This window comes from Marmota marmota, unplaced genomic scaffold (assembly GCF_001458135.2).
Source record: "Marmota marmota marmota unplaced genomic scaffold, marMar, whole genome shotgun sequence".
Lineage (NCBI taxonomy): Eukaryota > Metazoa > Chordata > Mammalia > Rodentia > Sciuridae > Marmota > Marmota marmota.
Genome location: NW_025999932.1, coordinates 4,920,749 through 4,991,409, shown reverse-complemented (window position 1 = coordinate 4,991,409; position 70,661 = coordinate 4,920,749). Strand labels below are relative to the sequence as shown.

At 43.0% G+C, this 70,661-nt stretch overlaps 1 long non-coding RNA gene across 1 annotated transcript; it reads right to left on the bottom strand.

Annotated features, from left to right (window-relative positions):
* Positions 1–11,872: 11,872 nt before the first annotated feature.
* On the bottom strand, positions 11,873–23,441 carry LOC125616038. Its single transcript, XR_007346650.1, has 3 exons — positions 23,166–23,441; positions 17,661–21,329; positions 11,873–16,791 (listed from the first exon to the last, which is right to left on the bottom strand). It is a non-coding gene; the product is annotated as an uncharacterized LOC125616038 (long non-coding RNA).
* Between the last annotated feature and the right edge of the window lie 47,220 nt (positions 23,442–70,661).

The window sequence follows — 70,661 nt, the reverse complement described above, 5'->3', positions numbered from 1 at the left end:
TTTTTTTTTTTTTTTTTTTTTTTTTTTTTGAGGGACCCAATTCCATCCAAGACAGAGATCTTGAAACTGAGACATGTTGTGTGAATTTTAGTTTCTATGTGGCTGAGATGAAGTGAAGAAAGTCCTCAAGTTTCCTCACTGAGTACTGAGGAGCTCCTGAGCCCTCCTGAGACTGAATGTTAAGAGATGAGGTCATCCTTCAACAGAGACAGGGCGGGCACCAGGCCTCTGCATGCAAGACCACTGAAAACCAGCCAAGTGTGGTGGCTCAGGCCTGTGATCCCAGCAACCTGGGAAGCTGAGGCAGGAGGATCACAAATTCAAAATTTAGCAAGACCCTTAGCACCTTGCTGAGACTCTGTGTCAAATGAATGAAAGGTCTGGGAAGGCAGCTCAGTGGCAAATTGCCCGGGTTCATTCCTCAAAAGTAAGACTGAGTTACCCAGGGAGGATAGAGAGTCAAGCTGAGACTCAAGCTAACCCCTGGCAAAACAGAATGCCAGCCAGGCAGACAGGTGATGTCACTATGGAGCACAGAGGAGGTAAAGGACGCCATCCCAATGATCCTGCCTCTTATCCGTCCTCAGGAGGCTGGAGGCGTGCCAGGAGCAGTGGCACAGACCCGCAATCCCAGCCACTTGGGAGGCTGGGGCAGAAGGGTTCCTAGTGCGAGCTGAGCCTGGGAAGCTTACCAAGATGGTGTTTCAGATTTTTAAATATTTAAAGGGTTGCAGTAAGTAGTTAAGTCAAAGAGCCTTTTTTCTTTTGTACCCTTTTTTCTTTTCAATCCCCAGTACTGCACAAGAAAAAAGGAAAAAAATAATAGGTCCTAAATGCTCCAGTGTTCTCTTTCCCATGTGTCCGAATGTTACTAGAAATTAAGGAGTATATCAAGGGTCTGTGTCCACTGTTGCATTGGACTGGATTCAGGGCTACCTGCAAAACTGCAGCACATCTGTGTAGGTGGCAGTGTAGGTGTCACCTGTACTAACCTCCCCGAGCATGAGCGGCCCTGGCAGGCGCCTGGGGCTGTCCACCGGCACCTCCAGAGCCTCTGCACTTAGCCTTCTTGGCTCTCGAAGCGCATCCGGGCCAAGGCCGAGAAGCTCAGCCTGTCCTCATGGGCGCTCATCTTCAGGCCAAGACTGGGGAGAAAGGCTCGGGGAGCCCTGGAGATCCAGCATTGATGTGATGACCAGAATTCCTTCCAAACATGCGGATTGGTGTGGGCAGAAGGGAGGAAAAGGATGGGGGCGAGGAGAGGTTGGTCTCTGTGGGGAGAAGAAGGAGCAGGGCTGAGGGGAACCCACGCAGGCCGCAAGCAGGGTGGCCAGTGAGTTTGGAAGGCCTAGGCACGCTAGCTCGCTCTCCCATGTTTTTTCATGTGATCAGTAGCTCCTGGGGTAGAGAGCTCTGCTTGGGGAGAGCTGGCTCCTCAGAGGACCTGGACTGGACCCGGCCCCATGGTGATCCTTCTGTGCTCCAGAATAGAGGAATGTACGCGGTGAGTTAGAAGAGTGGCAGCAGTGGCCGGAATTGATGGGGACACAGGGACCACAGGCTGAATCAGAATTTGTAATGTTCTTTAAACTCCTCATAATTATTTTATCGGAATGTTTTCAAGTTTATTGTAAATGTACTGAGATTTACTTGTGGGCCTGATTCAAACCCTTTAGTCTGCCATTCCAACTGCGTCTCTTTCAGTCGGTGATGCACACAGGACCCATGCTCTGTGAAGAAGCCCTCAGGAGCCACGTCCTGTGGTGTGTCTCCCCGACATTCCTAACCATGATCTCTGAAATTTCATCCACAAGGAAGAAATTTAACAATCTACAGGTGCCGTGAGACTGGAAACAGAATGTGTTGCACCGTCTGTGAATCCAGGCTGCTGCTCTGAGTGCCTCCTGGGCAGAGCCAGCCTCTGGCATTGTTATGGAAATGCTCCTCTTCCCTCACATGTATGCTTAGCTTTGTTCTTTTTGTTCAAGCATTTAAATTTGAGCTAGATTGGAGGAGAGAATTATTATTTCTGACAAATATTATTTAGAAAGAATGATTTCTTTTTTACCCAACAGGGTCTAGAAAGTAAATTTATTTTTAAAAAACGGGACAAAGGCACCCTTAGGCTGAGCAGACGGGAATGCTTAAATATTTCAAACAACTATTTATAGTTGATTATTTAAATGTATTTTCTTCTCAATTTTCTAGAGAAATAGGAATATGGATGGGTCTAATAGGAAAGAAAATACCCACACGTGAAATATATATGTGTATATATATTTATATATGCACACACACACACACACACACATAACCTCAACTAGATTTTAAAACATTGCTCAGAGTGATATTGAACTTCTACTGCAGTGTCATGTGCAGATATCTGGTTTCCTACACCATTTTGCAAAATCAGAACCTTCAGATAGATGGAGGGCAGGTGCATTTTTAGTGAATCTCCTTCCCCGGGCACAGACACAATCTAGTGCAAGGCTGGAAATGGCGTTCCATAAAGGGCTAGGTAGGAAGTGTTTCGGGCCCCGGGGACCACACTTTCTCTTTGCAACTCTTCCACTCCCACACTGGGGCAAGGAGCAGCTAGACACGTGGTGCTGGTGATGGTGTATGGCTGCATTCTTGTAAAATTTTACTCATGCTCACTGGAATTTTAATATTATAAGACTCACAAAATATTATAATTTTTTTTTAAACTTTTTTAAAAAAACAAATTGGAAATGTAAAAACCATCCTTAGCTCTGGTAGTGGGCCATATTTTGTTTATAAGCTACTATTTGCTGACATTTAAAGTCTGAGGACTCTTTAGCAAGATTAATAGCAAATTATATAAAAAAAAGAGTATTTACAAATATTTGTGCAGAGTGAAAGATAATCATGGTTTCCTGTTATTCATTAAGAAAGCATGTTAATATTGTCTATTTGTGCCACATTTGCCAAAAAGGTTAACAACTTCAACTAATAATTTATACATGTTTTTGCTGTTATTATAAAGGAATACCAATATTTTCTCAATCTGTCCAGTAAGCAACTTTAAATAAGTGACTACAGTCTCACATTTTATTAATTTTTTCTGGCAGAGAGCAAAAGAAAGTGGTGTGAACTGTGAAGACAGAATGACTGGGGCTGATGATCTGGGTCAACCCACTTTGGTGTCATTGAATGAGGAGCGGGAGGGACATCATTTCACACTAACAACTCACCTGCCATTTTGTTTTCAAATGTTTCCTGCTGCTTCAGCTTCAAGGGATCATAACAAGTTATCCTTTCCTTACGGATTCATGTTTAATGGGATATTAATGAGATATTAATCTGTGCTGCTTCCTGTGTTTTTTCACTCCCAATGAGAAAGCCTCATTGATATTTCTATACTTCTGTTTGCCTGAAGTCACAGTTAACTGTGGGCACAGCAATCCTGGGCTCCTATGCTAACACCCATGTTTGGGAGAGGATGGTGTTGATCTGTTCCAGGTAGGAAAGGAAAGGAGAGGATGGCTCCGCCAGAAGGAGAAGCGAGAGCCAAGAGAGATGGGAGGCTGGCAGGACGGGAAGGGTGTGTCCACAGGAGCGTCACATCATCTTCCTTTTGGGACATGGGGAAGGGAGGAGTTGGAGGCACTGGATCTCAAGAGGGGAAGCCAAACACTGGGCCTCGACCAGAATCCAGAATACACACGTGGTGCAGAGTGGCAGCCAGCACACCTGCCTCACTGGGCAATGACCTATCAGTGGTAACAAGAGTGGACAGGTGACTGGTGGACCTACCCAGAACCAGTGGACAGAAAAAAATTAGATCTTCACAAAAACTGGGGATCAGAGAGCACTGATCATCATCACCTTGGAGAATGAGATTAGGAATTGCATTAACAAGATTAGATACAATTCACTCCTGCTAAACAAATATTTCTTTATCACTTGAGTAAAATCTAGATTTTTTTTTTAACCTGTGTTCTTGTAGTAATTAATTCTACATCAAATATACCCATCATTAATTCCACATCAGCAGTTGCAGAAATTCTGACAATTAATAATCAATTGTGAAGACTGTGACTTCAATTTCTGAAGAAAAGTAACATACAGAGAACAAGGATTAATAATATGAAAATTCTAGGATAAGAAATAATTTATTTGATTCTACATTTTGATTGCCTAGTGCTACTGTGAGGCGCTTTAACTGACAAAAGGAAAAACAAGTTGTTGATAGTTAAGTCGGGATTGCTGTCTTTCTGCAGTGAAGTTAATGTGTAAGATTCCTGTACAATTTAAGCAAGCTGAAGTTGAATAGTAAGTTGTTTAAAAAGCAATTAGAGCCCAGGGCATTTCCCCCTTTTGTTTTAATCAATTTGCAATAGCCCTACAGTATTGGCTAATGCTTGACTTTGGGGAAATTACATTTGACTAATAGGGACTGGTCAAGGCAGGGTTAAGTTTGTTGTGAAACAGATAAATGATGCTGATTGAATTATCCTCTAAGCTTTTCTCAAAACACACCTTTGAAATCTCCTTTACCACTCTCTGAATTGCAGGGGCATAGAGAATTCCACAGCGATGATGTACTCAGAGTCTTTCCGAACAACTCCAGAGTAGTTTGCAGATGGGCAAGGCAGGAGGTTGCCCAGCCCCTAGCCCATCACCTGCCAGACAGCAGAGAAGGCCCTGAAGCCCTGAAGCCCTACAGAGCTCAGGACAGCCCTGATTGCTAGCCCTGGTTGCTTTCTCATTATGGGTGTGATTGTCACCATGCAACCACATCATTTACTTTCTTTGGACTTAAGAGTTTTCATCTGTAAATAGAGTTTGACTACATCAGTGACCTCTGAACCCGGCCTATTGGGATCACTCTGATAAGCTCTCAGAAAGCATAACTTCTTTCTCTAAAATTCTCCTTCAGGTATAGTGAAGAAGTAACCCTACCTAGAGAGAGGTCTGGCCTTTGCTCTGAGCGGCTGGGAGGTGATATGCAGGCTGCTGGGTAGCCCTGCCTGATAGGAGTGTCTTTGTTTGCCTGGGGCTTTGGCCACTGAACTTGTGTGGGATTTGTGTTGGGGGCTTGGGGTATATAGTATTAGTCCCAACCTTTAGAGAAATGAGTCCAAGATTTTGGCCCAAACCTCCCAAAAGGGATGAAGAATAAAGATCAGCCATGCAGGCAGTGGGAACTGGACTCATAAAGTCCAGGTCTGGGTGAGCGGCCTCGGTCAGCACCATGATGTGTGCATCCTGTCACTCAGAGGCTAGAGGGCAACGGGTCTCATCCTGTGGCTCTTTCTAATTTCTATTTTTGCCTGTGACAAACACTGCTGTGAGAAGTAGCTATCAGCGAGTTCTCCGAGGCTTTCTAAAGGGTCACCCACCTACGAGTACATGTGGCAACTCTTGTCTTTGTAGGCAGCTTGTGTGCAAAGACTGACCTCCAAGTTCTGGCTCCTGGATGAGCAAGGGCAGCCCTCTGCAGATGGGCTCCTTAGACTTTCCTTGACTCTTTGCCACCAGTGCATTTGGAAGGAACTGCAGACCATTGAAAGACCAGCATCTGAAGGATACTGCTGGCCACTTGTAAACCTCTAAAGGCTCTCTCCAGTCTAAACTTCACTCCTTTATGTGTTATCTGTTTTGCTAGTGCACTTGTTTTCTATTTGTACTTCAAGTGCCAGCAGTTGAATGATTCATATTCATGAATTCATGGAGCATTATCATTCTTGGTCCCTGCAAGACTTGTACTTTTATTTCTTTTGGTTTCCTTCATCCTAAATTGACATTGGCATCTCAATGTTATGTGTTCTTGCATATGCTTGGAGGCTAGACAGGAATGATTGTAGCTTAGGAATTTTATTTCATACAAATGACATGCTATTAGAGAACATATTCTTACCATTCACTAAGCACTATGTATTGAGACGAGGTCCATTTCTTGTGTACTTAGACTCATGCAAAGCATTCCATGAGACACATTCATCATATTGGGTTTATCATGGTCCTCGTGTGAGACCACTGGGTTTCCCCAAACCCCCTACTATCTCTTACAACACCCCTAAGTAATCAGTTCACAACTATTATAGTTCCTATCTTTTTATTGTTGAATTGCAAAAGTATCTTGTATGTTTTTAACAATTTTGAACATTGCAAAGATCTCTGCATCTGCCTCTGTTCTAGAAACTTCATATGTGAGATCTTTCAATGGACCAACAGCCTTTATGTTGACCCTAAAGTCCGTTATTGTCTTGCGTTATATTTTATCCTTCTGGAATCATATTTTTTTAAAAATTCCTACTTCAAATCACAGTTATTCTCTGCAATCATTATAGTTTCATATTTGCTAGATCTTTTAATGCTGTCTGGTAGGTTAGAAACTTTATTTATTTATTTGGTACCAGAGATGGAGCCCAGGTGTGCTTAGCCATTGAGTCATATCCCCTGCCCTTTTCAAATTTTTAAGTTTTGAGACAGCGTCTGGCTAAATTGCTGAGGCTGGCTTTGAACTTGAGATTCTCCTGCCTCAGCCTCTCCAGCCACTGGGATTATTGGTGTCCACCACCAGAATTTGTTTTTGAGCCAATTTTGTAGTTTTATTGATTGGATCAGCCTAACCTCACCTAGTGGTGACACACAGGGTGTTTTTTCTGTGATCTACCTGTTTTCTTTCTACTTTTTCTGCATCACAATTTTTTATTAATATAACTTTTAGTCGTTCTTAGAACACAATATGTGAAGCTCCTCTCTTGGCTCCTCTTCTGTTTCTTTCTTTCTTTTTTTTTTTTTTAGTTTTTAATTTAAATTTTAAAATAAGCTTGAAGTATTTTGTTACAATTCTTTTGTAATTTAGAATGGATTTATGGCAAGGATTATGCCATTTGACATTGGTCTACTTTTAACTTTTCTCTGCAGAAAATGATATTCTGAAGTTAACGATGATCGTCTTTCCTTTCCGTCCTGTGCTCTGACTTCCTGACTTCCTCAGCTTGTTGTGTTTCCACAGTTTGTCTTCCCCCTACTTGCCCTGTCTAAGGAAGGTGAGGCTGAGCACCTACCCTGTTAGCGCTCTTCTTAAGGGAGGGGAGGGGATGTGTCTCCCCTGTGCTCTGCTGGCTGTTGGTCTGAGGACAGGCAGCCTTTATCAAGTTACTCAGTTCCTGACTCCTCGGGACTTGGTTTCTGCTTCTGTTTTATTGGGGACTTCTATTTACTTCAATAATGGATCTGTCACATGTTGTCTTACCTGGTCCCTATCAATCCATTCTGTAATCAGAGTTATATCAGCTAATGAAATGAACCAGGGAATATTGCTTTTATCTCATTTTCAGAAACGACATCTTAAACACGGAGCAAGGTATGTGAATGCGTTGCACAATTCACTATAAATTGACTGTGAGTGTCGAATGTCTTCGATACCTTTTGTGGCATATTTGTCCTCCCAGCACAAATGTTGACATTTTATATTTTCCCCAAAGTGGGTGTATTTTTGTCGAGAACTTAAAGAATTCATTGGTGTATAGGTATTTATAATATTATTATTCCCGTTTGTTTTTCATTCCACTCTACTTTTTAAAACCCCTCTTTCTCTTTCATGAGTCTTGCCAGCTATTCACCTCTTTCCATTCTCATTTCTTTGACCTCCTCACACACATTTTTTCCTCCTTGTTCCTTTAAGTTTGTTCTCCTGCCCTTTTTCAACCTCTCAATTTGAGCACTTGGCTCATGTATTTTCCAAAGTTTTTTTTTTTTCCACCAACTAATTCCTTAAGAGCTACATACTGTCACAGCTGAGTTGTTCACATTTATACTTGTAGCCTTTTATCGATAATTTAAATATTTCATAATTCTCATGTGATTTTTCTCTTTTACCCAAAGTTAATTTAGTCACCTATTTGGCTAACTAAACCATCTACTTAGGTCCAAGATTTCTGGAATTTTGTTTAGTGCTTTTTTTATTATTGATTTCCACTTTTTCTAAACTTAGAAAGTGTGGGTCATAATTACTCACATTAATTATTCCACCAGACATGGCAAAATAGTAATTTTGTAATTCAGTCATTTTTCTGTATTCATTAGGTAGAGTTCTTCCCTGGTCAATTATTTTGTTAGATACTTAATTAAATTATAGTTTTAATTTTTGGGTAAGCTTTCAGTATTTCTGAAAGTTGTTGAGAGATGGTTATGAGTTTACATTTTGCTTTGTCTGTTAGGGTGTTTGTGTGTTCATGTGATCTCTGTGGAATGGATGAAGTAAGGAATTAAGAAAAAAGTCACCTGGGACCAGTTTGAATCCATACCACATATCCTAGTGTGTTTTCAAACTTTACTTTGAACCAAAGTATTGGAGCCCTTATATTTAGGATCCAGTGATTAATTATGTTTAGAACTTTCTCTGGAAACCCAAACAAAAACTTCTGAAAAACTCACTGATATTCAGTTGCGATGTCCTCCTGCTTTAGGAATGGACTATTATATCTATCCTGGAAGTGAAATTAGACAATTGTGCTTCTTTAATGTGTAACTGGTATGAAATAAAATTGTGTTGTTTAGAACAATTCTTCCATGCATGAAAAACTCAGTACCTGTTTCCTGATAAATATGATATGTCTGTCAGGGTCCTACCAGAAAAGCATGACTAATAGAAGACAGATAGGTAGACGGATAGATGGATGGATGGATAGATAGATAATAGATGGTAAATATGTATGTAAGTAGGTAGGTAGAGATAATTTACATTTATTGCAAACTGGCTTGTATAATTGTGCAGCTGTGAGAATGAGTTTGCAGTACATTAGAGAGGAAGGACTCAAGGTCATGGGCAGGCGACATTCAGGCCCATCCAGGGCACCCTTTTGCTCACAGCAGCACCTAGGTTCATGTTTGATGAAACAATTGAGGGCTGCTGTTTAGCCTCTTCAAGTTGTGACATCAAAACATCATCACATATGGTAATAGAGCATGCTGAACCTGAAGTCTGAACTTCAGTGCTGGATAAATTAAGTTTGACAATCTTATTTTTCACTTTTTTAGCTGAAAGGATTAAGAAAGATGGACAGCATGACCTTTAGCATGAATTATCTGTCCTTAGCTTGTTGGGTTTGCATGGGATGCATAATTGGAAACACACACATTTTCTATATCTTTACTGCATTGGTTATTGACATTTACAGTTCTTCTTTGAGCTTTTAGCCACCATTTGCATTAATATTAATATTTAATACAATTATGGCTAATATTATCCTCAGAATGCTTTTATGTAATAATAGCTTTGCATTTACACAATATCTCTTTTCAAAGAGCTGTGAGTGCCTTGTGGACAGTTGGATTCCTCCACCCGGGTAAGCTGTCTGCATCAACCCTAGAGAAATATTAACACTCTAGAGCAGGACCTCAATTTGTGCTCGTCGTAGAAGTAAAGTAATCTGTATTCTTACAGCATAAGAGGCTCCTCAAATAGGTCCTAGAAGGATTGTTTTGTTTTAAGCATTTGACAAAGTCTTCTATGGAATGAGTTATTCAATGCCGTTATGAAATTGAGCATAGAACACTGGACACTGAGAAGATGAGTATTTTTGCACACTGGATAAACTGTGGCTGGAACAGCCCTTTGTTCAGATGAATGGGTTTTCAAAGTGATTTTAGGAAAGTGGTGAGTGAGGTTTGTTTGGGACAGCTTCCTGTTGCAGATTTCATTAGCTGGAGGAGGGATGCTCTCCATTGTAAAGATGGTTATGGCATAAATGATTTTTCTTTGTCTGGAAGAACCAGGACCGACCTATTGTGTTCAGATGAAGACGGGATCATGCCATGTCCCCGGGGCAAGAGCTTCACAAGGCAGTTAGCCAGGCGGATGCTGCTGGTGAGAAGGGCGGCATGGAACTCTTGCTGGTGTTGCCCAGAAATAGTCCCTGGTTTAAGCATCTCTTAACTGCTCTCTCTTGGCCTTTGAATGGTTAGAGAATCGGTCTGACATTTTTCAACCCTTTAATGTCTAAAATCTTAGCAAAGAGGAGCTGGAACATGCTGAGAACAGCCAAAATTACCCAGAGGGAAAGGCTATTGCCGTTCTCATTTGATAATTTCTATACCTTATTGGGAAAAGACCTAGAAGTATAATACAAATGGGAAAACTCAATACTTATTCTAGAATGTAGTTGTTTTTAACTATTATAGTATTACTTACAAATTTACAATTTTAAGTCTATGTCAGCTACTCAATTTTACTTTAAAATTATAATCCCAAAGCTAATCTTTTGGTTCTTTAGGTGCCAAATCTCTTTTAATAATACAATTACATTAGATAACCAAATATACAGATTATTATTCCCAAACTTCAAAACTTCACACTGTGAATTTGATGATTTATGTCATCAGTATGCTTAATTCAAAATCTCCCTGGATTAGTTATAATCACCTATTATCCTTTATGGATAATAGTTCCCTATCTAGGGTAAGTGGTGTGATATTATCAATAGGCTGTGTTCTTGTCGTCAGAGCTCTAGGCTGCAGTGGGAGACCCATGTCTCCCAATGGACAACCAGGGCAGTTTCCCCTAGAGCTGTGAGGGACAGACTGAGCTCTTTCTTGGTCCAACTGGGCTCCAAGTCCAAATGCTGCGGTAGAACTGAGGGCACTTGAGTCTGCAGCGCCTGTGATTCAGGCTGTGATTTCCGCTACACGCTCCCCCTGGGCTATTTCAATCTTCTTTTGTTATTTATTTATTTATTTATTTATTTTTGCCTTTAATTTTTTTTTTAAATTTTTTATTGTTTGCTGTTCAAAACATTACATAGTTCTTGATATATCATATTTCACACTTTGATTCAAGTGGGTTATGAGCTCCCATTTTTAAAGCAACTGGTGCCTTTGCTGTTGTTTCCTTCTGAGTTTTCTTCATTCTCACAGCTATTCTGATGTCACTGGATTGAATTCTGGCCAGCTCTTGTGCTTGTCTGTTGAGGCCACGTCACAGCCATAGCTTCTTAATTCATTGTGATGCCTGTATTTATTTTAGTATCAAATGTACTATCTCATTTAAGCCTTACCCTATCTGATGGAGAGAACAAATATCTTCATATTGTTACTATTTCTTTCACTGTTATTTGTAATCTAGTTTGTAGACTCTGAAGGATATTCCTAGACACTAAGATTGCAGCTACATAGCAAGGCTTGCTTAGCTTTTGTTCAATGCATATGTATCAGCTGTGAATTTCTATTCTACAAAATCAGAGTTGTATAATAAGAAATATTTATTTCTCTACCTCAGATAGATTCAAGGTCCCTCTCAGGTAACAGAAAGGTGAGTTCTAAAACCTTAGTTCAGTGGGGTGTATGCCTAAAATGGCGAGTTCAGCAGCAAGAATCCCACTGTGCAGGCACAGGAGACCCGGGCTCTGGGTTCAGTTCCCCTGGTCTGTCTCGTGTGGTGGTCTCCAACTTGCAGCGTGAGCAGGAGTGCTGCAGTTACTGAACCTGGACCATCCTGGATGGCATGTGTGGACTTGCTGCTTCACACTGGTGTCCCCCAGACCCACTCTTCCATGCTGGACGTTGACTCCAAGGTCTCCCTGCTGGAAGCTCAAACAGAATCCTGACTTCTCCCTCCCTGTGAGCTTTGGCTTTTCCAAATAGCCTGGGTAGATCAGGCTTTTCCCAGCCCCCTGCACATACATAAAACAAAAGACACAAGGTCTGTAATAATTTGTTGGGATGAAGAAGGAAAGTAGCAGTAGATTAAAGAATTAGACAGGAATTAATAAGTCAATAAATTATCTTGAAACATGTATTTTGAGTTAGAATTATTATTTTTAAAATAGATTACATTTAAATATTGATCTATATTTTACGAAAGGCTTTGTAAGACATATCATAATTAATCTTCCTAAGCACCTAGTCAAGTATGAAATCATAACCCCTATTTTGCAAATGAAAAACCTGACACTTAAAGAAATTAAGTGCTTGTCTCAAGTCTTACAGATGTGTGTGTGTTTGTTGTATTATGTTTACATGTTAAATAATCAGAAAATAAAAAATGTCTGTGTTCAGGATTCACATTAGATGAATTAAAATCTCTGGAAATGTCACAAATTCATTTTAGAATTTTTCAGGTCATTTTAATTGACAAACAAGAATAAGGAACAGAATTAAAAACATGGTTTTCCCTATTTCTGATAAGAGGGTTTTTTTAAGGTGATATCACAGTAATCGTTTGAATGTGGCTAACGAGGATGCTATTCCCACTGCTCTGCAAGGTGGAGGGAACATGGTCTCATAGGCATTTCTTGGAGTGCCCAGCTGTGCAGAGAAAGGGTCCTCTGGACACAATATAGCCACAGTGATAGGCAAGAGCAGGACAGGACACAGGTGCTCCGGGGCACCCTGCACTGGCTATTTTGACTCTTGCACATAGCAAATGTTGCACACATAGGCTGGTGTCATAAAGCTGGAGGAGGGATGCTCTTCGTGAGCTGATGGCTTCAGGCGCAGGGAACACGGAGTGCCTGGGCACAGACCTGCTCATCTAGTTCCAGAGTTTGAAGTGGTCCTGGGCAATGGGGAGGTGATCTGAGAAGTGGACACCTGGAGCAGCAGCACTTGGGTGGAAGGAACTGGGAAGAGCGCTCTGAGCAGGGCAGAATGTTCTCGCAGGGAGAGCTCGGGGGCTCTCCTGGTCACCGTGTACCCTCTTCACTGGCTGCTGACTTGACTTTTGTTTTTCTTGCATCTGTCTTGGAGGTGAGGGAGGGGGCTGGAAGGGGAGGAAAAGCAAAGCTCTCTTCGGGTTCTTCCTCTGCCCTTGCTGTGTCTATCTGCAGTGTGGATTCTAGGAGAAACAAGACCCTCGTTCCCAGGATGAGCCAGCAGCAGGCTGATCCTTTCTGCGAGGGCTCTAGACATTTTATTGGGGGAACACTGATTTTCCTCTCGCCGTCAGCTGGAAAAATACGCTTAGAAATGCAGCTAAACTCGTTTTAAAATAGACCTGCTTTATTGGCCGGAGGCTGGAAAGGCTGTTTACATGAGATAAGTCATATGATTAGGGGCAAAATAATTTGAAGTATGTGCTTTAAATTCTTTCAAGGATTGGTTTTAAAAACTTATGTTCTGTGAAAAGTGATGGAGTCCCTTTGACTGGGTCTGTGAAAACTGAAGATTATAAGGCAGCTCATAAGAAAAGCCATTGTTTGTAAACTAAAGATTTGATCAGGAAGGAGAGCAGAACTTGAAGGGAGTTGTTTCAAAAAGAAAAGAAAGAAAGAAAAAAGCATCCGTGTGGAGGCGGTGAGGGCTGGAGACCGGCCAGGCTAGATCAAAGGCAGGCTGGCTTCCTAGGACATAATTGCTTCCTGCCTCTGTGGGCCCCTTGTAGAGATTGGAAGCCAAGAGATCAGAGAGAAGAGGGAAACTTCCAGAATGATAAGGAGATGCACTCTGAGAGACCACCACTTAATTAATGCAACTGGCCTCCACACAGAGTGGACCAAGGGTACCTGATGTGGAAAAAAGACTTCAGCAGGCAGAGACACTGGGGTGGCCTCAGCTGGAGAGTGTGTCCACTGTCCTGTGGCTGAGGTTCCCTCCATCCACATGAGCTCTAAAGTGACCTCTCAACAGCTTAGGAAGCTGCTCTGCAGGAGGGAATAGGAGAGAGAGTGACAGAGGCACCAAACACTGAAAACCATAACACTTCATCATTTAGAGCAAATCTTAGTCTTTAAATGCATTTTTGCATCCAGTGTTCTTTTACTTTAATCCTATTGAACTATTATATTAATCACACGATTAACAAGTAAAGGTCTGTATAGTCTACTTTTTAATCACCCACTGGTTAAAAGCTTGGTAGTTCAGGTGCCCCAATGAACCTGAGGTCCTCCAGGCAAAGTCTGCTCTGGATGAGGGACATTAACTTCCAAGGAATGAAGCCACCGCCTTAGCTGTAACGTGCCATTACAAATGTCCTCTCATAGGGCTAAGTTGTTCAGAGACGATTCCTTGGTCTTCTTTACCAGTGATTCAGTCAGTCATGTGCAGGTGCTTGGCGGGAACTAGTGTTTAAGTGACAGAACACCATGTCCTTCAGAAGCTCCAGTCTGGGAGAGAAATTTGACCGGTAAGGGATGGCTGTGCACCCCAGGCAGGCCAACTCACATCCTGTTTCAGAAATTGATGCTTTGTGGTCTGGCTGAGACCCAGAATGGGAGTTATGGGAAGAGGCACAGGCTGATCTCTCACCAAAGTCCACTTAGGTACAGAGTTTCAGATGAGTTTGCAGGTTCACAGAGTTTCCAGGAAAAAAGGAATTTCTTCCAAACACAGGTGTGTGAAGGGGGTGCATTTTAGAGCCACAGAAGCCCAGGCTTCACTCCGTACTGGAGGCAGGAGCTACGTGAGGGGGCTACTTGCTTATCTTTTCTGTTTCAAAAAAAGACACATTTGTAATAGGGACACAGGATTCAACTCTTTAATTGCTGTGAGGACTGAATGGGATAACAGGGGTGAAGCAGTTAGCCACAGGAAGCCACCAGGGCGGCAGAGATTCTCTTCATCAAGTCCAGTCAACCCCAGGGGCATTCACTTCCGTCATCGCCTTCTGGTGCAGACACCTCCTAGAGGTGTCAATGTCACTCATGCTTCTTTCCAGGCTGGGCTCTGGGTCACCCCTAGGTGGTCCATCAAAACCCAGGCAGACCCAGGTGCTTTGTAGTTCAGCCCCCATGGACTCCACCATCTACAGGTGATGTTCTCCTCCTGCTCACTTAGAGCAGGCCACCCAAGTGGACAGGGCCCACTCTCCCACCTTACCCCCAACCTCTCTCCTACCCCTCTAAGCCTTCTCCCACCAATACCGGACTCAGCACAGCCCATTATCTAGAGTTGTTTTCCCTGGTACCTGCTTTTTTTCTGTTAGAATATCCCTTCTCCTTGGCTTTCTATAAACATTTGTTCAAATACCAAGTCTTCATGGAAAAATTCCCTGGCTGTAACCTGCCTAAAATAAAACAACTGAGATCTGTGTCTACTGCACACCAGTGCTCGTGAGTGGGTAGCAATCCGATGCAGCCACGCTCCCTCTCCCTGCCTTCCTGGGAGCTCCCCAGGAGCGTGGATCTGTCTTTGGATCCCGTTCCCAGCCTAAAATGGCCTCTGGATTAGTTGGTTGAAGTAGACTTAACAGTGGCTGCTCTTTATTTGTCTGATTTGGTCTGAAATATTTACAGATTCTTGTTTCCCTTAAGTTAAAGCCCTGACAGTTGCTACCATTTGTTGTTTGCATTGTGATAATTATCAACCTTGTTGTAGGCAGTTTGTCTCCATTATTGAACATCTCAGAATTGATTTGCCATGCATCATAATTTGAGTCTCAGTCCGCTCCGTGTCCTTGCATTGTCTGTAGTGACCCATGGCCAGCTCTAACGCAATGCTGTCATTACTTTCTTTCCCTGGTCCTGTTGATCCTGTCCCTGCCCCCTGGCACCTTTGACCATTAACTGTAATTACACTCCATCTTTCTTATGATTTGCTCTGTATTGCTTTGCAGTCCTACGTCTCCAATGTCATCTGGTGTCCCTTGATGATATATTCTGGAACCAACTCTGTGTGTCTGGGATGTGTGTCTATTGGTCAGAATAACCCACACCCATCACCTATACTGTCACGCTAATAGCACTTGGGGATATTTATGGGTCTTTGTAAATGCCACAATGGCTTCTGCTGCATCGCCTGATTGTTTTTCTGATGCTACTGTCTGGACGTTGGTTAATTTTCCTAAGCATAATGATGTCAAATAGGGCTGTTGTGGAAAGTCCCCTCCATCATCCGGCATTGTTTCCTGGCTCCTCTTCTCTTCTTCTTTTTCCCCAGACTTCTTCAGGTTCAAGTCACCTTGGACTTTGAGTTTCCTTGTAAGTTTCCTGTATGCTGATTGTTTTCATGGTTATCTTTATGTCATTGTCTTAAATTGAAATCACAGATACTATTTGAGATTGCCAATTAAACAAACAAATAAAACAACCAACCATGGATACACGTTGTAACGTCCCACACCTTTAGGTCAAAGGTCCATCCATGTGCTGATCATTGACTGAGCCCGACCTTCCCATTAGTCGTCCGCCATCAGTTAGAATACTAACCAACTCTCTGCTCTCAGTCTAGCAGAATGTGCCAGACTTCTCTTCAATGCAGGGATTTGGACACCATTGCTTTCCTTTTAGTCTGACCACCTCAGTCACTGGTGTCTTCAGTTGAATTTCTATTTTTCCGACTGTTGCTTTTCTTGGATCCTTGTAACCCCATGATTCTTTATTTGCCTTGGATTATAATAAATTATGGTTACTTAGCACTCCACAATTTTGAGAGTTATACTCACTCAGAGATTGTAGCTAGAGTGTGCCTTCGTTCTGAAGCTCAAGACAGACTGAGCCCAGAATCCACCCATTTTGGAGTGTAGAATCTGAAGCCAACTTCACACCTCTTCCTTGGCCTCAGTCAGTGCTAAGGGGAAGCCCTGAGGATCCATTCACAGCTGTATCCTGTCTCACAGGTGAGCACAGCTGCCTTGGTCCCTGCCCTTTCACCTGTCCTCCAAAGCTTTCTTTAATGCAAATTTGCCTAGGCTCTCATGCTCCTCCTATGCTCCCCCACTTCTGTCAGTGTTCCTTGGCTCTTGTCTGGAACCATAAGGTTCCCAGGAGTCTGTACATTTGCTGCGTATTGTCTTGCATACCGTTCTCTTTAGGGGCAGAACATGGTGCTGGCTTCTTCCTGGACTCCCATTCCTGCATCAGACAACAGCTTCCAACTTGACACCTGTACAAAGACAAGGGAACAACAACCGCAGGCCCCGCTGCGTGAAGCTCAGGAAGGTTCGCACCAATCTGGATGTCTCTTTCTGTCCCTGGCCCTCACTTACCACTCCCCACAAAGACGTCATAGATCTTGCTCATGACCGAGGGTCTTTCTCTTTTCTCCACAGTCCCTCATCTGTGTGGGTGACCTCTGCACCCTGTGGGCACCTGCCTGTCCCTGACCTTTTCACTCTGTTGACCTCTGCCCTCTTCAGCCTGTCAGCCATACCATCCCACAGCTGGCCAGTGTGCTCAGCATCAAAATGGAGCCACTTCTGTCAGGCCCCACCCAAATAAATGAAGCAGGAGGTAAACAATCACTGACCGTGCGTGTGGGGGTGTTAGGGTCTGTAAACAAGTCAGGATGGCGCCTGGCATTTTGCAGAGGGAGTGGTTTGTGAAATAACGCCAGCGAGCCATTAAGTGTGGAGATTCCTGATTGGTTGACTGCTGTATCTAGTTTATGTTAATTAGATAAGCTGTGTGGAATGTATATATATACCCCTCCGGTCCAACAATAAATGGCTCCCACTCCTGCTGTATCAATGTACACAAGTTGCTCGTCACCCCCTGGTTATTTTGCTGCAGCCGGACTGTGGCATGGGGGTTTGTGCAGGAGGGCAGGTTACATGGACCCACGCCTGATAACTAGAACTGTTCAAGTGACTCTGTCAGGACACAAAGGCACAATGACCTTACCCAAAAAACCCCACCTCTGCACAGAGGTCTGCTCAACACAGTTTAATCTTGGACTGATGCCACCCTTGCCATTGATCCTTGCAGCTAAGGGTCATTGTGTCAAAACATCTTATGCTGTCCTCCCCAGCTCACCTGTAAAACCTCCCCCTGCCTCGGGCTCCATGGAAATGCCTGTGGTCCACTGTAACAAGGTATCCCCACAGCAACGCCCTGCTGTTCCAGGTGTCCTTGTTCTTGTGGGAATCTGCCTCTGATTGTCATGCAGGGTGACACTGGAGGGCTTCTTGTGAATCTCAGCTGTGAGCCCATCAGGGTCATTACTGCAGCAGGACTCTGGACCATGATCATCCTCACCTTCTGCGACTCTCTGTCCACCATGACTGTTCTACGGCAGAGCTTTCTGTTTTGTCTCCATAGGCCTCAGTCTTCCACTCCCCTCCATATCCAACTCATATTTAATGATTAAAAAACCAAAATTCTTAAGCCCTCTTGCCCCTTTTTTATTTTTCTTCCAATTGGTCTGACAAAAAAAACCAAAACAAAACAAAAAACCACCTCACTCTGGAAGGTCCCAGCCATCTATTTCATTTCTGCCTGTGCCTGGCAGCTGTGTAGAATCTGAAGGTATCTCCACACACCAGGGGGGAGAGGACACTTTAAGTTCCTGACCCCTAAACCTCAATGCCACTTAGCCATCCTCCTGGATTTCTTTGGTCAACTATTGTTCCATTCTGCACAAGAATGATTACAGACTCTTCCCAGTTCCCATAAATCTAAGCACTTTCCTGGTCCCCTGCACTTGGCTGATGTCCTCTTGTCCCATTTCACTACAGGTAGTGGATGGGGGTTTCACAAGTAAACTACCTTCAGTTCTGCCCAGCCTTTCCTTCCTCTTGACATAATATGACAAATCCTTTCACTCAGCCTCTGACCTTCTGTCATCTCACTCTTTTTCACTAGAATACATTTAACTTCTTTTTCTCCAGGATTATTTTACTACCTTCTAAATATATTCTCACTCTGTAGAATCATGAATCAGCTTAAAAATGCATATAAGCATAATCAGTGCTATACTGCATTACAGTGAAACCACAATATAGTGAAACACTGTATCCGTGCATTTGTGCTGCTATAACGAAATGTCTGACACTAGATAATTTGTAAACCACAGAAACTTATTTATCCACGGTTTTGGAGCACAGAAAGTCCAAGATCAGGGTGCTGAGAGGTTCATTGTCTGGAAAGGGCCTGATTGGTGCTTTCAAGATGCTGCCCTGAAGGCTTGAATGAGGACCCAGAAAGGGTGAAACTGGGTCCTTACACAGACAAAAGGAGGGGACTCACCCCTTCAAACCATTTGCACGGTGCTAATGTCATCATGCGGGATCTGCTCTCCTGACTTAACCACCTCTAAAGGCCCTGCCTCTTAATAACACCATACAGTGGCTTAAGCTTCCACATGAATTTTGGAGTGGGGAGCAAACAGTTAGCACAGCGGTTAAGAGCTTGAAATCTAGAGACAAATTGCTCAGGGTCAAGCCTCACCCCGGCTACTCTTTGCACTTGCCACATTACTTAAACAGTTTGGCCTTAAGTTCTTCTATAAAATAGAGATGGTGGCCACAGAGTTCGGAGGAATCATGAGTCAGGACACAATATGATTAGGAAAGTATCTGACGCACAGGGCTATGAGTCTGCTCTCCTTGTAAGTTTCCCAAGGACCAGGGTTCTCTTGCAGAGATTTTGCTCACAGTACAGTATATAATTAGACACCTTGTCCATCGTAGTACAGTCTGGACCCTTTGCTCTCCAGCTCTGTTTCACATTTGTTCTTCCATCATGCTGGGATTTGACTTCCTCTTACCTTGGTTAGGGCCAATTTTTTCGTAAATACCATGACTTACACTTTTGGGCTTTTCCCACCTGCTTTTCTTGGCCTCTGTTTGCAAGAATTTTCAGAGAAGGGAGTGTAGGAAATGAAATCTAGGAATCTCTGAAATGTTTGGAGAGGTTAAGTGAATGTTCCCAATAGATCGCTAACTCGGAGCCCACAGTCATTTTCTATGGTGTCCAAGGCACTCTGTGTGTACTGTGTGGTCTCCTGTCACAGCAGTGCCAACACATATCACCATGAGGACACATTCATCCTTGGTTGATAGGCGACCCCAGATGTGTTTGAGAATTTTTCCTTTGCTGTGAAGGACATGCGCTCTGGCTTGGAGTTTCCCATTCATTTCCCCCGTGCTTATTTTAGACTCTTTCCATCTGCGGACAAGTGACTTTTTTGTTTCCGGGTTTGGAGAATTATATTTCTGTTTTGACTTTGCGATCTCATCTCCATTCTTTTCTTTCCTTATTGTTTAAACTCACATTTGAACATCAAACCTTCGGATTCGTCTGTTCTGCTCACATTGCCTCCTTCTGTTACTTTGCTTCACATTCCAGGAGATTGGAGACTTCACTTTCTACCTCCTTTATTGATACATTTCATCAACCATGCATCCTTTTTCACAGGTCCTCTAGTTTTTATTACATTCTTTCCATCTTATAAATATGACAGTTTCTGAAATCTGTCAGTGAGAGGATTTTGCTTCTTTTGTCACAGTCTCTTTATTCTCTCCATGGCTGTATCTTTTGGGATCTGTTTCTGCCTCACTCTCTCATATTGATGTGTTCCTTGCTTGATGGTCCACTCACTTCCCACACAGAAAGCCGGGAGCTGACCAGGCCTCCACTGGGCATGAACCGTGTCCCCCCCACCCCAGCCCCCCAGCTTTCCGTCTTCTTCTTGCCCGTGGCAGACTCACAGGGAGTCCCGTAAAAGTGGCTACACCATTTCCTAGCTGGCTTCCTTCACAGTGAACGGTGGCAACGAGCTTCTTCCCTTATCCAGAGGCAATGTCAGATTAAGAGGGCCTTATACTGAGCGGCCAGTATCAGTGAGTGTTGTTGTTGGATTTTTACTGGAAACATGCCCCTGGATAACTCTGCGCTGAAGGTCTAGGGGGGTAGAGTCCTGTATTGGCTCCATTGTTGGCCATATTCTTCTCCTGCTCTGTCACGCTGCCTTAGCTCTGTCCCACCATAGACGCTGTGCAGATGCACAGAACTGCTCCCCTCTCCTGGTTCCCCTTCAGAGAGTAGGATAATGGGCTGTGTTCTCCTGGTCCTGCTTCAGATGCCGTAGGCTTGGCCTGGCTTCTGACCTCTCAGTGGCTGGCTGATAACTTGCATCTTCTGATGACTTTCCCTCTTCTTTTCTTAATAGGTATGGATTCATTTCTTTTTATATTTTGAATGGACTTCAAAAGAGAAGGAAAGTAATCTATGCATTCATTTTTGCCAACTGGAATTTGAAGCTCTTATCACTAGTTAAAAAATTCATGAAGAATTATTTTTTGGGAATTATTAATTATTAAGCAAAAGACTTGAGACTTTGATCTGTGTCATCCCGCTAACTTCTCATAATAACCCCAAAGAGCCCTGTTTACAAGTGAGAAAACAGATTCAGAGAAGTCTGAACCTGAGGTTGCACAGCCCATGAAGGGCAGACCTAGTGTTTGAACCTGGTCTTCTTGTTCTCAGTTGTGTGCTTTATGCTACAGATGAAAAAACTAGCTGTCGTGGACTTTGAGGAAGGTTGGACACAATGAAGAAAGACGGAAATTTGTATACAGCCACTTGTGTGGGATTGAGTGTCTGAACCTTTTTTCACAATGGGTGAGCAAACCTCAGCTCGCGCCTGTCTTAGTGAGTTTTCATGAACAGCAGAGCAGCTCGACAATCAGAACCAGAAGCAACCTGTGTGAGAACAACATCGTTTGAGGACAGAATTAGGACCCCAAACAATCATCATGAGCATGACTAGAAAAATCAGATGTCATCTGAGTAATTTCAGAGGTCACGATTACTGGACTCAGCAAATAAAAATATAGGGCTCATAGCTAAATGAGGATTTCAGATAAACAAAGAACAATTTTTAGCACAAGTATGTCCCACTATGAATGATTTGCTGTTTATCTGCATTCCAATTTAATTGGTTTCTTGTATTTTGTGGGTTAACATTGCATAGGAAAAAAATGATTATTTTGCAGTTCAGTCTTAAAACTCAGTCATGCAACTGTAGCACGGGCTCTGCCTCGGGGAGCACAGAGCGGACGCGTTTGTTTATCGTGACTGATATGAATATAGGTCTCTCACAGTGGGGTGGGGGAGAAGGACTAGATCTGACGCCTCATTAAAATAAGCGGAGCCCCTAAGGAAATGTTTCTTAAAAAATGAAATATTTGTTCATAATGCTCGGGCTGTTGTTTAAAGTGCAGCTTTCTGGGCCAATTAGAAATGTGAACTTCTAGGAAAAGGGATTCCAAATATCTATTTTTTTTTAACACATTCCCCAAAGCAATTCTCATACACATGAAAGTTTGAGAATTGCTGATAAAGAGAACAAGGCAGTCTCCCTGGGCCTGTCCTGTGTGGGCCACGTGTCAGGTGGTGCTAAGTTTTCAGTGCTAGAGCTATGGACATGCATCCCAACAGACCGGGGAGGGGACCCCGTGCTCTTTACCTAGAGAATCTCCAAGATGACACCACGGCTTTCTTTAAATGCAGTTGTGAGGAACATTTGGGTGTTTCCTCTACTGTGTGCCCAGATGTTAAAATTATGACCAATGCAAACAAATTATGGGCCAAGATGGCTTTAACATGAGGAGGCACCGTCTCACTATTATGCCACCCGAAAACAGTCGACCTTGTTGGAGGCAGTGACTTCTCCATCACTGGATGCTTTCTCAAAACCAAGGGTGAAGATTCTGTGGCTGGCCTGAAGGTCAAGTCCTTGAGCCACTGTCAGATATTTCCTAAGGCCCTTGCCCATGAATTTCAGTCTCAACTTTGAAAGCCATCATGTTTTCACTGAGATCACTGAAAATAATTAGTGATTTAATTAAAAAGAAAAAGAGCCACCAAAAAACCCCTCTGGATTTTGACCATCACAGAAAATGTGGACAGTGATGTAATGAGTTTTGAAATTGTGTAGTTAAGAGTGAACTTGGACTCTTCATTTTGAAGAAGAAAGGAGGACCCACCGTTGCAGAAGACTGTGGTCTTTCCAAGTCAGGTTTTTTGGGGCAAATCATGGAAGCCCCTTCTCCAGAGACCTGCCTGGAATAGGTAAGTCAAGTTTAGCAGAGTGGGCAGTAGGAGGTGAGATGTAGGGAAAGGATACCACTGTGTTTTTCATGGTAATCGTATGACATGTACACAGCTTCTACAGAATTCTTTTCTGTGAAATTAAATAGGAATAACTGGGAGGACAATGTCCCATTTTAAAAAGAAATATGAAATTTAATTTTTATTCTTTTCTAACTTGGAATATTTGAGAGCACTGGACACATGTCATCTTTCAACACAAACCAACGTGCCAGGCATCAAGCACGTATTCCATATTTACAGCGAGAAGCGCCATGCTTTCTTGACAAGGAAGGGAAATGCCTTGGAGTTAAGCCGTCACAGCTCATGTGGGTTTCAGCGGAAGATCCAGCTACTTAGAAACGCAGGCTTTTTCCCCCATTTCATAATACAATGAATTTTAAAAAGCAGGCCCACTCATTACTCAAATTACCAAGTCCTACTCACCAAAGTGAAGTTGATTGACTGGAGTGCTGGGATTACATAAGGCTCTGCTCCTTGGCTCACCATCCTCCCCACTGCCATGATTTTAATAGCAGCCTGTGCTTCTGACCCCTGCGTTGCCTTCCTAAAGCCAAGGAAAGGGTGAGCAGGAAGAAGCAAGAGGTACCAGTGGGGGAGGACTCAGAGGAAGTGCTGGGGTCACAGAGGCGGGATCCAAAGGCCAGTCCAGCAGGCCACTCTGATCAGTAATTCAGTCCCAGGGACGCAGGGAGGGGTGCTGGTGGCTCTGTTGGGTGGGGAGATGGTAGAGGGTGGACCCTGGGGAGGGAGCCAGGGCAAAGCTGGCCCTGGACCTGCTGGGGGAGGGGACAGGAGAGCCACGCCTGAGCTCCAAAGGAAGGAACACGCATTCTATTTTTAATCCCAGTTATTCTGTTAAAGGACACAGAGGACCCCAGGGGCAGAATAGACCTACAGCTTTATTTGGGATCAGGGCTATCCCTCCCACCTCCTCAACGCTCAGAATGTTCTAGTGACTTCTGTACACAGAGATGTGAAACCTAGGACCTGGAGAAGCAGACAGGTAGGCGGCAGCCAGGTGCTGCCAGGGAGGGAACAGGGCCCCCTCCCACAGGGAGGACCACGTCTGGAAGCCAGTCCCTCCTGCTGGCTCCTGCTAGCTCCTGCTGAATCTTCTCAACATTTATTAAAAGCGCTCCGGGTCCTCTTCAGAACACGGTCACGGGCATTTCTGTGGCTCCGTGGGGCCGAGTCTAAATGAAACAACAAGCTGAGATGAAGTCCATGACTGTTTTCAGCGGCTTGGGACAAGATGGAGCCCTGAGTGTGAAGGGGTGACCCCCGTGCCAGCCCTGCCACAGGGTGATGTTCCAGGCCACCTCGAGATCCTCTTCCTGCCTTCTGATGCCAGAATGTTGGCTTTTTTGGTCAGAAGTTGCTTCATGTTAAGACTATTTTTTTTTTTTATTTTTCCAGTTCTGGTAGAGTAGGATTTACCTTTTAAGTAAACAGACATTTTTACTGTTACACACTGCCCTCTTCTGGCTGTGTCGATTCTGTTTCACCAGTTGCAGGATTGGATTTAAGAATGAGGTCAGATTAATTTAAATAAATAAATACACTCACCTACACCCCCCCCCCCCCCCGCCTTTCCTTGGCAAATTGAAGAAACAAAACAAAAACAAAACAAATCTAGGGAGTTACCAAACTTAAAATAATAAATAGGTTGAAGGATGTTATTTCTTAACTTTCATAGAGCACCCTGGAATATAGTGAAACTTTTAGACTAAAATGGGGGTTTAGCTCTCTGGTATTTCTGTTTTCATGTGCTCAAGTCTATATCTTGAGACTAGGCATTCTTTGGTTAATGTATATTTGTTAAAGACTAAATCACATAATTTCCCCCAATCTTAGAGTCTGTCAACAATGCTTGATATGAAAAGAATCCATCTGAGTCCAAAACCAAATAGGAAAACAAACAATGTGACCAAATCTATTTGAAGCCCAAATAGAATTTTTCAGGGCATGCTTGAGCTATAGCTTCCAAATATTAGATTACATAAAATTGTTCACTAGGAAAAACCGTCCTATCACTTCATGCTTTCTAATAACTTAAATCGGGTGTTCAGAAACGAGAGCAGATTAGTGCTTCATTGTCAAAGAACTGTGCTCAAATGAAAGTTGCAAAGTCTGGATTAGAATTAATTGTCTCAAAATCCCCAGCCTACCGCTTCACCTACTCAACAATGCTCTGCCTTTATTAGTAATTAGAGAAAGAATTCGGTGTGTCAAACACTTAAATGCAAAACTAAGGTTAGGCAGTGAATTCTAATTAAAGTAATTTTATTATTTAAAAAAAAAACATCTTTTTTTTTTTTTTAAGAGTAGCTACTATGGCACGGAAATAGATTGATCACTGTTCATGTAATGCGGGCTGTTTTAGAGTTGGTTATGTTTTCTTGCTTATAATTATTTTGGGGTTTGGAGGGGCCTCATGTGGCTTTTCCTGGGTTCCTTAAATTAAATCGCTGAGTTGCACAGATCTTCTTCTGGTTCCGGGTGGGTGAGTTGGCTTAGTGTTTTGGGGGTCCCATCGCTTCCTGGATGAACAGTTGGCTACTGACAGCAGGTTTATTTAAAGCAAGGAACTCTTTTAAGTAAGTCTTCGGTCACGCTGTTGAGGGGGTTGTTAATGCCCCGTGGGCAACGACTAACCATGCATGGGGGAGTTTCTAAAAGAACCTCTGGTTTTCTGACGATGTGGGTCTTAACGAAGGCCTTTGTGTAAATGTGGGGCTCTATGTCCATTTTATTATATACAGTCTTAATTTGAGCCTGAAAAGAGGAGCTCCAGGGCAGACATAAAATCAACTCCTCTTTCAACGTCCTAACCTTTGGGCTTTAATTTATTCCCCTGTCAATCTCATGCATGCCTGGTGAACTCCACTATTGATTTCCATGGCTAATGCTATTTTTCCTGTTTATTATAATATATTGTCCTATTGTCGCGGGCCGTTTGCACTCAGTTAAATTTCCCACACAGCAGACAGGAAGCTTCTCCATGGCATCAGACTTCCTGAGATTGATTTTTTGTCCAGGCGGGGAGGGACCTGCCCACTCCTGGGCTTTGTGCTGAGCCCGCCCGAGGGCCCGGGCCCGCCAGTGGACACTTCCTTCCAGGCCCCAGTGTGGAGGCCTGGCCAGCCCCTCCCGCCTGGTCCCACGCAGCAGCCCTGGGAAACCTCCTTATCAGCGCCACTGTTATGTCATTTCTTTTTACATACGATGTTTATTGTCTTTAGAGCCCGCTCTGTGGGAATGCTCTTTTCAAGTGGGACAATGGGGAGCCGTGGAGCCACACTGGTGAAATCACCCAGCCCTGGAGCGCAGGCCTTCCAGCCTTATAATGAGGGAACAAAACCCTCAGCCACAAGACAAATGATGGTTTCACACTCCCTGGCTACTGAATTATTTATTAATAAAGAGCTGTGGCACCAGTGCGTGATCCCGACCCTGCACACAGGTTATATGAGACCCTCAGAGCCACTGCGAGGGACCAGGGGGTGGAAAAGGTTTTTCTTTTTAAGTCAACATTTATGTTACTATTTTGAGTTTTGCTAAGTACCTTTATGGGTTTAAGGCAAACGTAAGCATCTGCCCCTGTGAGTTGGGATTTAAGAGACGCCCGCCCTACATCGACACTGCTCTCAGTTTGAAATAATTTTAAACTCAACAAATTATCTGAGGCAACACATGTGGGTGTTTCATATTGTAAGAAAGTAGGTCAGTACAATTACTGATTTGCTTACGTATATAGCATCAAAGTCAAAATTATTGTTTTTCCCTACTATTACAAATTCACCTTCCTTAGGACTAGTTAATTGAAAAAAAAAATAACCCCTCCAATATAGTAGATTATATTTTTAAAAATCAGGTGCATCTTATGAACATGGTTATTATTTTACACTCTGAAGTCATGTTCCCACTAAGGAGCTCACTGTCAATTAGAGAATCTCCTGTGGGATGCAGTCGGCAGGTGAAGCCCATTCTGACCATAGTGAGGGTCTCATGGAGGCCCCAGCGTGCAAAAGACACTTTGGATTTTTGTAGCTGTTTTCCCCAAGTGCTGAAGATTTCAGAGGTGGTAGAGAGAAAGAGGTAAATTTTATGAAGACTTTACCAAAGGGAATCAGTCACTGTTGTCAAAATAGATCAGTTTTTGGGGAGAAAACTCAATTTCTATTTCAAGATCACAATTGCACAGTGTGAATCATTTCCACCTGTTCCAATGTATAGCTCCAATGTGGGAATTAGTGATTTTTGATCATTGAAAACCAAATCTTGTCCATTGACATCAGCAATGGGCAGTACTTACAGGGCTTGACTGAGCTTCCAGAGGTTAAACTTAATTGAATTGGCCCAAATAGTTCTCCGAAGTCACAGACATGTGGATTTCTGTTCTACACTTTGAAACGAAGATCACAGGTGTTATGTAGGCAGTTGAATTCTACAAACTCGTCACTAAACCTCAAGCTTTGTTTAATCTTACTGTTCTCATTTTTATTGGGGAGGGGGATTCTCTGCTAGTGAATATATATAATGAATCAAACAGATGCTCAGATCATTTAATTTGACCAGAGTAGATCCTGGGAAACATCCCGGGGAGGCTTTGCCTCCGGGCAGAATTCGTACAGGGAGTTCATTCTCGCCAGGCTCTAGAGTGATTGCTTTTGCAGTTTGCAACTTTGATCAGATTAACAGCAGAAGCAGGAAGGCCTGAGATGGCAAACTGCTGTCTATTATGGATCACAATGTTCATTCTCTGGTGCACGTTCCTGGTGTTGCTCATTCATCACTTAAACCATGGTTTAAATCTCTTACAAGCCTTGGCCAGTGTCAACAGATCATGTGAATCGGCTCCAAAGAGTCTTGCTAACAATTTCATTTCTTAGCCATGGAGAAATCCCACATATAAGCCTACAAAGATGTTTGTTTAGAAGGATTTTAAGAAATGGTTGTTGTTCTCGATAGAGCAGGATAGAGGCTTTAGGTGACTCTCCTGACTGGATTTGGAATCAGAGGTTGATCCAAGGAGGAATGGGGAACTAGGTTTGGTGGGTCGTCCAGGAAGACTCTGAATTTATTTCTGGCTTTGGTGGCTGTGTTCTTGACAGGACCAACATCTACGGCTGGGAAGATGTTCAGAGGAACCAGCTTTAGTTGGGAAGTGGAGCAGGTCACAAACTCAGCTGGGGACATGTTGCCTTGGGCTGAGTCAATGGAGGCACATCCGGTTGTCCGGGAGGCCATTGCTCCAAGTACAGGAGCAGAGGGAACAAGGAGTGGCGGTGCATCCCCAGTCTGTAGAAGTCGGTCGATACCTTAGGAATACCTGAGCTCTCCAGGGGGAGCTGACGGAAAGGAGAGCAGAGGATGCACAAACACCCCAAAAAGAGGAGAACCTCCAAACTAAGTGGAACTAAGTGATGTAGAAAGAGACCATAGGAGAAGGTCACAGAGATTGTTTCAGTGAGTCCTTGTAACATCGTGAAGCCATCTCTCCTGGAGTCAAGTGTTGTTGCATGGCAGCTTGTCAGGGGTGACCAGCTCTTATCCAGGGGAACAGCTGTGAGGCCTGATCCCTTCTACTTCCCGCAGATAATTTATATGATTGCAGGACAGGTGGCGCTAAGAACGCCAGAATGCTCTCTGCTCTCTACCTATTGCTGAGGGCTTTAGGGATTTTTTTGCTTGCTGGTTTCTTTGTGACATTTTTGCCAAAAATAGAGGAAATCCACCTTTCAGAGAGAGCCCCAGAGGACATAAAGGTTGTCACACCACGTCCTCATTGGTGAGTCATCTCATGTGAGGAGCATTTATTGGGCCAGGTCCACGCAGTTTGACAGTGAGCGAATTTCTTCCTTCACATAGTTTTTTTTTCTTCTTGTCCTAAATGGTGAAATAGTTCAAGGAAATGAATGTCATCATCAAAGGGCCAGGAAAACTGGGTTTTATCTGGACCAGGAAATAATTGGAATGTGTTAAAATGGACAAGCTAAAGTCTTTGGATTGAAGGTTTTCTTTGGAGCGTTAGAACCCATCTGTCACTGACGTACAAACAAAAACAAAAACGCCCAGACTAATTAATACGTTTGCAGTTTGGGAAGGAGAAGAGTGTCCCTTGATATTTGGCCAAGGATATTTTAAAACACAGTGATTCTCGAGGCCCCGGAAGAGAAAGGTTGAAAAGGGCCTGGGCTCTGAAGAGGATGTCTTTGGGACCCTTTGCCAGAGTCATTTCTGGGGAGTCCTGTAGGCAGAGCGAGATGGAAGTTGGTAGAACACTGCATGGGAGGTGAGGAAGGAGGGAGGGAGGGAACACGTCACTTTTATCACTTTGAAGCAGCTGGGCTGGGAGGAGAAAAGAAGCTAAAAAGGTGGAAGCTAGACAGGGAGGCGGAGTCAGAGCCACTTTGTTTTATTTTAGGAAAAAATTGAGGATGCTTAAAGCTGAGGCTAATGGAGAGAGAGAGAGAGAGAGAGAGAGAGAGAGAGAGAGAGAAGAAGAAGAAGAAGAAGGAGGAGGAGGAGGAGGAAGAGGAGAGAGANNNGGAGGAGGAGGAGGAGGAGGAGGAGGAGGAGAAGAGAAGGAGGGAGAGAGAAGGGGACAGTTCTTTGTTCTCTTAGTCCATTTGGACTGCTGTAACAAAGATACCATAGACTAGTTTATAAACTTTCTGTTTATTTTCCGGGTCTGGAGGCTCCAAGATGGAGGCCAGTTGCGTGGCTGATGGGCTGCTTCCCGGTTCCTACATGAGCCATCTTCTCACTGTCCTCATGTGGAAGAAAGGGCAAGAGAGCTCTTTGGGGTCCCTTTTATGAGGGAGTTTACGATCCTGCTTTAAAGGCGATTTTATAATCCCATTCATGAGAGTGGAGCCTTCTGCTCTGATCACCTGCCAAAGGCCACCTTCAAATCCTGACACCTTAGGGTCAGGATTTCAAAACATGAATTTTAGAGGACAAAAACATGCAGCCTATGGCACTGTACCCTTGCTCCCACAAATTCATGTCCTTTTCACATGTAAAATATGTTTATTTTAAGAGCTCCTAAATCTAAACTCATTGCAGCATCAATTCTAAATTCTAAAATTCAAAGGATCATTTAATGTTATCTAACCTGGATATGGGTGAGATGACGGTATGATTCATTCTGAAGTAAATTCTTTTCCAACTGTGAGCCTGTGGAACCAAATGAGTTATGTGTTTCCAAATGCAAAGGTGGGACAGGCACAGGACAGACATTTCCATTCCAGAAAGGGGTGAGGGGTCCAAGTACTTGCAACCTATAGGCAAATGTCCTGAGATCACGAGGCTCCAGAGTAGTCCTCCTTGGTACGATGATAATCTGCCTTCTCAGCCACTGGGTGGCAACATCACCACCGTGGCTTGTGGGGATGGCCCTGTGGCAGCTCCCTGCCTGGGCCCTGACCCTTCAATTCTGGGCTTCTCCATCCTTTGACCCTAATAGGATGTAGCATGCACCCCCTTCAGGTCCCATGTTCTCCCAGGGGGACACAGACACCACCAGGTTAGTTGCATAGTCCCTCTAGAGAGGGGACACAGTGGCCTGCACCTCATGAAGACCAGGCTGAGCACTCTGGCAGCAGGAGAGGGGAGTGGGGTATGCCAGAGTCCTGCAGGTGCACTGTGGTTCCCTCTTGGAAATGGCTTCTGCACTCTGGGTGTGGTGTGAGCAGCAGCTCTGGGTCTGTGGCAGGAGGAACAGCATCTCTGAGTCACCTTCCAGGTCCTCTTGCCCTTGTTTTGGGGATCAATGCCTGGTTTCCATTGAGATGGCTGACCCATGCTAATCTCCTTATCAAATGGTCACTTGGTCACACTTTCAATATTCTCATATTCTGAAAAATGGATAGGCTGAGAAATTTCCAAATCTTTAAATACTACTTCCTTTTTGCTCAGCAATTGCGTCGTCAAGGCAATTTTCTTCCATTTAACTATAAGCAGCCAGAAGGACTAAAGCACACCTTCTATACTTTGCTTAGAAATGTCTTCAGCTAAATATCTAATCTCATTGTTTGCAAATTCTACCTTCCATAAAACACAAATTGCAGCCAAGTTCTTTGTCAATTTATACTAAAAGGATTGCTTTTTCTTTTTCCACTGTTTAATAACATATCCCCCATTTCCATCTCAGACCTCATCAGAATGGCGTTGCACCCATGTTTCTACACATTAGTTATGCTCTAAGAAAAGGAGATTTTCTCTACAGGTCTCTTCCGTTCTTCCCAAACCTTCACCATACTTACCCCTCACAGCAATGTAGAGTTTTTTCTAGTGCCTGAAATCTTTTCCAGGCTTTATCTGCTACTCAATTCCAATGATTGGAAAATTTTAGAAATTTATTATAGCAGCACTCCTCCTCCCACCCCACACACTTCTCATACTAGGTTCTTTTAGTCTATTCAGGCTTATAACAAAAATACCATAGACTTGGCGCTCATAAACAATAGAAATTTACTTCCCACCTTTGTGCGGACTGGGAAGTCAAGGTTCCAGCAGTAGGTGTCTGGTGGGTTCATTTCCTGCTTCATAGATGATGTCTTCTTGTGGCATCTTGTGTGGTGGAAGAGAGTTTTCCAGAGTCTTTTTAAAGGCACCAATCCCATTTCTAATGACCTCCCGAAGGTTCCACCTCCCAGTGCTGCCACATTGGGTACTAGAACTTCAACATATGAGTTTGGGGGAGAGTCATAGACATTCACTCTACAGCAAGAATATAAAAAAGAATTTGAGCAGGGAGATGGGAACAGAGACAAGCCTCATTCTTTCTCACTCCTGCCCAAATATCTGAAGCCCATTCACCAACTCTCCTGACGATCTACCTCCCACCCAGGTTTCTCACATAACTTGCAAAGGTCACCAACCCCTGGATGCCCCCTCCTGAAGCTAAACCTCTGAAGTCCACATTAACTGGGTGAGGGAAGATCCCACAAGGCTTGAGGAATTCCTGGGATGTTATTGGATCCATGTTTTTTTTTTTTTTATGTTTCCCTTGCAATTGCCCTCTAATTTTTTTGCCCTCCTTTGATCCCAGGATGGACATATGGTGTCGAGATAATTTTTCTAAATCACATTTAATTCTCTGAGTTTAACATTTTTTTTCTAGTACTCCATCAACTACATTTGGATAAAGCCCAAACTTCTTACCTTGGCAGATGAAATGAGGCACATCATACAAGTATCTTTATTAATCTAATTGTACCCTTTCTCCTTACACTTCTAATTCATGATCCTTCCGAATGGTGCCCTGGAAGTTCCTTAAAAACATTTTGTGGGCTTGGCCCAGTTTCTCATTCACCCCCTATAAGTTTTGTAAACTTGGACACGTTACTTATCATTTCTCCAGGTTTTGTTATCTGTAAGGGGAGCATGCAGTATTTACTTTATTGGGCTGTAGGGAGGTTTAAATAAAGTACTAGTGTCTAGTTCAGAGCAAAGATTCGAGTTTTATCTATTGTTATCATTATTATTGCTATTATTATTCTCACTCTGTTCTTTTTTAGCCATCCTCTCTTTGACCATTGTCCTGTACTTCTTCAAGGTCAAATTCCTGTCTTAAGATTCAGTCTGAATGCCAACTCTTCTACCAGCGCTCCTCAACAGGGTGTGAGCCTCCTCCCCACTTGCTCCCTACCCCTACTGTCCTGCCTCCTTCCCTGCCTTTTCTACATGTGGGTCTGGACATGTGTCTCTCCAGGGTGGTCCCTTTGCCTCCATGGAGACTTTCCTTTGAGTAAACCCTTCAACATCAAAGGCTGAGTTATACCTCTAGCATTTTAGAAAAATGTCACTTTCTGATAAAATTTAGCAAAATATGAATAATACCCAATAATTTCCTTCATGGTTGGTGTAGCTGTGTCCTATGCAGCATCATTCAGACACATTAGATGACCATTTCAAACACACGTGAGTCTTAATTTTGGGTGGCCTCTGTAACCTCATTGAAAGCAAGATTTTAGCTCTTTTGAATCGAAATAAAACACTAGAACAAGAGCATAGTTGTTAGAAAATATTTTGGAGTCAATCTGAATCTTTAAGTTCTGTAAAGTGACAGTGCCTGGCCCGGGAGCTGGCACGCTGCACCTGGTCTGCACAGGACATTGAACGTGCGCTCAGAGTTGGGAGTTTCTAACACGAAATGTCCTGAGTGGCGCGTGGTGTCAGTTCCTTATTCTAGCTTGCCATAACTGTTACTGTGGTCCTTTCTTTAACCTCTCACATTTTTAACAGGCCGACCTGACACTGTTAGTTTCTCCCTAATATGCAGACAGAGCAACTCACTCCCTCACCTGGAAGGCTCAGGTTTCACCAAGGCCGACCTGTTCAGAGGTGGTGTTCTTAGTGTGGATGGTGACAGCCGTGAACACTGCAGGCACTTTGAGGGAGTGGGAGATGTAGCAGGATCTTTGCACCTTCAGGGGTACTGTTCATGCTGGAGTTCATGGAGAGGCAAATACTCAGAATTGTGCTTTAACAGAAAAGGGATTGCTCGCGCTTGAGAAGAATAATAGGCTGAAAGTAGGCCAAATTAAAACTTTAATAAGTTAAAACATTCGGCACCTTTAACCAAACTTACAATATTTAAATTGTTGGATGTTAGGGTCCAAGAGCCGTCACAGCTGGGTGAGATTCTCTTTTCAGGAGTGGGGCACACTCCCCCCAATTCATTGCTGTTTCTATTCAGCTTCATCAGAACCAGATCCTGTCCTCTCCTGGGGTCACTAGCCACTGTCATTGCCTCCTAGTTGTACAGCTCTGTAGAACTGTTTGAACGTAGATTTTGAGACAGTTTTCTTTCTATGGCCAACTTTGGTCCCACGAACACTGTGCAGCCTTCAAACATAAAGACCCTCATGCTTTGTATTCTGCTGTTCTCACTTGTGGTACTAGTGGTGCTGTTACTGATCTTGGTTACCTATACTATTATTTATTTTAGCAATGTGATTTGAAAAAAATAGGCAACTAATGTAAAATGAAAAACCTGAGCTTGCTGAGTTAACATTGTATATGCGAGTGTGTGTGTGTGTTTATGTGTGTGTGTGTGTGAGTTGGTCATCAAACTGGTATCAGCAGTGTATAAATAATATTCAATCTCTCACTTATAATGCTTTCCCTCTGATTATTATTATTTTAAATATAATTAAGTGCATAAAAACTTGGAATCTGCCACAAATAATACACTACTTTCAAAACCTTTCAGCAGTGTGTGACTCTGAGACCCGGCTCTACCAGTAGAAATGATTATTATAATATTGTAACAATAGGTAGATAGAAAGTTCCAAACCACATACAATCCATACAGTGTTGCATCTTTTAAGAGGATAGTTGAACAGCATTCTGAAAATGTAAAGAATGCCTTTTGTGGGAAGGTGACAAGCTTCAGACAATGAGTGGCATCAGGCACCTTGTTCTCTCTCCTTGCTCTGCAGCTGTGGTAGCTGCTCTGACATACATCCCTGTGGGTGCCTGGCCAGAAGTGGCCAATATATGAGGAAGGGAATCATGGAAGAGCATATCAGCAAGCAGAGAGGAGTAAATTGCAAAGGACACACACACTGAATGACCACAGCTGTAATCACAACCAAGAAAACACCAAGGAAGAAAGAGGGAGTTGGAAAGACCAATGAGCGCATGGCAACGCTTCTATAACCACATAAGAAAGCGGTGGATTCTACATCATCACGGGGATGATTTGACTCATTCGACAATTCCTTTTCAATTTTTATTTTTTTAAAAAAAGAAATACTATCTGGTTTTAGGCTAGAAGCTTCAATCCCCCCAGAAAAGGCTTCTCACATAGGAAACCATGTCGCATGTACAGTTTATAAAATCATCGATTGGAAAGTATCTATTGGCAGAGTCTGAAGAGGGAGGGCTTGCAAGTGTGCTGACCCTGTTCCACTCTGCACAGGAGGAAGCGAGGGGAAGTTCCTCAAGATGCCATTCTTCCATTCCATCACAGGATCATTTACTTTCCATCACATGCTGTAGAAGTAGCCCTCCGCTTAACTATTTAACCAGCCAAGGCTAAAGCAATTAGGCTCATCTTTTTTTGATGTCCTGGAAGAAGCGGTTGGGTGACTCTCGGCTGCCTCGGCTGAGGGAAATGCAGTTCCAGCTGACTGCAGATATTTTTACAGTTGTCTCTCCTTAGTTCAGAACTCTCCAAACAAATGAAGACTGGCCTTGCGGATTTTTTAAAAAAGTTCATCTCAGACTAGAAATCATGTTAGTTGGTTCTCATGCACTCTGTGGATGAATCCATGCTGTAACTCCATTTTAGCACTTACAACAACATTACATATGCAATACCTATTTCTAAAGATTTCTTCCTCCTTATTACTTTCCGAGTCTTTAAATTTGCTTTTAAATCTCTTCACTAACTCACTGGTGAGTTTCCTTAAAGAACATTCTTCTTTTTTACCATAATTTCCTTTTCTTCCTGGAAGTCATTGAGGAAATGAAGGGCACTTAAAATATTGTGAGGATATTAACCATACAAAATGAGAACATGGGAGTTGAGCTATGAATTGAGAAAAAATTTGTGATACGTGGACATGTGCCAACAAGAGACCGTCAGAGGAATCAGGTAATTGCAACGCTGGGTCACATTTTCTCCTTTGCTCTGGTTTAAGAGAACTTTTCCTCTCCTGAGGCAAAATCTCTCTCAGTTGTTATTTATTAGCTGAGTAGTGATTTTTTTTCTTTTGTAAGGTCAAAGACTCAAGCAAGCCACTATTCACTGTCTTCACTCAGAAATATGAGGAATGTGGCTGGAGAGAAAGAGGAGATCGATGCATTATGTTGATATGATCTTAGTGGACAATAATCTCCTGAAGTTTGCAGATATTATCTCTCCACTATTCATATTAGGTTTTGCTGGTAGACTTTGATGCAAGTTTAGATACAATGGGGAGAAACTCTTTTCCCTTCAATTGAACAATTTAAGAGATAAATAAAGATGATGGAGCTACTAATATCGGTTTATCCATGGGGGATGCTACAGAATGTAGGGAAAGAGAGCTGTTACTAGCCTGGGCTGGACGAGGCAGGGATGCAGAGATTTCCCATGGGATTCTTCTGAGCACAGCCCTGCATCTCTGCTGTGTGCACATACAGCACTGGAGGTCAGCCTAGCAAAGGGCTGCCAATATTATCATTCATTTTTTTATTTGAGAAAAAATATATTGGTTTCATAATTACTGTGGAGTCTGGTATGATTTTGATAACTGAAATTGATTTTTTTTGTGAATTTGGCAAAAATATTCTTAATCTTGGTAATTTACATATAATCTTACTTAAAGGAGTCCAGCCGAAAAACTGAGAAGACATGAAAGACAGGAAAACCTGGATAGTTTACAGTCCCTCACCCATTTTTAAAAACAATTAAGATTCTATGATTTTGATGACAACTGCTTGGATCTTTTTCCCCAAAGTTGGATGGCTTCACTCACTGCCTGCGTTAGCACTAATTTTCCAAGAAGGGAGGGGGCAGGTGGACCAAGAGCAGTCAGCGACTAACTGTCTTTCCACCTGTTTCTCAAAGGTCTCTATTTTTTGATCCAATCATTCAAAATCTTCTCACAGTTAAGAAATATTGAAAATGATTATATCAAATAAGAAAGATAAGTTTTCTCCTGAATTCTGAAGTAGGAATTGGCAGAAGGCCCTTTCCCTTCAGGCAGGAGGGATGCTATTTAAGTCACTGGATCTCTTCCCTCCTCCTCTGTGGGAGTCCTGTGTCCTCACAGGCTCCTTTCTCCAGCCATCCTTAGGACCATTCCTGGGCCTCCTTCTATAGTTCTCACTCCACCTCTGAGTTTCATGCTAATTAGCTATCACAGACTCTTCAATCAAGGAAAGGCAAAGTCTGTTCCTGAGCTTCACACTTGTAACACACACGCCTGCACAAACATGTGTGTGAACACATGCTGTCATACACACTTAGGTGCATGCACATTCACCCACATGTATACACACATGCGAAGATGTAAAATGCATACATTTTACACAAAGATGTAAAATGCACACATGTGGACATAGATTCACATACACATAACACATGCAACACAGAGACACACAGACATATCACATGCAAACATACATATGCAAACTTATACATGAAAATGCACAGGTATGTGTACACATTCTTAGACCCATGTGCACACGTAAAGCACACATGTACACACACAGGTATTTGTGTACACATATACACACATGTAGATGGTTGTGAAAACCACACACAGTAATACACAAAACACACACATGGATACACACACACTTGCACACATTTGTACATACATGCAGATTTACATACCTGCACATACACACATCTGTACACACATAGATACACAAGACACACACAAGAACAAACATGTGACCAAACGTATGCATACACAAACATACTCACATTGACATGTACACAAGTGCATGCACTAAAATATGTAAATGTAGGAATATATGTTCATATATGCACACACATGCCTGAACACATATGCATGTTTGAACACACAAACATACATGCACACAATGCTCACATAATACAGACATACATCACATGCAACCAAGCATGTTTACACCCACACAAAATGTGCCCATGTTAACATGTGCACACACACAGAAGCACACATATGAAAAATGGACACATGTGCACAAATATAATGTTTGAACACACATAAAACAAAAACAGTTTTATAGCCATGCATGTGCATATGTAAACATGCAAAACATGTGAGCAAACACATGTGCAAGTACACATGCAAACACTCACATACATGTACATACCCCAATGCAGAAATGCATGCTCATATATGCATACATGTACACATATATGCATGCATGTGCATGCATGTGCATCCACACACAGAGCAAATACAAATGTGTGCACATGCAACACACTTGAACATGCACAAAATAAAGGTACACATGCATACACACACATGTTCAGTCACATGCACACTCATGTGTGCACACATGTGCACACAGATCCACACACATTCACACATTTACACAGACATGTGCAATATTCACACAGGTCCATACAGGCAGGTGTGCACACACATACATGTACACACATGCACTGCACACATAGACACACGTGCACACACACATGTACGCTTGTGAGTTCAGGACAGTGGGTTTCTGTCTCAGAAGCTTACCTTCTCTTGGCACCAAGTTTGTGAGGGCCTTGTGTCTAACCCTCCTTCCAGATCTTATCTCAAATAGCTTTCTGCTTCTGAGAGCCCCTTGCCTCCCACATCTGTGCTCTAAGACACCTGGCCCTACAGAAGTGTCAATCTGGGGACGGAGACTCTCCCACATAAATGACTGCTTTCCTAGTTTTATTTTGAAAAACTTTCTAAATAGCTCCCTTGTCTCCATGAGGAAATATGAAAACTGCATCTGGATTTTGTAGGAACTGTATCCCTGATGGCCTCTTCACCTGATGTGAGGAGAGGAGACAGGTGCAGGTGAGGTTTTAATAGGAGACATCTCACATTGTCAAGGAGGCCAAGGAGGAAAGTTCCAGACTTGACTCACTTGACAGGTAGTATTTGATGTGGAAAGTGGGAGGGGAGCAAGTAGAAAATTGGGCATAAACATAAAGGAATGCATGATTCCATTTTCATTGAGGCTTTCAGAGAAGCTCTCTAAATGCAGTTTAAAGAATGTTTAAAAGCCCATCGGTCATGCCAAGGTACAAGAAGTTCCCGAAGAAAGGCCTGGATGGATGCCGCAGCTGAATCCATCATGTGGCAATTCTCACAACCTGGTGCTGTGGCAAAAGTATTTAGTTTTGCACAAGCAGAACATATGAAGTACTGTGTTCTGAAAAGGCACATTGGAAGCATTTCTCTAGGTGCCACGCAACACACCTGGCTACAGTGCATGTCTGCAGCCCCCCTGGCGAGTCTTTTACTTTTAGCTCCATCTCATGCTGACTCAACCTAACATTATGTGCTGTCCATGCATAACCTACTTGAGGATGTGGGCTGTCCTTTAGTGTGTCCCCAGATGGCCCACACAGAAGCAGGACACAAATTCACACTTAGACACGGTCGCTGTGACTCTGTCCTTTATGTTTTCTGTTCCTCCTTGTGATGGCTGACTGTGTGTTTCATTTGCTGGGCCATGGTGCCACTTTGTTTGATCAAACACAGTCTGGATGGGTGGGTATTTGGGGATGAGATTAACATTTAAACCACAGGACTTTGAGTAAAGTGGATGCTAGGCCTCATCCAATCAGGTGAAGATTTAAATAGTAAATTAGATCAGTGGGGAGCTGAACTCTCCTGAGTGACAAGGAATTCTCCAGCAGGATGGCCAGCAGCCTGGAACCGCCACACCAGCTCTCCTGCCACCTCCTGCACAAGGACCAGCCAGGGACTTCAAACATGCAGGCTCCACTGCCACGGGAACCCATGCCTTCAACTCTCTGTCTCTCTTCTATGTACCTAGACATGCACACGAACATCCTCATGTTCTAAAAACCTGGTCTATACAGCCTTCCTACCCCTTTCCTCATTTTTCCAGTGTAGGTTGCAGCCATGAATCGCTTCCATTAACCACAGGTCATGATGAGATGAGCCTTTGTCAGGTTGAAACGTTATCTGGTCCTCAAAGGAATAATGAAAGTCTAGAGCTAATCACAAAAATGAAAAAAAAGTGTCACTGATTGACACTAAAGTCAATTAAACCTTATCAAGATGTTTCTAAGACACTTATATACCAATTGTTTTCAATTAATTTCCCAAGAATGTTCAAGTAGAATAGTATATATGCTCATCTATGTTTTGTTTCATTTTATCTTTATAAAAATTAGTTCTCTGGAAAGTATCTCAATGGGGGGATAATAGAATTTAAAAAGTCAAAGTCATCTAACCTGGGAAAGAATCGCAGGACCTCCTGATCCCTGGTATGCTGGACGCAGTGTGGTTGCCCGATGGCCTCTTCTCTTCTTGACTGCACCACAATCAAAGTGACCCTCATAATACTTCCTTGCTTAAAAATTCTTTGTGCATTCCCTTTGCAGAAGGATGAGCTCCAGGGTGCCTGGCTGAGCCTATAAAGCTCCTCACTATCTGAGTTAGACATCAGTTCTGCTCTCTCTTCCTCCCTCACCCTCCCATTTCACCTTGACAGGCCACTAGACTTCTCTCTCCATCTCTCCTGTGCTGTCTTTCTGAACACCCTTCCCTCCTAGACACTCTGGCGTACCTAGAGTCTCAGCTCAGAGATTTCATCTGCTGTCGACTTTCCCGATCTCTAAAAGTTGCACTAGGTTTTTCTCTAATTCCATACTGCATATTTTCTTTAAAATATTTTTGACCAAAGTGCATTGCATAATGCTCTCTCTTGACCACTAGGCCATGGAACCCCTCTCGGGAAGGGTCCATTCCTTCCCTGTCATTGCACAGCCTCCCAGAACCAGAAGGTGGTCTGTTAAAAGTCAGGAGGGAACACAGGCACAGAGGAGAGGTTCACTCGACACTGCTGTTAGAAAATCCCTCCTGCTGCCCCTCCACACACTCCTACTCACAGGATGAAGAGGGAGGCCTCAGCAGAAAACTGAAGACACACAAAACCAAACTAAAGTCGAAACACAAAGAACAGAGCTCCTTAGTACACAGGAAGGACTATACGTTTCCTTTTTAGAAGAAACATGAAAAAGGAGACCCTTTGCCGCAGTCTGGCTGGGCACAAATCACCAGTCACTGAAGTAGGAACAAACTTTATTTCTGAACTCCACCAGCACACTCCACACACGCTCCCTGGGAACTCTCCTGAACGCCACCCACGCGGCTCCTTCTCGGAACCACCAACTGGAAATCCCTCCTCCGGCACTTCCCCAACCAATGGGAACTCTCTGGGAATCTCCCTGAGAACTCCAAAGTAGCAGGCCAAGGCAGACAGCAGGGGTCTAATATACAATTGAATGCACAGCTTAACATAACCATTATCATCTCAATGGCTTGCTGGCGTCACCTCTCAACCACTCTATTCTGGCAAAAATGCCATACGTCATTCGGACTCTTGCTATGGCTCTCAGCAACCCTCATCATTATACAAAATACATGTATGAAGATGTGAATTTGGTGCCAACATACCTTATATGTAATCAGAGATATGATATATTATGGTATAATGGTGTATTAAGAATTCTAATACAAAAATAAATAAATAAATAAATAAAAACATGAAAAAACGTATTCTCATTTCCTTTTCAGGAGAAATTAGAAATAAAAGAGAGGCTGAGACACTGAGAAGTGTGGTGTCCGGTCTTGTAACCCCTCTCAGCAGCAGGAAGGCTGGCCTCAGGTGAGCAGGTGCAGGAGCAGTCAAGGGCATCTGGCAGGATCCAGCTGAGTAAGGGGCTGAGGTCAGAGGTCAAAGGCATGAGGAGAGTTCTAAGGAGGCAGAGGTCTTGGTCTGAGACTCTTTTGAAACCTTTCCCATAGATGAAGTTTGGGAGAAGAAACTTCAAGTTCATGTCAGTATGTGAATCCAGGGTAGGGGTCCTCCAGGATCCAAATAACATTTTCAGCTTTCCCTTACCTCCCACCCCTGCGGTCCTCCTCCCCTGTCCCTCTCTCTTCCCTCCTTCCCTCCTCTTCAGTGCTGGGCTGGAACACAGGACCTCACACACGCTGCCGCTGAGCGACAACCTCAGCCTTAGTTCTACCTGTGATGTGGTTGAGCGTGAGCTTTCAACTATTATACAGAGCAAAGTAACTCTTCTGCATTTTGAAAAAAACAAATCACTGTTTTTTCATGATTGCTACTATAAAAAAATATTTGACCTGGAGCAAAACTAGAAATTGGTTATGTTGGAAAACTGTCTTAATGCAACAGTGAATGCTTTCTGCATTCTGGGGAATGAGTAAGGATTTTTCTTGGGGTTCTTTCCTCTCATTCTGGAGGAGGTACTTGGTGAGCCTGGAATCTTACTGACATGGGACATGAACGTATGCAGGGCCACTCTGGGCTTGCTTCAGACCTGGATTCTGAATGTCCTGTTCTTACTGGTGTTGATGGGCTGGCACAGCAGAGCAAAGCTGTCTTTCTGACAAATGGAGCTGGGCTACACTGGCTTTGAAAAATGGTTCTTTGGCTCATGAGGTGTGTGCATGTGCAAATGTGTGTGCACGTGGACTTCCTGAGAGAGGCCCATGGGGGACCCAGCGAGCTGATGAATGCCAGGAAGGACAGGGAGATGGAAGCTGACCTAGTCCCTGAAGTTGCTACCGATGGCCTTCACACCACAGAAACCTGGGTTCTTTTTTCCTTCTCTTTCACAGTTGCATTCAAGCCACCAGCAAGGGCAGAGTCCCCTTTAAACACTGTGGCTCCATTAATAACTCCAAGGACAGTTTTCCTGTCCTGCTTCCATGCTGTGCCCTGCCATCAGGTGTCCCTGCTCTGTCTTTGCCGTAGGGAGTCCAAGTCCTATCCGGCTAGTCCAATCCTGTCCCATCCTCTCAGAATAAAAGGCAGTCCCTGGGGCTCTCCAGGTCTGCCTCCCATCCAGAATGCCCCGGCTCAAGGCCTCGCTCCCTCCTTCCCCATTTGCAGAGGCCTTGGCCTCGATGCTGTTGCTCCCAGGATCCAGTCCCCTACCTTGAGGTTTAGCCCTTCCTCCTGGAGCCCTCCCTGCATGCAAGCCCCTTGCACCGCTCAGTCTCTGCTCAGCTGTCTTTCCTAAGAACGTCCTCCCCCATCTAGCAGCCCCACTTAACACTAGACCCTCTTGATCTCTATCCACTTTTCCTGCCCTAGTTTGATGATTGCTCAGTACTGTACTTTAGTATTTTTAATATATTATGCTAACAAAGTTAAACCCCCAAAAGGCACAAATTTTAAAATTTAAGCCATGATCTCTGTATCATGGTTTCTAGTCTTTTGCCTGGCACCAATACTAATTGAATAAATAATTCTAGGTCAAATGCTGTTTCTATATTTCTTTCTTTAAGAGCCATGCATTAGGGTAGGAGGAGCTCCGTGCTAGAATGGTAGAAGAAATCCCATATTTCCCTCCCTTTTAGCATGTGTAGTGTGTGTAAAGTTCTGTAGGAATGACCTGAACATTCCTGGCCAGGCCCGAATGTCCCCGAAGCTATCACAGTTGTGCAGCTGGCCAGGCTGATGGTTGATGCTCAGGCATTGACTTGGGGGAATATGCGTGTTCGGTGAGGCTCACCTGGCTGGGCTCCTCTGGCACAGGACCGAACGCCTTGTTCTCTCCCTAGGGGAAGGTGACACCTGGTGATGCTGTCACTGCACTCAGCACACTTCTGTTTATGTTCAGAACCTCTTTCACATTGAGTGTTTAATGATGGGATTGCTTTGGGGACGAATCCTGGGCCTCTCTCAACTGCAACCTATTGAGCAGGTCAAGAGAGCTAAAGGCAACATGGCTATTTCACAGCATCGGGGCTCGACACAGGCTTCTCCAGCTTCCCCACCAGGCCGCAGTGACACTACGGAGCTACGGCCCCCTCATTCTTTTTCACTCTGCTACACAGGCCCACCAGCTCCCATCACCTTCAGGGGTCAGTGCAGCTGTCTAACTACTACTTGTTAAGCCATCTCAAGTCTGCAGGGTGGCGATGCAGGCAAGGTGGCCTGTGATTGCACCCAGGAGGGCGGGCGTCTGGCTCTTCACAATGGCTGTGATGTTTCCAGAACTGTGGGCGACATTCCTGCGGCCCATCTCAACCCTTGTTAAATTCCAAAGCTGCAGTGACATACAGGGGAGCCTGGTGAACTCCCAAGCAATAAGCCAAGGCACCAACCAAGACTCCAAGGTACTAACCCAACCACAGAAATGTAATTTAGTACTGCTAGGGTGCATTTAAATAAGAAATATATGCAGCCCGACTCACTTTAACAATGCAACAATGCTTGCAATCTTGTAAAATAGCCAATATTTGAAAAATATATATTCAGTAACATGGTCGGGGAAGTGATCTGGGAAAAAGAAAGGCTAGAAAGAGGTGGAAATAAGGGAGAGAACTCAGAGGGTCCACATTCTCTCCTACGCCTGCCTTAGCTTACTTAGCATCATTCACAACAAGAATTCAAGGTCATTGTGCTGACGTTTGCTCACTTTAGGAAACCACTTCGTACTTCTGAATAAGTCACATGAAATCCAACATTTTCCAAACCAAACACACCATCTTCTCCACTTAAAAGTGCCGTGCCTTTCCCTACATCTTAATGTCGCCTTCTTGGAGACACTAACTCACACAGTGACGCTTCACACTTTGCTTTACTTGGTGGATTTAATTGTTACATTTTGGATTTGCCATTAAAATAGCATTTAAAAAATCTTCCATTTCATGTCTCCCCTGCTTTAGCTAATGACAACACCGTGCCTGTCACTACTCATCTCCGCCTTCCGTCTCTTTTCCTTTCCACTTTGGATTATGTGATCAGAGCTCTCTCTCTATGCCAACGTTCTCATGTGCTCAGACACTCAAGACAGGTGACTTTCACATGACACATTTGTGCACCTAAATGAAGCAAATATTGCATTTTTTTCAGTATCATATTTATTAAAATTTCTTAAAAGCATGAAAGTATTGAAATCAGCCATTTGTAGATATCAAGAGTGTCATTTAACTGAAAAATAAATAAATATGCCCATTTCGATTTTAAACATTTTTTATTTTTATACAAAATATTTCAAACACATAAAAGGCAATGAAAATAATGTAACAGACGTTCATGTTCCGACCACCCAGATTTCACAGATGTTCACATTTTTCCATATTGACTTCAGAGTTCTCTTTCATGTCTTAAAAAAAAAAGTGGAGACACAGTTACAGTTGGGCTTCCATCCACACCTCCTTGGAGGCTGGAGTTTTGAATCTCAGCACTATACATAAATTTGTACTTCTTTGTGTACTTTTTTGACTTCTTAAGCAATTTATTATTATTATCTTGGTTAAATTTTTATTTCAATTGTATCACACTGTATTTACCCTTCAGCACTCAGCTTTCTGTGTCAACATATGTGGATACATGTTGACACAGTTCATTTAGTCAATCCCTTTTGTGGGAATCTAGCATGGGTTTAGATCAGTTGATTTATATGTTCTACTGAGGGCTGGGAGCTGGGGTTCAGTTCTCTCCTTGTTTGACTAGTGCAAATACTGCTGCAACAAACACCCTTGGGGGTATGTGGGAGACTGTGGTCCAGAGAAGAGGCAGTGTGCTATAGTGCACCCCCACGTTTAGGGTCCACAGGACTCAGGTTGGCTGGCTCTGCAGCTGGGTGTGTTAAAGCACCCAATAGTCATGGGTGAGATTTCTTCCTCTGAAGATTTGAGTGGTGAAGGGTGTGTCCAGTCTGACATGTTCAAATGGAATTTCACCTTTGGTTGAATCAGCATTTCCTCAATTCCTAATAATGAGCAGGAATATATTCATATGTTACTTGGCTATTTTTTTCTTTTCTGCGAATGGAAGAATAGTCATTATTTTTGCCCAATTTTCTTTTGAGTTGTTTTTTCCACCCCTCACAACTTACCACATATTCTATATTCTTATTTCTTATACAAGCATAACTTATATGCTTATACTCTCTTCCAGACTGTAGTTTCCTCTCAATTCAATTATGAAGAGTTTTTTTTTTTTTTTTTTTTTTTTTTGTTGTTGTTTGTTTTTTTGGTGAAACTAGTTTGTATAAAATTTTCATATAATTTATTGGGTCAAGTTTATCAATCTTTGTGAAATATCAAATATTTCATATTTCTTAAGAAAGGTATCTAACATTGATGCTGTATCTTTTGTTTTCTTTTAAATATTTTATATTAAATCTTAATTTAAATAAGATTGTATGCTCCTATGTTTAATTTAAGGACCTGATTATCCTTAGTATTCATGGTCCTAAGTTTGAGCACATCATCGAACAGTTGGCCACCAGCAGTTTTTGCCATGTTTCTACTGGTGTGCAATTTGATATCCATCATCGATCATCCTTACATATATTTGGGTCTGCTTTTTAATCAAATACATGTTTTAACAGGTGATCTTATGCAAATGGACTCTCAAGTGTCCACTAGTGCTTCATGTGCTTTTCTGCATGTACATATCTCATATTAAAAGAGATTTAAACCTTAATTTTGAACTTTTTCCAGACCTTCATAATGTGCATAATATCACTTTTTAAAAACCAAGCAGATAAGTGAAAAACTACACAAAGCATTACTTTATTTAAAAAGGCATATAATTGAATAAAATTTTAGCACATTATTATACGCCTTCAATATGCTACTTGGACATTAATGACTGGTTTGCCTCTGGTTTTTGTTAGACGGAATGATATATTTTTAGGATTAGTCTATTCTACATATAATGCAGAAGTGAATACTCAGCAGATAGACATCTTAAATTCATGGTTGGCTTTCCCAAATCATCCATATTTAAAATTAGAATTTAATATAAGTAAATTAATATTAGTAGTAATACTGATAACATAATGGTGAGTTGTTTTTTCTTTTTTAACCAATGCTGTCTCATAAATAAACTGGCTGTGAACCAGAACAATACTATGAGACCTGCCTTTAATTTTTGTCCCTCTTACGCAACAGTGAGTGCAAGTAACTGGGAGAGGCATTATTCTCCCAGTTAATATTTTGGCAGAGATACTTGCTGGCCCATGAATACTCATGGACTCCCTGACTTCTCCCATCCCTCTTGCAGTTACGTGAGGCTGTGTGACCAGTTCTAGAAAAAGGGCCTAGATGGAAAGGAAAAGCCTGTGCTTTGAAGCCAGCATCTGATAGCGGCTGCTGGCGCTTCAGCACTCTGTGCGGTACCACACGTTGCAGATGGGAGCATTATGAGATGCAAAATCTGGATCCTTGAGTCTGGAGAGCTGCTGTTAGAGGGAGGCCCTTCAGCACACGTTGATCCATAAGGCAGTGATCCTGTATATAAAAGAAATCCTCTGTATGTGTTAGGACTCGGATTCCAGGGCTTGTTTACTAACAGAATCACATACCCTCCCACTCAGATCTTACTCGACTGATCCAAGTTTTGACTTAAGGTGGAAGCATCATAAAACCAATATGAGGTTTGAAAGTATTTCTATCACGTTATAAAGAAATTGGAAATAGGCACATTCTGGATAGACCATTTAGATCATTGCTTTTCAAATTGGGGTCCAACAACATTGGCATCACCTGGATGGGAACTGGCTAGAATATCAGGTCCTTCCCAGACCTATGAGCCTGCATCTTGGTTTGTGCAACCACACCCAAGTTTAAGAGCCCTCAATTTAGATTATCACCTACACACGTGAGTGCATCCCAGCCTCGGTGTTCACTTGGCTTCTATGTTTCCTCCTTCTATGTTCACTATTTGAACTGCATAGGCTAATGTGAAAAGAACAGTCTACCGATATGGAAGCTAAATATTTAGCCTATGCTCCGTGAGTTCTTTGGTAGTTTAACTAGAGAAGAGTTCAGGCAGCACACGGCACCCTCTCGTATAGGCAGGTGGAACTTACAAGAATCAAGCCAGTTAGCCTGGTGTGGTAGTGCACGTCCGTAATCCCAGCGGCTCTGGAGGCTGAGGCAGGAGGATTATGAGTTTAAAGCCAGCCTCAACACTTTAGCAAGGCCCTTAGTAACTTTTTGAGATCCTGTCTCTAAATAGAAAATAAAAAAGAGCTGGAGATATAGCTCTGGAGACCTGACAGTGAGAACTAATTCAAACTGCAATAGTGGCTCAGCTTCTGCAGTCATCAGTGGCTTGGCCTCCTATTGTTACTCAGTTTATTGGCTACATAACTTCCTTTTTCCTCCATTTATAATGGAGATGGAGATGTATTATAAGTGGAAAAATAAAGATTTTCTACGTTGATGTTTGTACATCAACCTCATAATCAAAATCATTGGTAACTGTACTAGTTTCCTCTGGTGAATATAACAAATTTTTAGAGATTTGGTGACTTAAAAGCAAAGTAAATGTATCCTCTCACAGTTGTGGAGATCTAAAGTCCCAGGCACTATCACTAGGCTGAAATCAGTGTCAGCAGGACCACACTCCCCAGAGGCTCCAGAGGGTCTCTTCTTGCCTCTTTCAGCTTCTGGTGGAAGACAGAAGCCTGAGCTGGTGGTTGGAACTTCAATCTGCTCCGCTGTCTTCACTTGGTCCTCTAGACTGGGGGTGTCAGGGCTCACTTTGCCTCCCTCCTGCAATATATGTGGCGGCGACCCCACATCCAAACCACCATCTCCCTTTTTTTGCTGTCTGAGGTGACATCTGCAGTTCCAGAAGGCAGGACACCTACATCCTTGGAGGAGAGGAGTGGGTACTTCAGATGACCACAGCAGTGGTACTGCGAGTGGCCACTCAGTACTGAAGACTCACCACAAGCTCTGTTTCTTGTTTTCAGTTTCTCAAACTCAAGTTTGAGAAGCTCTTATTATTATGGGAATGATATTGATTACACTTAATTTAATACCAAATAAATCACAAAATTTGTTACTTGTGATAGCTGGCCACAAAATTAGCAACACCTGTCAGAGATAAGTAATTTCTTGGATATGATGAAGGACACGATCATATCCTTTCTCCTCAGCTGACATTTAATTTGTTTTACAACCTGGTTCTTGGCTCTCAGCTGTCTGGACAATTTTTTTTTCTAGATTTTTTTTTCTGTTGCTCATTTTTTTTTTCTCCTAGAATTTTTCTCTTCTCCTTTCCCCTCATGACCCCATTCATGCAGACAGACACCAGGGGATGGCAAGCAGCTGAAAATAGTGAGGGTGATGAAGAGATCTGGTTTAAACCAAGGCTTACCAACCCCACCAGGTATCGGCATTGGGTGGGGAAGAGGGGGTGGTTGAGAGGTTGGGTTTAGATGAGGTGTTAGGCTCCTTCTCTGTGCAAGGCAGAGTGGAAGCCCCGTCGGTTATCAAGAGGGACTGCTGCACAGCTGCTCGGTGACCACATAGTGGCTCCAGAGGAAGAGCTGGGTGCTGGAAATGGGTGTCTCAGAAGCATCTCAGGGATGGGTCTGTGGAGGGACAGGAGCCGACATTGATTAATTTTGGGATTTATTATTATGTTTTTCTCTTCTGTCTGGATACCTGGTGAGTGATTATTTGGGGGTGACTAGAAGGTTTGGCACGCAGTAGGAGCTCATTACATACATTAATTGCAAACCCTTCATTTCATTTTGCACATGTGATGCTTTCCACCAGAAGACTGAAGAGGAGCTCCAAGCCAAGGAGGAGAAGGGGAAGAAAGGAAAAGATTAATCTGGGGACTGATTTTCACAGAATCCAAAGGCCAAGCTGAGATTTATTTCTTAGCAGGAGATTGGTTATGGTTGTTGTTCTTTGCTAAAACAACTATTGTAACAACTTAAGAGAGGTTTCTAGGGTGTGTGTGTGTGTCTATCTCACATGTTATGTGCTTTGTGTGGTTTTATGCTCAGAGATTATTTTAGATTGTGTTAGAATATCACCCAATACCAGAAATTTATCATAGAAGAAAACTAATGTGGCCTAAGATTATATGGACATTTTAAAATTAAACTAAGTTTAAAATCAAACTTGTGTGATTAACTCCAGATCGCTCTTGTATGTTTGCTTTCTCAGAGGTGATTTCCAAATTGACAGCCTCTAGACATAAAATATTCAGAGTTCTATTCGATCTCTCTCACTGACCACAGGGGTAGGCATCTATGGGTAACTTTGTATAGATTCTGCTGGATCTCACATAAAGCAGTGTGGTAAATAGAATTCCGCTTTTGTGGTTATGTTGTAGTACCTGCTGTGGTTCAAAACCTGGCACAGAGGGACTAGATCCTCAAGTTTTACTCTTCTTCCCGAAGTTGGATCCAAGAGCTCTGAACACAGAAAACCACACTAAAATGTGTTTGTGAGGCCAACAAATGCTCATTGTGTGGGGGACAGAAAAGAGGTTTTTTTCTTTTATGGGAGGTAATCACTTCTGAGGGCTACTTAACAAAGCTCCATAAACAGGGTGCATTAATTCAACAGCAAGTTTTCCTCCACAGTTCTGGAGGCTGCAAGTCCAAATGGAGGGGTTGGCAGGGCTGATTTCTTCTGGGGACCTGGGAGGAACCCAGTTTCTGGCGGTGTTCTTTTGACCCTTACTCTTCCTCGGCTTACAGATGCATTCCTCCAGTCTCTGATGCAGGGTGTCTTCCCTGTGTGTCTGTCTCTTTCTTTTTTTCTTTCTTCTTTCTTTTTTTTTCCGTTTTAAATAAGAATGCTGGTTATGGGGCTGCGATTGTGGCTCAGTGGCAGAGTGCTTGCCTCACACATATGAGGCACTGGGTTCGATCCTCAGCACCACATAAAAATAAATAAATATAAAAATAAAGGTACTGTGTCCATCTACAATTTAAAAAAAAATTAAAAAAATGAATGCTACTTATATTGATTGAACGCCTCAGCCTCATTTTCATCGGACATTTGTACTACTCCTATTTTCAAATTAGGTCACATTTTGAGTTATAGAAGGTTAGAGTTCCAACATGCTTTTGTGGGGGGGGGGGGCACAATTCAACTCATATAACAGCTTCTGATGGAGAATTCCTTTCTAGAAATACCTCTATTGATCTTTACAACAACACTTTTCACAAACAACTTTTGATAGATGCCATTACTGAAAAGAAGGAGATTTGCTCACAGATTGCAGGAAACAGAATCTAGAACTTCAGAATATAAAAACCTTCTGAAAAACCATAAGTCTGATTATTTTCTTTTATTTAAAATGATAAAAATAAACTCTTATGATAAAAAAATCCAATTTTGTGGAAGCATGGAATTCCTTTCTCATATTCTATTCTTGATCTTGGGAGAAAATCAATGTTAATTTTCACATTTATTCTTTCTAAAATATTCCTGTTTATTCAGAATATGTATATGAGTGCATATATATTCATGTATGTACATATTCATGCATATGTGTATGTACAAACTGATATGTATATACATGTGTGTATAAATGGAGTTAGACTAAATATACTCTGCACAATTTAACTTTTTCATTTTATAAGAATTGCAGCTCAAAGATGTAGCAAGCCAGTTTTCAAAATGAGCCCTGTATAGCCCTGGGCTCTATACAGGTGTTTCTGGGATTGTAAAAATTAAATTATTGCCAAATAATTCACATGTACATTGGCTGAGGGTCTCTCCTTGATCATTTTTATTTATTTTTTTAATATTTGGGGGCTCCTCAATACAATTTTATCTAAAATAGAAGCATTCTTGGCAAGACAGGTAAGGTAAAAAGAATTGATTGAAAAGCATTTGTCTATTTTATTTTCTTATTTTACTGCTCGGGGACTGGAGGCTATGAAGGGAATTAAGGAACTAATGGGAAGAGTGAGTGGGCCCCGCTCTGCCCGGCTTCCCACACACAGTAAGTAGTTCCTGTGTATCTGCTGGACACTGAGGCTTGTTAGGGATCATTCCTGCCTCTTTTGTTTCTCGAAGCATGTAAAATACCTGGCTGTACGATCTGGAGAAAAACAAGTTGAGACTTTATTGGAGGGGTGTGTGTACAAAGTGAGAAGGTGACACAGGTCATTACTCCTATGGTTTGGATATGGTTTGAGTGTCCTTCACAGGTTCATGTGCTGGCATCTTGGTCCCCAGGGGAGCCATGCTTAGAGGTGGTGGACCCTTTAAAAGGTGGAGCCTTGTGGAAGGTGTTTAGGTCACTGGGAATGCCACTCTGGGAAGGGATTGATGCTGTTCTGCTGGGACACCACTTGGCGCCCACAAGAGTGGCTTGTAATGGAAAGAGCCAGGCTGCCTCCAGAATCCCTCAGGCTTCCTGTATCATCTGATCGCTCCCTTCCACACATGCTTGGGTCAAAAAGCAGTCTGCCAGGTTGCAAAGCAGTCAGTGGCCCTTCACCAGAGGCTGAGTTGATGGGGCCTCCAATCTTGGGCCTCCAGCCCCTCAAACTGTGAGCTCATTCAGTCAGTCCCTTTCCTTTACATATCACCAGCGACACAGAACAGACTGAGACACAGATCACACTGGTGTGGGGAGGAGAGAAGCCAACAGGGTCTAAGAGCAAGAAGAAAAGGGGAATGGTAGAGTGGGAGCCTGTGGACACCGTGTTGACACTGCCTTCTCCTTATGACCAGACTGCTGAGGGATGGAGAGCCAACCAGGGCTTCGTAGGTGACATTGGCACGGTGGGGGTTTGGACATTTAAAGACAGGAGTATTACAGGAAGTGGACGGAGGGATGGTCACGAGCAGCATTCACCTCCTTGGTGCTGAGGCCTTGGGACCGATCCCGAGGAGGGCTTTGAGGAAGTAGTTTCTGGGCGGGGTCAGGAAGAGGACAAGAGTTCCGGGAGGAGGAAGAAGCTGTGTGGAGCACGTTTCAGAGGATGCCAGATGATGTCCACCAAGAGGAAGAGCAGAGAGTAATTAAGTGACTGTCCCTAAGGGAGGACTAACTAGCCCTGAGCCTTACACTTCAGGTCCTGGGAAGGCGGTGAGGACACTGGAAGGAGCAGTAGGGTAGCCTTCAGGCTCTGAGGGCTCCCTTGCCGGGGTTCGCCATAAGCCACCTCCATCAGGCACCAGGCTCTGAAGGCAAGAGGGCTGTGCTCAAAAGAGCAAGGGCACTGCCCTCGGGTGGCTCCGGTGAAAACCCAGACATGGAGCTGCTCCAGGCTGTTCAGGAGCTGAGTGTGCGTGGGCTCCAGAGGGCAGCAAGAACTGGACCCCACAGAAAACCCCATGGATAGTGCTACGGGTGGGGGGGGTGTATACGGGCTCTTGAGTCCCCAGGCCCTGCCTGGGCTGTTTTCCCAGAAGACACGATGCTAGTGAGACTTGAAGGATGGCTCAGTTACAGGATGGTCGGCTGTGGGGTAGGGAGGCCAGAATCTAGACAGAGAGGTGGAGGGCAGTGCCTTTAAGGCATCTGGGTGAAGTTGGGGCAGGGGCCCAGGAATGCCACGGCTGCCCAAAGGCAGGGTCCTCTTTTGGTGGTGCTGGGGGCTGAACCCAGGGTGTCGTGCATGTGAGGCACGCACTCTACCAACTGAGCTAAACCCCTAGCCCCAAACACAGGGTCCTTGGAGGCAGGCTGCAGGTTTGGGCTGTCTTCTGTCCTTGAGCCTTTGAGCAGGAAGTGGATGGCTCCCTGATGTGGTATGGGCACGGGTCAAGTCCGGTCGAGGTTCTGACCCTTGCTCAGGCGGCTGTCCTACCCTTTGGATGGTAGGACCTAAGTGACTGTGTGGCGGGAAGTCAAATAAGAACCTTGACATTCCAACAGGGAAACCCACCTGCAGTGGGTCCTACTGACCAGTGTCTGTGCATCCAGCAGCTCCTCCACATGGGCACGTGCATGTTCCCATAGCGACACCAGGACAACCCGCACTTGGAGTCTGTGTTGTTGACTCATGGACCGCTGCTCTGGAGGTCGGAGTGCTGTGAGAGGGTGGACGGGACAGACCAATGAACTTTCACCCACCAGGCTGTTTACCTGTGGGTGTTCTTATGTTCTTTTTATTATCTTTCACATGTGGAAACCTTCCATTATGTGTTACTGTAAAGTGATGCGTTGAAGATGTGGCTTTTGATGAAAAGTGTCCCCTTGATAGATAAAAGGGCATGTAAGATTCAGAGAGGCACCCAGCCCCTCTGCCAGGCCACTTAACAGGAGTGAAGGAGTTCTGTGAAGGAGTGATAGGACACAGATAAGGGGAAGGACACAGACCATCTGTGTGGACAGAGGCTTTGATCAGAGAGTGCACCTAGCAACTGATCTGCACCATCTCAGAGTAAATAGTGCCAGGGCCAGAATGGCTTTGTAATTTAATAAATAATCTATTAAAGTGAAGAAATTGGAGAGCATTTTTTTTTTATGAACATTGACACTAAAATAGGTGTGCTTGCTGTGCTCTGAAAGAGAGAAATACACTTTGAAATGACCCTGAAGAATTAGAAAATTATACCTCCAAACAGCAATGTATTTAAAAAGAAAATTTTATGGCCATTAGAGATTTACATTGCATTAATTGGTCTTATTTCTTACACTTCAGCCATATTCATAACTCTGAATCTTTTTGATGTTTTCCCAAATACTGGAAAACAGTATTTTTTTTTTCCTGGAAATGGCCTGAAATAAACAAAATCAGTGCTAATAAGACAGGATTTATTTTTTTCATTTTCTGTGTGCTGTGTACCAGGTTTTTCCCCTTCAACTATTGTGGAAAGAAACCAGGTTTTTAAATTCCCAATTCATTGCAAACTCATGCAAAAACAATCAAGTACCAGGAAAATGGAAGTAAAAGGTATACAAAATACAAGCATCAATTTTGTTATTACTAGATTCAACAGAGTGAAATCACTCTGTTAAGCTGTTCTAGAGGTTTCTGAATAGTTTCTCTCAATTGCAGGTCCTGTCTAGCTGAGGAAAGTAACAACCTTATAGGAGCTTCCAGCACCAGGAGACGTGGCCTCTGTTTATGAACTCTTTAAGCAAGGAGGCCTCCTGTCTTGTCCCCCATGTCCCATGTCCCATGTCCACCTAGCAGTGGTTGGAGTGGAGCCTCCCAGATGAGAGCCAGTCAGCAGGCCCCAGGAGGCTCACAGTGGGAGGCTGCATTTCTAGGGAACCAGCCAGCGGCTGGCTAAATCTACGTTAATGTAATTTTGTTGGCAGCCTCTTTTATTAAGTAATTATTTTTAAATGTAAAACAATGAATTTGATAGTCTAAAAATGCTTTTAATCGTTTCCAAATTTCTTGTTGTAGAATGATTTTCTTTTGTTAATTATCAACATGTATTCTAGTTTGCATTTTGAATCTTAATTTTATTTTTTTTTATTTCAATTTATACTTGAAAATTCTTTCACCGTTCTTTAAGGATTTCTTTTCTTGTTCAACAAGAAAAAATATGCTTGCATGTTCCTAGGCTGTAACCTCCATTCTGTTCATTATTCCAGTGTTATTTTGAATTCTAACACTGTTGCTAAAGGTGATAATTACACTTCCTAAGTTATTGCTGGGTTATTTGCTAAGCATATAAAGTCCATTTTTTATATGGTAAAGTTGAACCCATTATGTGCTACTAGATCCTAAATGGATCCCAAATCCTACTTTATTAAGCCATGACCTTGAAATACAATTATAAATTGATGAATATCAGGTGAATCACCATAGTCGTGTGTCTGTGCCCGTCGTTTTATTATGGCCCTCCCCCAACCCATTCCTGTCTACTCAGACTGCACAGGAATCTTACAGGAGACAATACACTTGATTAGTGAAGAAATATGGAACCATTTCTGCCCTCTAATTTACCTGACTTCCACTATTGTAGGAAGAAATTATAAAACTTTGAGAGCCTTTTGCTCCACGACGGTCAGTTCACTGAGTTATTACCCAGTGGCATGTGCTCTGCTCCGTGCTGGCAAATTGATTTTTGGATGATTTGTTCCAGTTTTTCCAGGTAAGGAAAATAAGCTGACGCCTGTGGTTCCAGGGTAATTGTTCATCCTATTTTTAAATATAGACACTACATTTGCCCTTTTCAAGTCCTCTGGCACCTCCCCAGTGTCCTCCATGAGTTTTTAAAAATAATAGCTGGTGGCTTTCTGAATATTTCAGTCAAGTCTACAAAATATTCTGACATATGAAGTTGTTAGTCCCATAAATTTGAACGAATTTACTTTCTTAAACTATTTCCTTCTTTTTCTTCTTTCTTTCTTTCTTTTTTTTTTTTTGGTACAAGGTAGAGGGAAGGCTGCCTCATTAACAAGGTAAAGACTACAGGAATCCACTTGGTTCTGATAGAAGAATATCAATGAGGTTTTACAGAAGGCTCCATTAAATGCGGGTGCTATTTGCTGTTGTATAAACAGAATCTAGTTTTCCAATTGTAGTGTGTTAACTTTGTGCCCTTTTCCGTGATGGATGCAAAAAAATGGTTGGCACTTGTCACTCTTATCAAGACTTCGACCCAGTTGCAAATTCTCCTGTCCCCTACACAGTCTGAACTCTCGGCAAAACTGTCTTGTTCAATATAAATTTGGTGAATTTAAACTGAAACCTGTGCTCAGGGACTCAGAAAAGGCTCTTTGAGCTCCCTGAAGGCAGAGACCGTGTTTCTGGGAGAACCCAGGACACACCAGAGTGTGCAGGTCAGCTCTGCAGGTCAGTTCTGCTCAGGTTGGCCCAGGTGACCATGTGGTCTGACCTCAGTTTGTGAGAGGTGCAGTTCTTCCCAACACATCTCAGGATGCCATCAGATGTCCCTCCAGAATCCAGCTGTGTGTCAGCACTGGCTGTGGGCACGGGACATGGATTCTATTAACCTTGCAGGACCAACCTAATGAAGGGCTTACACCTGCAGGGAGCCCCAGATATTAATGTGTGATTTCAAGGTGGTGTGAAAATGCAGCAGCAAGAGCAGCCTGAGGGCCTCAGATTCAGTTCTGTGTAATTGTGTCTTCTGATACCTACTCCTGAAAATTAGACATTGAACTAGTCATCTGGCAAGCTCAGCGTATGGGTTAATTTGCTTACAAAATATTTAAGGAAAGAATATCTGTTTCCCGAAGCATACAGACATTTACATACATAAATCTGGCTACTTGGAGCAGAGAGTTTTGCGAGACTCTTCCTAACTCTCCATGTCTGGGGAAATGGAATGCATGTTTTCTAGGCTTTCAGAACCATCTGGAGTCGAGGGGGAGGAAAACTTCCTTTACGGAATGGAACTCTAGGACTCTGCTGAAGCCAACCTTCCTCCCTCGTCCCCTCTCATCACAAGAAGTGACAGGCACATCAGAGGTGCAATAGGATAATGTGAACGCTGTTAACATGAAATGCCAAGCACCGCTCACACAAAACCTCAGTTATCCCAGAGAGTGCATCAGTCCTGCTCAGTCCCAAGGAGGGTACTAGAAAAGGAGAGGCATAAGTGACACCCCAGGATGAGCAGATAAGCCCTGGGTTTAGCTTCTGTGGACCACTGCTCCTCTAGTGCAGAGCAAAAGGTAGGACAATGAGGTTCATGCTCTGCCCCTTCCACATGCTCCTTGGCTCAGCACTTTCTTCCCTCAGGGGAAGTGGGGGAGTCCTTGTGTTCGCACTGCAGATTTTATTTCATTTGGCTTCATGTGGGAAACACTTGCTGAAGCGGATGGCCATTCAGTCTTTGACTCTGGGCATTACTGGGTAAAATGCCACCTGTGCGTTTCCACATGTACAGAAAACATGCAATTGTTTCTTATTAAGAATGTGTTAGAAAATCTATAGGCATTAGTTTGTGTCATCAAGGGAATCTGATCTTCAACTAAAGGGAAAAAGAAAAATAAATGGAGCATAATAGTGAAAAGATAAAAGGAGAGACAAGAGAAAGAGAGAGAGGCCCGTTTCATCTTCTATCCATTTGCACTGAAGAGAAACGGGCGCTTGACGTGCCCTGAACTGGAGGTGACCTGCCAGAGTCAGTAGTAAGCAGCATTTTGTTGTATAATTTAATGACCCCACATACTTCTATCAAGGTGGCTGAGGCAGTTTTCCTCTCTCATACAAATCTCATGGTAACCTTTGCTCCTTGGTGGTTTAAATCACATTCTTAAGGGATTAAACTGTTATGACAAAAGAAGAATGTTTAGATATTGTGCTTTGCAGCTCAAAATTTGTCAGATTAGAAACTGTGTATTTTATAATCTTTAGATCAAAGAAGCGCTCCATCAAAGCTTTGTGTCTACTGCAGTATTTTCCCAACCTTTGTTGAACCTGAATTGTTTTGGATTATCTCACATTGGGTTCACTGCGTCCGCCTAGCCTCATGTGAAGGGAGAGGCGTCCTTCCAAGTATTTTAAACATTTCGCTGGCAGACTCCGGTGCTAAGCCCCAGGTATTAGTTTGCAGAGTGGCCCAGGCTGCCTTGACAGTCTTTTAGCTGTAGTCTTATACGAGATGTTTTTTGAGATTAGTATGACAGATAAAACCCTATAGGGCAACCGTTTATCTTCCATTAAAAACACTGCTTACTTTCTTTAACCGTCTGACCGGAGGGTTCTGTAAAGGGGCCTTTTTATAGAGTTTTTACATCTCAATGGATTAGGTATCATTACCCCGTTGGAAAAAGAACAGTTCAATTTTCTCAGAAGAATGGTTTGTCAGAGTCGAGTAGTTTGTCTTTATCCATCTCTAAATCCAGCAATCATGCTGCCCAAACAGGCACAAAGCAATGATCACTCAAAGTTCAAATTGCCAATTAATTTAGAATCCGCTCCCTGAATTCCTTTATTATTGTTCTGTCATGAATCCAGTGAGGCGGGCCAGAGGTGGGCTCAGTGTATCTATTATAAATACCTGAAGGTCCAAGAGAAACAATCAATGCAGTCTTTTCCTTGAGTAGAAGACATTTTTAAAGTCATATTTTTTGATACAAGATCTTTAAGGAAAACTAAAATCTAAATTAAGTGTTTAATAATATTTTTGATATGATGTAATAGAAAATATAAGGATGGAGCATGCAGAAAATGTATTTCAATTGCAGTTATTTTGCACTTAAAATGCTTTTCATTTTACATAAGTATGTACTTTTAATAATACATAACAGCAAGAAGGTGAATCACCAATTGTTATGTTTCAGGAAAGCAAAACACTACAAATATGAATGTTGTTTTTGGTATAGATCATCACCTTCATTACAACACGCTGTCACATTTCCTGAAGGAGCCTATCAGGACCAGTATTGAAAGGCTGCTGTCCTTTCACACAACCTGTGACCCAGAGAGGATCCTGTTTGCCAAATGAAAGACAATGAAGAAATTTCGGGTTTTTGTGTTTTCCCTCTAGCTGGTGAAATTTTAGGCTTCACAACAGTCGAGATTCCTTTTAGCAACCACTTTGTTTCTAGCTTAGGAGCGCGGTACCTCCTGCCCTTACCGACTTCTTCTATTGTATTTGCCAGAACATTTCAATCTGGTTTGGGGTTCAGCTCTGGCAAAGAGAGGAATTCAGGACGCGTCCTTTCAATCTAGGTTCACAGCAGATCCAACTCTAATTTTTAACTGTTCGTACCACCTTTTTGTTTGTTTTGTTACATTTACTGTGTTAATTTACTGCATCTTGTTATATTCTATGAATCTTTGCAAGTTAACATGCAACTAGGAGCAAGAACGGGGTGAGTTAAAAAATAGACATTGTCTTCTCATGAATAATCTCGTAAAGTAAAAGGGAAAAGTGAAAATGTCAAGCTTCCGTGGCATGAGTACAGCCTGAAGCTGTGTTGGTTTAGAGTGGATTCCAGCCATCTCTGTTGTTTTAGCAGGAGCTGTGTGTTAACTTATGTCTGATCAGGGTCCTCCAGCAGGCTCAGGGACCTTGCCTGGAGTCCCCCAAACCAAGCACTTGTGCAGCAAGAAACTGTCTTACACAAATATCTGTACCATTATAAGAAGATTCTTTGTGTCAGAAAATATCTTCTTTTTCTTGAGGATCCAGCGCTTTACTGAGGAAGCAGACTGAATGTACAAAAACAGAATTGGTTTCAACACAACTAATGTTTATATAAATACAGATGGACTAATAGTAATTTTGCAGAGGTACCTTTTAGCTAGGTGGTCAAGGGAAGAAGAACCGGGGAAAGTTAATCAGGCTCTATGGAGGAGAATATGAGGGTAGGGCTTGGTAGGACTCCTGCCAATCCTAAACAACATAGCTGGAGTTAGCCCACCTGGATTTCCTCCAAGTTGGGTTCTTTGAATGGCTAAGCTGACTCAGTTTGGGAGCTAAGGAAAAATAATGGAGGAGACATCTAAGTTTATAAGCTATAGGAAAGAGCTGCCGACTTATTTGAAAATTAACATGCATAACAACTACTATTTATGGAATCTTCTCTGTGCTTGGTCCATTTCATGGTCACTATAGTATATAATCCTTGGATCCATCTTAGGAATTAGCTGTTACTATTTTCACTTATAAATTAAAAAAAAACAAATACAGATACACACTTATGTGGTCACTGGACTGGTTGGTTTTCCAGAGAAACAGAGCCAGTGGGATGTAAGGTACAGCTTATGAAGCTGTGAAGGCTGAGACATCAAGCTCCTAACATTTGGATGGAACAGCATATTTAACGGAAGTGGTCAGTTGCATTTTCCTAGTAAAGAGAGTCCCTACCACTCTCTCTCACACTCTCTCAATAATGTCCTAAGCCTGATGATGATAATGTGACAGAGATCACAGCACATGCCTTTTCAAGGTCAAGACTGTTTATGTCTATTGTTTCCATTCTGCTGGCATGATCTGCCATTTTGCCAGAGAAAGAAAATATATCAATTTGTATCATTTGTCTCTCTACAAGGTCATTTGATTGTTCACAGTGGGGAGCTCTGGTAGTGTTACAGACTGACAAATCCTGTCCCTGTGTCCCTTGTGCATAAGCTTAAGATGTGCCACACTGATGTGGGGGAGAGAAATCCAGGTGCACGGTGACACTGCAACTAACCTGTGTCTGCTCCTAGCGTTCCCTGTGTTGTCTATCTCTATATGTATCTAGGATAGTGAAAGGATTCCATATATTTCTGAAAGGAGTTATCAGACTTCAATGGCCAATTTAACTTGCTCATACATATTACTTGTTGAATTTACTTTTACCAATTTCATTATGTGTCAGCATCATATTTTGTTCAAGAATTCCCTGAAGTATTTTAATATTACAAGCTTTATTTCTTTTTCTTTTTTTCCTCTTCAACCCTCTGTTGAAGTTGAGAGGTCCCTCTCCTCACACACCCCTTCCCTTTCCCTCCCCGACAGCAGTGGGCATGTTTGTGTCAATGAAGACCCCGTGGAAGGTCAACCTAGAGGGTCCCAGCCTTTCCACAACCAGTGGAGTCTGCCAGCTTTTATGTTAGAGGCCATCCCAGAGCTGGAAGCAATGGCCATCACCTGCCTGCACAGTGTGGTACAGGACAGACAAGAGCTCTATCATCCATCAGAAAGCTTCAGAGAGGCCCCACAGTCTGAGCTTTCCTGTGCTCCTACAGCAGAGTCAGAAAGGTTAAGTTGGATCTCTGTTATGAGGACTTTGAATATCGTTCTTGGACTTCACCTTTATTTGTAAGATAAAATTAGGGAAAACCATGTAGCCTTGACTGTGTTTTACACACACACCACACTAAGATCAAGACAAGGAAGTGACCAGCCCAGAGCGGGAGCTGACGGTAAAGTGAGGATAAGATGGTAAAGTGAGGACTTGACTGCTAGAGTCTAGAACAGACAATATGGTCCCCAGAGCTGGAACAGCCCCAGTGGAAACAGGGGTGAATTTTTATACTTTTTATATTTTTATTCTCTGAAGAATCAGAAAAGACTCAGAGGGAACTTTGAGGTTTCTGTGCAGGTAGGAACACTGAGGATCGCTCTGAGCATCCTCGTTTGGATGACCAGATTCATGGTAATTGCACAAATAAAATGTGGACGTCTGGGATCTGAGTGGTTTTTGTGGGGAAGGTAAAAAGCTCATTCGACATGGAGTTTGACATGCCTGTGGCATGTCTGTAGGGAGAAATCTGACCCAAACTCAAAAGATGTGATCCAAACTTAAAGACATACTACTTGGAGATGAAAAGAGGATTGGTGGCTGGAGAAATAAAAGGACAATCCATACAGAGCTGGCCACCAAAACTGCAGGAGCGGCAGCTATGGGCAGGAGGCCGACGCAGAATGAGAAGAAGAAGAGGGAGAAAATTAAAGAAAACCAACCCATGCAAGATGAAGCAACGAGAGTTCCTGCAGTCACAGTACAGGAGGTGACAGAGAGAGATTGTTCATTGCATGATTTCCAGGGGAAGACCAGCTTAGGGAGGGTGGAAAGAGGCAATGGAAACCAACAAGGAAGTGGGCAGGCGTGACCTTGAAAGCCACCGGGGCAGGGTACCATGGAGAGCTGGAGTGCTGAGAGAGGAGAAGTGACAAGCTGAAGAGAGGGAGACCGTGCAGCATTCTTGCAATGACTGTGACAATGTGCAAGGCCAGGAGAAAGGGAGACACTAAGAGAATCTCTGTGAGAGTGAAGCTGAGATTGCCACTGGAGACGCCTCTGCTCCCCTGTCCATAATCCTCTCCTCCTGGATCCAGAATCCTCCACGGCACCCTCTGACTTGCCTGTCCCTAAAGTCACATCAGCCTTATGGAGAACTGAGTACAGAGAACTGAGGGGGTCCTGTTTTCCCAGCTCTGCAGGCTCTCTCCACCCTGTGCTCCAGCTCTGAAGCCCCGGTGTGTTTTCCATTGCTCGCTGGTCAGCTGAGGTAAGCCACAGGGCCTGATGCAGTTCAGGGCCCTGTCCCGGGTAACACTGTCCTAGGGGAAGATGCTCCAATCTCCAAGGATGTTTTCAGAATGGAGTCTCCTACGTCTTGAGGGTATCTGCACAGTATTCATAGTATTCACTTCACTGTGTCCTCCTGTGGAGGTTCTCATCTCCCAACTTTGTCTGCCCGAGGCACAGAATCCACTCCCCAACCCTTCTCTCCACCCCGAGCACGGAGTGAGTCACAGAGGTAAAGTGAGGGGTCTGCGATTCCATTCTCTGGAGAAGTGGGTTGGAAAGGCTGGTCTCTTTGATCCATCACTCACCAAGAGGACCTCACTCCTCAGGGAAGGAACTGAATGAATGCTGGATTTTCCTGCCACCCAGAAAAGTCGTCCTCTTTTCCTGTGGAGGCAAATATGGTATGTATCTATCAACAAGGCTTTTAATCCCTCTTCTTAATATTTTGATTATCTAGACATGAGCCTTTCCAAGTAAATGTCTGCAAGTAACTGAGGTAAATTGACACTGGCGTGCTTTCAAGGGGTCCACGGATCATGAAATCTACCTTTGTAGACTCCATTCTATTCTAAAGACACCAGTCTAGGGGGGAAAATCGTGTCCTTTTGTTAATGTACATAGGCAAAGGGTGTTGAGAGCCACAGCCAAAGGGGCCCCAGCAAACTTCCAGCTGCCGGCTGATTATTGGCTCACAGCGGCCCCAGCAACATCTATCTGATTGGCTCCTCTGCGGTGATGCTCATTGGGCTGTTTCCCTGCCCTTTCAGACCATGGAGCTGCTCATTGGGGGACTTTTTTGGCTCCGCCCACGTGACCCAGCCAATCGGTCTCAAGAGCAGGAGGATTGTGGGAGGTGGAGAGAAGCTTGTGTGAGAGAGAGAGGCTTGTGGGAAGCCGGTGGTGGCAGTTAAGGCTCTGAGGGTTTTTCCTGAGAGGCTGTTTTGTTTGGCGTGTGTGGTTCTAAAAATAAAGTTAGTTTCTTTTGACAAGTGGCTCCTGATTGTGCCCAGCCAGACTGCAGCAAAAGGGCTCTAAATCCCCACATTTTAGTTGCAGTCCTGATCTTAAGAGTAAGGTTGCTAGTGAGCTGGGCGCAGTGGCGCATGCCTGTAATCCCAGTGGCTCTGGAAGCGGAGGCAGGAGAATTGTGAGTTCAAAGCCAGCCTCAGCAAAAGCGAGGCAGTAAGCACTTCAGTGAGACCCTGTCTCTAAATAAAATACAAAATAGGGCTGGGGATGTGGCTCAGTGGCCAAATGCCCCCCGAGATCTATCCCCAATACACCCCCCTCTGCAAAAAAGACGGCACATGAGGTACAATTTTATTTATCTGTGTAATTTCAAAAGTCATGAGTTTTTTCTTTACAGTTATCTTTTTGAAATGTTGAATTGTATTAGATATTATCTTGAATAAAATTTAAAAGAAAAATAAGTAGTGTCAATACTTTACAGATATACGTATACACACATATATATGTAATAGATGTAGTGACTGGATAGATAGGTAGATAATTTGAATGATGTTTAATGAGAATGAAATAATGTTTAATGAAATAATGTTTCTGAAATAGTTTGCACACTCTATCACAGTAAATACACGTAAGACCTTATTCCTATTCTTGTCATTTTTGGTGAAGATTCCACTGTAAACATACTGGATCTATTTCTGCCCCATTTTTATTGACTTTCTCTGCAATACATGCTGTGAAAATAAATCACCTCCATAGTTCAGTACTTGAGGTATGGTCTGTGGATCGTCAGCATCAACAACACCTGGAAACTTGTCAGAAAAGCAGAATCTCACTCAGACCCACAGTGGAGCATGTACAACTTGACACCATCTCCAGTTAAGTTCTTACACTTAAGAAGCGTGGGTTTATGAGTCAGGCTACTAACTATATCTAAGGTGGCAGCACAGTAGGGCAGTGATGTTATTAGGGTTGGAATCAGGTTTGGTTAATCACCTGACCCTTGGCTTTCCCATGTGAAGAATAGGTTCTGGTTAAGAACCACATATGACATGTGAGAGTATGTGGCGCTATAGATAGATGGCAGGGGCCTCTTAACCACATGCCCATATTGTCATCTTTCAGCTCCTGGAGAAAGGACAGAACACTGGAGAATGTTGGAACTTGCTATTTAAAGATGCGTCAGGCATCAACAATCTCTTTCCAAGCCCTGTTCTTCCAGCTCTCCTCCATGATGCCCCTCCATGGAGACACTGCTGCCCATCAGCAACCAGCAAAGCCACTAAACGCAAATTCCTCTGAGCACCTTTTGCTGCCACTCACATTAAGCACCCAGAAGACTTATAAGTTCTGCAGCTCATTTCTCCTTTTCCTACACACAGGCTACCCTGCAGGCCAGTGCTCAGACTCCTCCTGTTCTTTGCCTCAGTCCAAGTTCACAGTTACAGATTCTTGCTGAGCGTGCCTCTCACTTGCTGCCTTCTGGCATTCAGTGGTGACTCTGCATCTGAATACTGGGGACACCTGGCAACTCTTCTGCCTTACTGCCTTATAGTGTAGGTGTTTGTTTGTGGTCCTTAGGAGGTGGCAAAATCTGAGGGCACTTTTCCTCCTCTCTGCAAGCCTTTACCTGTCCACAGTGACTACATCCAAGCAGGTTTGGTGAACTGAATGGAACCAGTCTTTCCAGGAATGTGGATTTGGCTCCAGCCAGCAGGACTGGGGGTTCTGGGAAGGCTCAGGCTCAGTATTTGTGCTCAGGCTTCCTTCCCTGTCTGACATATCTGTCCCACCTGTGCACACAGGGGCCCTGCAGGCTGTTCTCCACACACCAGCAAATATACTTTGAGAGAAGAGGAACTAGGCCTAGTTGAAGTTTTTTTTTTTTTTTCTTTATTTCTTTTTCTTTTTCTTTCCATTTCTTTGAAAGCCTGGGGATGATTTCACATCTTAATTTTAGCATTTCGTGCCACATTTTTACAACTTGACATTCAATGTTCTGGCTTGGTCTTCATATTCAAACTATTCTCTCTTGAACAAAAATAAAGCGATTCACCATCCAAAATGCACTAAGGAATGAAAAATAGAAGTCAGTCATGTGACCATTTTAATCAAACCATCTCAGAAGTCTGCGAACATTGGTTACCAAAATGAGGCTTCAAAAACCCCTGTCTGAACTGTATCATACCATGTGCTTTCCAGTGCAATTTAGCAAAAAAAAACAAAACAAACAAACAAAAAAAAAAAACACCACACACAAAGGCATTTCACATACACTGTCTGAATATTTCAACAGAAGACTCTTTTTTGCACCAGGGATTGAATCCAGGGTCTTTTAACATCTGAGTCACATGCCCTGCACACCCCCTCCCCAGCCCACAAATTTTTATTTTATTTTATTTTTTTTTTGAGACCCACCAGGGTCTCAGATGGTTTTAAACTTGTTGTGATCCGCCTGCCTCAGCCTCTAGAGCCACTGGGATTAGACTCAATGGTGAAATTTCTTAAACTTGAATCAAACATTAGAATTGATTCTAAAATGATCCATTTTTATGATTTTTTCTCTAGTTTTTTTGTGGTTTTGTTTGTTTGGTGGAAGAATTTGTAAACCTAATAATTTTTTTGGCAAATATTAAAGCATTTATTTCATAAAATAAAGCATTTTTGGTTTCAATGTGACATATAAAAATATGTCTTGACTTGATCTATAAAATAGTAGTGAATTTATGATGTGTCAGGCAGATGAAATCCTTTGGACACAAGCAATGAGTTCTCAGAAGTAAATGTGACTTGAACCTTCTTAAACCATCTCCTTCCTGCATTAGAAGACTATTAGAGACCTTTGCTCCAGGGAAGCAGGATGTAAGGAAGTAAGACAGAAAGTATTTATTTGTGATAGCAGTTGCTGCCTTAGGGATTGATAAAATTAGGCAATTGCATTTTCAAAATGAATAAGTTATTTTTTTCCACACTATTTTAAGCCAAAATCAATGTATGGCTGCAGCCAAGTATTTGTTTGTTGTTTTCTTTTTTTGAATGAAGGTAACAAGTTTATACATAGTAGCAAATATTGTCTTTTAAACATTTCAAATCTATCACTAAGGTCAACTGGAACATGTCGGGATGCAAACGGGCAGCACCTTCTTTCAGTCATCTGGGATGGACAGTCATCTTCTGGTCATCTGCCACCAAGGTTTGGTGGGCATCCACTTTCTTCACATCCAGACCACATTTTCAGAATTTTGGCTAAAACTAGGTTTGTCCTGGAGAAGTTAACAAATTCTAGAATCGCTGATCGTTTTCTAACCCATAGCCTTTGGGGCTTAGCTCAAGGGTTTGTTTTGGAAGTTGGTTACTGGCTCAGACTGTGGTGGGGAAGGTCTTATCGCCCTGTGTTTTAGGAGTCTTTATTGTATTTGCATTGGTCATTCTCCCGCTATCATCGCAAGAGTGTGTGCCGACATTATCATGCTGGAATCTTCTCGGACATTCAAGTCCTCCTCCTTTTCTTGACTCTCTCTGGGTTGCTAGCCAGTGTGTTTACTGAGCGTCTCTATCTGGTCATTGTACACACTTGGGGCTGGGAACTGCAACATCATTTGGATGATTACAATCTCACTTTAATGTTGACAGATGTGATCTATGTGTTTTATATATATATATATATATATATATATATATATATATATATATATACACACACACACATATATGTTGTAAATACAGATGTCCAATCTATGTTTATATCTACATTTTATGCTTTTTAAAAATTATAAATATTTAATGAAACATTTAACAGACCTCTTTGAAAGAAGATGTAAAGTTGTACTCTAAAGGGTGACAGTTAATAGCCTATAAACACATTTTTCTGCATTTAGAGCTCAGGAAGGAAAACTCAAAATGGAGTGAGTGGCCAAGGTTAATGGTATCAAAGCTCACTTATGTTTATTCCTGTATTTGAGAAACAAACAAATCATATACTTATTTGATCAAAGGACTTAAACCTTGCCACAACTTAAAGAATAAGATAGAAAAGAGACATTGATCCCAGGTAGATAGTAGTGTTTTACCATCAGCGGGTGCAATCTTAGCTAATATTATCAGAATTCAAGCAGCACAGATACCGAGCCCAGGGCTACCTAACTCCCTGTTAACATGATTTCCAACCAACCCTCCCAAGGTGATGTATGGAAACCCAAGACTGTAACTCACTCCTTATTTGGCTCTTGAGAAGCTGTTTTTATTACTGTGCCTACAGACTTTTGTGTAAAAAGCAAAAGCTTTTGACTTAGCATTTTACCCACACCTTCAAAACGTTCTCTGCCTGATCCTGCTTAGAAACCTCTGCGAAGCGTGGTTGAGGTAGGAGCCCTGCTGTCTGCAAAGCTGACCTTGTGCTGGAGCTGATGTGATAAGACAGCTTTAGGCTGTAGTCAATAAATAATCTTGGTGCTAAGGAAACTATCTTGGGACAGCTCTTCCATGAAGAGCTGAAAAACCACGGTGTCAATGCCTGGCTCTGGCTGTCACCACCTGCTCCTCCTCCAGCCCAGGCCCTTCACCGCTTGATTAAGACACAGTCAAGTTCTTGGCATCTGGAACTACACCACAACAAAATGCACAAACCAACAAAATCAAAACCTGTTCCTTCAGTTTACAAGCCTCCTCTGGAGGGTAATGCTGTCCCTTGATTAGTGAATCTGGAACCAGAGTGTGTGCCAGTATCCCAGCCCTGGGACGATGTCACCAAAACAGACTTCTGGGCCTCATTCTGGTTCAGGAGTTCTGGCTGCCCCCTGAGAATTCGCATTTCTACCACGCTGGGGTGAAGTTGATCCTTGCAGAGCATTGTGAGAACCTCTGGTCTAGCAGTTTGTCATTTCTGGGTTCTGCTTGGAAACAGTTTGATATCACATGTTAAAAACAGTAATGCTCCCTGAAAGGAAGGTTTATTCTTCCATTATTTCCAGAAACAAATCACAAAAATGTCAATCAAGTACTTGTGTGCGTTTGCAACCCTCCTCTGGGTTACCAGATGAGACACAGGACATGGAGTTAAATTCAACTTTAAATAGCAAGTAGATTTTCAGTGTAGGTATGTCTCAGGGATGCACTGGCTAAATGTGGAGAGCCTACATTTGAGTCATAGAAGTTAATTCATGCCCTATTTGTTTTGCGCTCAACATAACCTTTTTAAACAAGCCAAGTGACATTTCAATAAAAATATAGAGGCATACGTGTATAGTTTATAGTTATATTAAAGTCTGTATGATTTCTATAAGTGTAAATCAAAGTGGAGGTGAATTTAAGTGATAATAATACAAATTTGAAATGATCAATTTCTCTTAATTATGAGGTCTAATTTTATTCCCCAAATGTCTTTTATAAATTTAGTTTCCACCAAATTAAGGCAAGTGCTACAGGTTTAAAACAGCAAACCAGCTCGGTTCTGTGGTGTATGCCTGTAATCCCAGAAATGTGGGAGGCTAAGGCAGGAGGATCAAGAACTTGAGGCCAACCCCAGCAACTTAAGAGAGACTCTGTCTCAAAATGGACAAAAATAATAAAAAAGACTGGGAATATAGCCAGTGGTAAAGTACCCTGATACCTAAATAAATAAATAAACAAACAAGTAAATCAGCAAGCTGACTTAGTTTTCTTAAAGAGGCTAGCACTTACCTCAGCTTTCTGGAGGGAGGAAGAAACTGGAGACCTGGAGATGTGCATTGGCTATAATCACAAGTAGCTGTGGGCCTGGGAGGAAAACACCGTGTCTCCTTCCTAACTTTAAATTGGGTTTCAAGGGAACAAGGCTGCACATTGGGTAAATATTAGACTTCAGAAACTCAACATTGAGTTTGGGCTCCTTGATCACATCGAGTTGATGGATGGTAATCCAAGTTACAAAGGTGTTGCCATGTGGGTTTCCAGTGATGATGGATAGAGGACCTTGTTCTGCACTGATGGATAACTTCTAATGATGCTGGTTGTAGTTTCAGGAGTAAACCATATGAGCTTTCTGATTCCTCAAAGGAATCAAAATTCTCCTGCAAAGCCCAAGTTTTCACCTTCCTTCCCATGCCATAGAGCATTTCTAATAGACAGAAATTGATTACCATGCCCTTTGGCCTGGGCCCATGTGCTGCTTGCTCAATGAGGAGAGTGGGCTTTTTATTAGGAAGCCAAGTGGTCCTCATCATCAGGGAGATTCCATATATATATGTATACATATATATGAAATATATATGAAATCTCTCTAATGATGGACACCACTTGGCTTTTCATATATATATATGAAATCTCCCTAATGATATATATATATGTATGTGTATATACGTACAGATACAATAACATATCTCCTTATTTAACTGAGCATTTCTTTACCTGCCTAATGTGGAAAAGATGAGATCCCCCTGTACTTTCAGTTTCCAGGTAGAGTCCACAGTGTGTGAAGTTCCTTCAGGGATAAAAGCTAATTATTATACCTAGTATCTAGTACTTAAAAAAAAAAAAAAGTCTTCTGACCTTCTCTCTTCAATTGCTGAGGTCAATGTAATACTTGTTCAGACTGCAAATGTGAGTGGCTCCCAGATTCAGAAACATTCCCATGGTGGGCTGTGGGAACTTAAGGAGAAATAAAGTTGGCTTTGATTCTTATACACAAGAAAAAGCTTTTAGGAGATCATTCCTCCAAAAAAGAAAAAAAAAGCCATCTTTCCAGGGTTTCTTAGCAATCACTATCTAGCTTACGATTTACAAGGAAAAATGCCTCAGCTTCTTGGACTGAACGCTATTTGGGCACTGTTTTGGAAGATACTGTGGAAGGAACTTGGCCACTAGACTCCCTGGAAACAAGGCAGCGTTTGCCAGGCTGCTCCAGTCACCTCCTGGTTAAACAAGCGTCCCTGTGTCTTTCAAACATGTTTGCAAGGAAAAAACCCAATTTATTTTTTTGGTAAAGGAAAGTTCTTCTCGCGGAGCCACTGGATCAAGAGTGGTTTGCAGCAGGAAAACCTTGAATAAGGAGCCAGGTCCGTCTTCCTTTTCCCCAAAGGCCGTTTGCGACCCTGCACCACCGTCCACTGAACGTGGCCACCACCAGGTCACGTGGACCTCTGCATTGTCCTCACCATGGCCTGGGCCTTTCCTGGCCCTTAGGTGGCTTCTGCACAGCAGCCTGTGACAGAGCCAGTCCTCTGCCTTGACACTCTCTCTGCTCTTATGCTCAGGCTGCCGTGTGGCCTGGCCCCCCCAGGTCCCCCTCTGCCGCTTCCCGGCCTCTCTGCAGGCTTCCCTTCCTCCCTAAGTGCTCCCAGCCTCAGAGTTTACCTCTCTCTTGGTGGATCCTAGGCAGACTCACGATTGTCATTTGCAGGGTGTTTCCCAGATGTCCTCTCTAATCCAGATTTCTTCCTCTAAACCCAGAAAGCCATCTCGCTTTCGGACCTTCACACTTCACAGTCCTTCACTGTCGGGTTCTGATATCTGAGCCTGCTTCCAGCCCAACTCCTCCCAGGCAGCAGTCTTCATGTTCTGCCCCTCACCCCTGGCCATTCCATTTTTGCTGTCATCTCAAAATATCCATCCTGACAATTTACCTTCATG